This window comes from Centrocercus urophasianus, unplaced genomic scaffold (assembly GCF_019232065.1).
Source record: "Centrocercus urophasianus isolate 14NV4802_14NV808 unplaced genomic scaffold, USGS_Curo_1.0 seq_15, whole genome shotgun sequence".
NCBI classification, from domain to species: domain Eukaryota; kingdom Metazoa; phylum Chordata; class Aves; order Galliformes; family Phasianidae; genus Centrocercus; species Centrocercus urophasianus.
In genome coordinates this window covers 13163992-13224939 of record NW_024884697.1, presented here as the reverse complement: position 1 = coordinate 13224939, position 60948 = coordinate 13163992, and the positions used below count along the sequence as shown (strand labels likewise).

Sequence of the window (60948 nt, the reverse complement as noted above, 5' to 3'; positions counted from 1 at the left end):
CGTGTCAGCAGGACAGGGCTGTGGTTGGGCCACCGGCAGGAGCACTTGTGGGTTCCTCAAGATGGGATATACATAGAGATGGGATATACACAGGGACGAGATGGCAAATACATAGAGGCATCACATGCATAGCTGCTGTACACCTGTGTCTGAGGGGATACCATGCAATGCCTCTCCCTTCACCTGGGAGTCTTTCACTTAGTTTTCACGTGGTAAGGGCATGCAGATGTCCCCCAGGCACATGTTAGCAGGTCCTCCTGGAGCCAGCCGGCACAGGGTGGAGGAGCAGGGCTGAGCCTCCTGTTCCAGCTCAGCACAAGCAAGATTATCTCCACCTGTGCTTTGTTTTCAGATATCTGAACCCTCATGACGCTTTGTGTTACACGTACTCCATGTGCATGCAGCAGCAGAGTGATAACCTCTATACCAAAGGACAGATCACAGCTTGCTGCAGGTCCCCTGACTCATCTGTCGCCAAAGGGAGAAGTTCTGCAGGGCTCTGTAATTGCGCATCCTCCCCGTGCTGTGATTTTAGCCCTGTCAAATCTCAACTAATGTGCTGCTATATTCAGGCACGCTGCTAAAATACAGCTAAATGTTGAATTAATAGGTCTAGTTTCTCTGATTGCCTCTGATGCAAGAAATCTAAGTGACTCAGCTGCTTCATGCAATCAAGAGAGCGCTTCGAGTAACAACAACGGAACTACTTATGTATTGAGCAAATATGGAAAGTTCTTCAGAGAGAAAATAGCATTAATATTGGATTAAAATATGATTTTTGCCTTGAAGAACGAGGCCTAATTTTTAATGCTGACGTAAGAAAATGACAAAACTTTCCTTGCTGTGAAAAGCAACACGCAGGAGTTTGTGTTTGTGCTCTTTATGGGATATGATATCATCATATAAACAGCCATCATCCAGACCAAGGTTTCTGACTTTCAGGACCTAATAACTATTCAGTGCATAACAACGGAGAATTACAGAAGTATTATAAAATAAGCATGAATTAAAAACGTGTGTATGTGAACATGATACCAATCCTTTTACTGGAAATTTCCAGCCATACTGCAGGAAATGCTGCCAGAACAGCATAATGTGCTCCTGCTTATCACGTGCTCTTCACAAAGGGGTGAAAACTTCCACAAGCCCTATCCTAGCAGGGTGTTAGCTCTTTCCATGAGGATCTCTCAGGGTCACCCGTTTTTGCTTTATTTTCTTGAAGGTCCTTCCAAGGGGATTCACACCTTCCCAAAGATGCCATCCACAGACTGAGGTCCCTGTCCTTGTTCTGGAATAGGTCAGAGGAACCAGTACCCACCAGTGGTGTACCCCACAACTGACTGCCATGCTTACTGCTGAGCACTATATGTTCTGCTTTCCCACTGAGCTGCCCAAGTAGAGCAGTTTTGTACTTGAAAGGGTTGGAAGAACTGGAGTTTGGAAAGTTTTGTATTACAAGGATCACAGCAGATGGCACTGAGAGGGGCACTTGCATGGTTTCGTTACAGCTCAACAGCAGGGTGAGCAGCTGGGCAGCAGGGGATGGATGGCATGGCCAGAAAGCTGCCCATGAGAATGGAAGCTCTATAAAGCATATGGCAAAGAAAAACATTAGGAAACACACTTGAAATCTGCACAGGTTGATGCTGTCATGCACATTCTCAGCCAGCTAATCTCCCCGTATTGATACTGGTGTTTGTTTAACACTTAGAGAAAGACGTGGAGCTCTTCATGAGACAAGGAAAATGCATCTCCTTTTATGACTGCGGCAGAACTGTTTTCTTCTTTCTCTATGGAAAACAGCTTCTTTCTCCCTGCAGTTAGGAGCTGCTCAGACAATCTGTTACTGCATTATCTATTTCCAGCCACTGTTACTCCTTCTCATCCCAACCAGAGCAGGAGGCAGCACACGTGAAGCCCTCTGGAGCTCACCTATCAGATTTGGAGAGCTGTGAGTGGTTTTCAGTTCCCATGAAAGAAGAGGAAGCTGAGGGTGCTTGACATTTGGCAAGGGTTCAGCCAGTGATTTATGTACAGCATTCAGCTATCCATATTTCTGGCGCTGCCCGAGAGACAGAGCAATGAGAAATTTCGATTTCTTCCTCTTCTGCTTTTTCCTTGGCAAAAAAAGCCACACTTTTCCACCTGGCTGTGGCATTTAGCTAGTGCTTCAGCACCCAGTAAAGCCACAAGAGTTTAGCACAGTTTTTTTTCTGCAATATGGGACGGGGCAAACCCAACTTCTACATAACCCTTGTGCACCAAACCTCCTGCCCAAACAAGAGAAAAGTGTGCTCTTAACAATACTGCTGCCAACACAGAGTATTTATTCTCTTCACCACTTCATGTAGTACCTCATTTTTTCGGTGACTTGGTGGGAGTATTCGAGGAGTAAAGCATTTACAGTGGTCCTGGTGAAGCCAATGACATGACTTGACACGACATGACTTCAGCAGAGCCAGGAGTCTCTCCTGCACTTGAAGCAAGATCTCTTTCTGTTTCACACTGCAGCTCAATCCAACTTAAAGGAGGTTGCAGTGAGATAGGGGTCAGCCTTTTTTCTCAGGTAACAGTGATAGGATAAGAGGTAATGCTTTTAAGATGCACCGGAGGAGGTTCCAGTTGGATATAAGGAAACATTTCCTCTCAGAAAGTGGTGAAGCACTGGCACAGGCTGCCCAGGCAGGTAGTGAAGTCACCGTCCCTGGAGGTGTTCAAGAAAAGGGTCAATGTGGCACTGAATGACTTGGTGTAGAGCTGTCATGGACATAGGTTGGTGGTTAGACTGGATGATCTTGGTGGTCTTTCCAATCTTAATGATTCTGTGTTTCTGTGACTCGATGATTCTCTTCATATACGTTGAATACAGAGAACTAAGAATGCCTTAAAGATTTTGAACTCAGTTTAAAGCACTTCTGTGACCACAGTGTACCTGCACTTTGGCAAGGAGAGAGGCTAAAAGCTGTTTAATTATTTTATGGTTTGAGCTGTTGTACACTTTCTCAAATGTTTGTGGTTTTAATGGTAAATGTCATCTCTGTGTCAGCTTTACAAAGTGCAGCAAATACCTTAAACCATGATGGCAGTTATTAAGAGCAGAGGTGTGCTGTCACAGAGAAGGAAGTCTGCTTTCCAGGAAATGACCTGGGATTTCTACTAACTGGAAAAGCTTATGGGCTTGGCTGAAAATGCAGCACAAACTTTCAGAAGAAGCTGGGAGCCTCAAAGATCCTTCATAAACCCAGAGCCATGGGCTAGAGTGCAGGAAAGAAGCCTTGAGTCATGGGCAGATAGACAGTGCACCTTGCAGTGACATGTGCTGAGGTTCTACTCGCTTCATCATTTCTTAGTTTAATCATTGACTGAAATGTGTACAAACCCCCTTAGAGCAGCACCTCAGGCTCCTCCTGCTGCTCCCTGTGTGCCTGACCATCCGTTGGGAGCACACGGGGTGCCCTGCTCACCATCCCCTTCACTAAGAGATGAAATCTGTGCTTTCAAGTCTAGGACAGGCTCTGGTCTTCAGACCAGGGAGTGCCTTAAGGAGATGAGAACCATATGGCTGTCTCTGTACTCTAGGTATCAGTGAAGAGTTTGTGGTGGCATGACCTGAGGACAGTTTTCACCGAGAAACTTTGATGCTAAGGTATGCTCAGCACATCAGCACAGACATCAGCATCAGGGTTTGCTGATGTCCTGAACTCAGGCACCTGCTGCTGGAGTTGCACGCTGAGGCATCAAGATGTTATTCTAGCCCTCTGTCTCCTTAAGAGGTTTTAGGTATCTTAGAGGAGTGCTTGCAAATGCTCGCAAAGTGCTTTCTTGGCCTCAGGGGCCTCAGTTCCTCCGTAGGCAGTGAAAGGGGAGAAGCAGCCCAGCCCAGCCCAGCCCAGCCCTCCTACACGTGCTCACGTCAGAGGATGCCACAGCCACAGGATCCAGCACTCACAGCTGTCCCCTGGAAATCCCTGCCAAGGCTATTCTGGAAAATGATCTGAATATTCCACAATTGTTCCTGGAAAGACAGTGCTGAATCCCTTCAAGATACCTGGGAGGAGAGCTCACAGGGGCATACATTGGCCAGAGCTGCCACCCAGCAGCCCCACTCCCATACCACAGGTTATGGTCTTCCAGAAATGAAGGGGCTCCGATATCTAGGCTCTGGTCAGCACCTCCCACTATGCCCAACAGAACCCTGGCAGATGCACAGCAGAGGATTGCAACAGACTCCTTCTTACTCATCTCTATTTTCCTACATTAATCTCTGCAGTCCAATCAGAAGCAGTTCTCCAAACAAAGTTAAGCAATATCCCAGAGAACTTTAAGAAATGACTCTTATCATCCCTCCTGAGAGTAGACTCAATGGTCAAGGCCACAGTGAAATCTTACTTTTCTTGTAAAAGTTAACCGAAGTTAGTTATTAAAGTGCTGCTGGTATTTAGGGAGGCTCTGAAACGAAGAGCAGCACAAGATACCTGGGCTGCCTCTGAACAATTCAAGGATATCATTTTCTGTACACTGTGTGGTTTCTTCTGAAGAGCTTCATAGTGAACACATCAGGTAAGATTTTGGCTTGCCAATCAGGATATGGGATATGTGAAGTAACGTTTGTAAACAAAATGCTTCTAGACATATTGTGTATTTTTTGTAAAATGTGAGAGATTCCCTTGTGGAATTTGTTTGTATTTTTCAAATGTTTATATTGTGGAGAAATAGAAGTTGTAAGTGTGTATACGCAGACTGAAAAGTGGGGAAAAAATGTTAATATTTAATTATTCTGTTGAAGTTATCAGATTTTTGAGTGCTACTTAGTCAATACTTAGGATAAATTGGTAAAAAGGAGAAGGCATGTCTCAGCAATATGGCATCAGAACATGCGTTTCCAATGGTTCACAAATGCAGGAGTTCAGCAGGGGAGCTGGACTTCTTAGCGTGAGAAATGGTAATGCCAGCAGTGAGCGTGGGATCGGAGGCTGTATGGAATACAGCTGAACTAAAACCTTACTTTTGGGTTTGCATTCAGATCTAGTCTTGGTCAGAAGGGAGTGCAAGTTGTTAGTCCAATAGCTGTGCAGTGTGAGATTGGTGTGTGCCCCTTCTCCCTGTGGGTGGATGGGCACTCTACACAAGTCATCAGAACTGCACTGATGGGCATCTCCCAAACAAGTCCAAGGGCGTAATGATGAGAACACTCCAGAAAGGCAGCACACACCTCTCCTTTAGGGGATTTGCAGAGAATGAGATCCTTCACTACTCTGCTACTTATCTGTGATATCTCAAAAACATCTCAAATAATGGTAAAGACAGCCATAACACTGCCCTTATGAAGGGCAATATCTTTCTGAATGTAGTTGTGAAGAAAATGAGAATGAGCAAGAGGAAAGCAATACAGACTGAAGTTACGGCAGCTGATAGCTTTGGCAGCCCAAGGAAAAAGGGAAGAAGATGAGAACATCTGGAAGGCAGCCAGCAGCACTGATCACAGAGCCACAGCAGGGTGGCTGCCCGAGGTCTCACCTGTCCTGCCTACAAACAGGTGGAAGGCACTGCCCAGCCTACTTTGGGTACTCTCTGGCTTGCTGAACTCAATGTGGAGAATACCAAATGGCATCACAATCTCCAAGGCAGACCCATGTCCAAATCCTTCTGATGAGACCCTCCAGGCAATGATCCAGGAATCCTTTTGCAGGGCTCAGCCAACCACCCAAAGCTAGGCAGCAGGAGGGTCACTGAACTAGGGTTTCTATCAGGAGAGAAAAAAAGACATACAAAATACTTACACCTTCAACAGGACAAGTATTGATAAAACAAAGGATATTTGGGGCAAAAGATTTGGTGTGAGGAAGGAATCAAGGCTGGGCAAAGGGCAGGGTGACAACCAAAGCATTCATGAAAGTTAAAGCAGCTGCTGAACTGGGCAAAATCTGAAATGAAAGAGTAACTCACACATTTCTTTTATTTTTATGGCTTATAAACATTTCAAAGAGTACAAATAGTACATCTTATACCCTACAATGTAATGAACAAAACTGCTCTGCAAGTTCCTCTCAGTGATGTGAGGTCTAAAGGACTGGTACACAGCCTGGGAAACAGAGCAATTCTACAGTCTTTGACTGATGAAACTTCTTCCTGAAAACCTATGTACATTGAGGCTTACCAGAGAAAGAACAAAATGAAGCAAGTTTTTCATTTCAGTGTCATCTGCCTCTGGTTTTGGCACCAAGCAGAGGGAAGGTTGATAGTACACAGCTACAGGATCAGGATGTGATTTCTCTGGCCAGTTTTAAAAGGCAGGATCAGATGGTAAACGTGTTAAACTCATTGCTTAAATATGGAATCTTTTTGGAATATCCACAAAAAGCAGGACATATAAGACATTATTTGGGCTTCTTAATATTCACGAATTTCCCCAGAATAAACTAAGAGAAAACCAAAACTGAATTTTCCTGAGGTAGGACAGTGACAGGCCCTGAGCTCAAGCAAAGCAGCGAGCTTCAGGGTGGGATTCACATTTTAATGCAAAAACTGTCACAGATAAACAGTTTTCCACCTGTTCATAGCAACTCACACCACCTTGTGCTACTTGGATGTGTGTTCCAAACATTGGGTCCACAGAAGCAGAAGTTAGACGTGCACATGGGCTGTGTCAGCACAATTTAGTCACCACATCTGGGTGAGGAAAGGGTGCCCCATTTGAGGCTACCAGCAAGTGGCAATGCAAGATGGAGCATTTGTGATAGGGGAGAGAAAACAGAAATGCTCTGTTGTCAGTGTCATGAGATGGCCAAGAGCAAGTCATGTTGTTCCTGACTAGGACTGGTACTGCATTAAATACCTCATGGCGACTACAGTGGAGATAAATATTTTCAGGTAACTTTAACATGAGAAGAACATGAGGCCTGAGGGAAATATAACTGAGCACTGTGGACAGCACAGTGACAGAACCAACTAATTGCTGAAAAATCCAGCGGTACCAACTGCAGCCGGCCTCCCATCTCTGCATGTGCAACACAGTAGTCAGAAGTCCTTCCTGGAGCACAAACACACTGAAGTGAGCTGGAACAAGGCAGAAGGTAATAGTTAGGTATGACATTGCAACAGCTGTTTGTGAGCATGAAGCAGAAGCACAGGGTGCTGTGAAGGCACCTACACAGAGTCTGGCAGGGCCCTCTGGGTCCCTCTGGCCCAACCCCTGCCCCAGTTGGGACACCCAGAGCAGGGTGTCCAGGGTCAACAGAGGAGAAGCAGTCCAGTCTACCTATGGAAACAAAACTTACAGAGAACTGCAAGTGCAACAATACCATGATTTTTACTACTGAGTTCCTTGTGGCCCAAGCCCTAACTCTGAGTGCAGGAGAAGATGGCTGAGCCTTGTCCAGGCTCTGCCTTTTCCCCTTGGTTTTTCAGGCTCTCCCTTTTCCCCTTGGTTTCTGAAGGCTTCCAGCTCGCAGCCTTCCTGGCTGGGCTCATTGCTTCTCCCCATACCTCAAAGTGAAACCATTGAGCATTTGCTTGTTTGTTCCTTAAGAAATCAGTCCTCTTGAGTGAGAGTCATCGGTGGCAGACATCTGACTCATGGATAAATAATCTCAAAATCCATCCAGCCTGCTTGTTGGCTGCATCTTCAGAAAGAAATGCTTCATGCTCCAGTGGAACACTGCTCAGCAGTGGGAGGAGAGGGACAAGAGGTCATCTTGGCAAAATGAAGCAGGTGTCTATCAGCCATCTGTTTTTTGATCTTCAAACATGGGAACACGCAGTTAGGAGTTCAGTCATCCATGCCATGGCTACTCACCTCCTAGTACACACAGAGCTAATCTTGTGCTTTTTTTCCAGGTTTTTAATTGACCAGCAACAAAGAGTAGCACACAGCAGTCACCTTCCTCATTCTTTGAAGAGAAATGGTTGAACCTGTAGGCAACCACTATGTTGTTGCAAGACGAGTGTACTCAGAGAATTCATTTGATGAAGAGCATGAGAAATTGCACAGATACCATAAAAACTTCTGGGATCACTTGAAACTATATTTTCGGTAAGAAGATCCCTAACAAGGATCTAAGAAACAACCTGGAATGCATGTAGCAGATAGCATGCATTCTGACAACGTTCATCTCAGATGCCACAAAGCCAATGAAAACTCATTTTTCTAGAGAATTTCAGTGTTCTTTTTTTGTTATTTGTTGTAAGCATGATGTAACGATGTAGAATAAGGGGTGGAATGTCATGGTTCTATGTTTTGTTTTTGCTTTTGTTTTTGTTTGGTTTCAGTATTCCACATCAAAACATCATGTAGTGTACGGGGCATTAAAGTGTCACTGCCCCAATTCCAAGTACCTATCCCTGTACATTACAGCAGTCACGGGATCTGGCCCTTCCGGGTGGGGGGGGCGCTCTCTTGATGCCTTGCAGTGGGTGCTGGAGGTGCTTTCCTGGCCGTTCCAAGCTTTTCAGGTTTGAATCGGTTCCGGGAACTCTCTCTCTCTCATCTTGTCTGATTTATTAATCTCAATTTCAACTAAATTGTATATATTGTGTTATTTTGTATTCCGATATTATAGTAAAATAAGTTTTCCTCCATAGATTGTTGCCGCTGCTCTTTTCCTCCCTTCCTTCCTTCCCATTTTTGTGGGACTGGGGTGGGGGGGGAGGGCAGAGGCCTGTCGCCCCTGTCACGGCCACAGATTGATCTGGTCAACTCTGTGACAGTTTTCCAAAAGAATTTCAGCTGCTGTTGGCTTTAAGGCTTCCTGCGGTTGTATCCCAGGCAGCTTGTCTTCTCGTGGGCACCTGGAGCACAGCCTCACCCCAGTGGGGCTGGAGGGACCCTGTAGGTCACCACATCCCATTGCAAGCCCAGCTAGCATCACAGGTTGCTCAGGATTGTGTCTGGTCTCTGGCAGCTGACTTCAATCCTACCCCCTCATTTTCCCTCTGAATACCCTGCCCGTGACAGAGGGTTGGATTCAGCAATCTTCAAGGTCACTTCCAACCTAAGCCATGATTCTACGAATACAGGGAGCATGTCCTGACCTGCTGAGACCCAACGGAGACATGCCGCTGGCAGAGCTGTATCCTCTTGTGTCTTTGCAGTTGTTCCCCACAAAGGATCAAAAGGGTTGCCCTGCGTATGTTTCCCGTCGTCTCGTGGCTGCCCGCATACCGCTTCAGGGAGTGGATCCTGAGCGACATCGTCTCTGGCATCAACACGGGTTTGGTGGCAGTGCTACAAGGTAGCTCCAGTAGCTCTGCTTTGACACGGCCCATGGCCCAGGAGGGAGGCTGCTGGTCCATCCCCTCACACACCTTGCCGTCCTGCTGTCTCTGCCCCTGTAGGTCTCGCATTTGCTTTGCTGGTGAATGTCCCTCCTGGTTATGGACTCTATGCAGTGTTTTTCCCAGTCCTGGTCTATTTTATCTTTGGTACATCCAGACATATCTCAGTGGGTAAGTGCAGGCACTCTGATCACCCTCATCACAAATGACCACGTGCAGTTTTCCCCTGTGGGTCTGATGATGCCCTTTGTGCAGGTCCCTTCCCCGTCCTGAGCCTGATGGTGGGAGGCGTTGTCACCAGGCTGGTCCCCGATGATGCTGCTGGAAATGGCACTGCCACCAACACGTCAGCTATAGATGAACAGAGGGTGATGGTAGCTGCATCTGTCACCTTTCTATCCGGGATTTTTCAGGTTGGTAATTAAATGGAATCATAGAATATCCCAGGTTGAAAGGGATCCGTAAGGATCACCAAGTCCAACTCCTGGCTCCACACAGGATCACCCATTATACATACTGCCCAATATATGTGTGTGTACCTGCATATGTACATTCACTGGTATGAATAGCTGGATGGTGACTGGCCTTAAAATAATGTTGTAAGAATGAAGGATTTTGACTTGTCTTATCAGAAAAAAATGAAGCAGTTCCTTCTTTCTTCCTAATACATAATTCCTAAAATCCCTTCCTAATTTTTATAGTTCATGAAGCACTGGCATAATGTAAAAATATGACTACAGAAAACCCAAGACTAAAGAAGGTGTATCTTAGTTTTGAAATAAAAATAATAGGTTCTAACTGCTGTAACCTTTACCTTTACCAGTCATATGTCCCCTGTTTCTAAAACTCATAGTTGTTTCCAATGACATAATTTTCCTTAATCCCTGATGTTTGGGATTAGGTGAAGATGTTATTGTTAAATATGGGTCCTTTTATTGCAGAGATTGGTTAAAAGCATGAGTGAATCCCACTGAAGTGTGGTCATTTGCATTTCAGTTGCTTCTGGGACTTCTCCAGTTTGGATTCATAGTCATTTACTTATCGCACTCGTTAATCAGTGGCTTCACAACTGCTGCAGCCATCCATGTTCTGGTGTCCCAGCTCAAGTTCATGCTTCAGCTGCCTGTCCCTGGATTTAATAAACCATTCGGCATCATCTATGTAAGTGCAAACTCTTCAGCATTTGCTACTGCTCTGAAAACCTGTCTGCATTAACCATGCTGGGCATAGCAGCAGCCAAGGAGGAGAAACCCAAGAGAAATATATGAGATGGCTATTAATATATGGCAGATCTTCACATTTCTCACCAGTATCATGTTGCTGGGATAGTTAGATAGCATTTTAGAATCATAAAATCATCATAAAATCATAAAATTATCATTAAAATCATAAAAGTTGGAAGGGACATTTAACAGCCATCTAGTCCAACTCCACTCAAATGAACAGGGATACCTACAGCCAGATCAGTTAGTTGAACAGCACCATGTTTCTTACTGACGTTGCAGACTCTGGAGAGTGTGTTCAGCCAGATCACCGACACCAACATCGCCGACCTTGTCACCTCCCTTCTCGTCTTGTTCATTGTGTTTGTGGTGAAAGAGATAAATGATCGCTACAAAGCAAAGCTACCCGCCCCCATCCCCATCGAGCTCATTGTGGTAATGACCTCTCCTCTGATTCTATGACTGCTCCATCACTCTGTGGGGAGCAGTGCTTTATGAGGTTGGCATTGTGCTCCAGGCTGCCCTGAGCTGCAGCGGGTGGGGACCTCAATGGGGCAGCCTCACAGCCCACTGCTATTCTCTGCTGCCAGAAGGATGTTCTGAGGTACTCTCCATGGGATTTATGATCATGAAAACATCCTACGAAGTGGTTCAGTCATCTGAACACATCATGAATGCACAGAGCTGGGACACTGTCCTGCCACTGGTGATGATGCTGGGGTGTAGGTGGGAGAGGGGAGGAAATGTTTCTTTGTGGTTTCTCCATCCACTTATTTGAATGTTCCTAATGGAGGTGGTTTTTTTAAATCTTTCAGACCGTCTTAGCAGCACTGGTTTCCCATTTTGCTAAATTGGAAGCAAAATTTAAAGTAGCTGTTGTGGGAAAACTAGAAGAAGGGTAAGTGGTTTGCTTACAGTTTGCCTGTGTAGCAGAATGTTCTCTCCTGTTTGTCAGTGCTAAATTGGTTCAGTTTGTTGACCAAAATTGCCTACTTCACCTTCTTATCCTCACGAGGCCCCCACGTCCACTCCTCTATGACAGCTGGACTAGGTGGTCTTTTCCAACCTTAGTGATTCCACAACTGTACATATGGAGTATTTATCTAAATGTATAGTATAACCATTATACAGAATATATCCAGGCATACCAGAAGCTTGGCATGAAGACTTAATAAGCACACATTGAAGTAGAGAGGTAAGAGGGCAATCATTTACTCACCTGGGCACTCTGCACCTGTAGCCCCTGTGTATTAGTGGATGAAGTTTGCAAAGAAACAACTATTCCTGCTCAAAACTCTCTGTTCTCCAGATTTCAGTTCATTGGAAACCAAAACAAACAAACAAACCTGAGAAATTCTCCCCAGGATCTGCAAAAGCCCCTGAGCCAAGAAGAAGGACATGGCAAAGATAAAGGACATAGAAGATAGCCTGAGGCTAACGTGGCTCAGTACACATTTGTTTAGCTGCCTAAAATGCTTCAGTGAATTACAGAGATTTTTAAAATCTATGCATAATTGGAAGGCAAAACCATGTGTGCTCTTTAGACAAGATAAGCTGTGGCTGATCCTGGCCAACTAAATGGAAACCACTGAGATATAAGCTGAGATGAGTGCAGATGGAGAGTCCCCATCCTGATCAAGGATTCCCCAAAGTGTTACAGGTTCAGATTTGCAATCACACGTCAGACCAAAGCAGTTAAACTGAGTAAGCAGGACTGCTGCCTTTCTCACCTGCTTGGCAGGTCATCTCCTTACACATGTCCTTTAAGAGCAGAGATCTTTGTCTTTCAGATTCCAAGCTCCTGTTGCACCTGATGCAGGCATTATTCAAAAGTGTGTTGGTGATGGCATCTCCATTGCAATTGTTGGATTTGCAGTAGCCTTCTCTGTGGCTAAAGTGTATTCCATCAAACACGACTATCCAATAGATGGCAACCAGGTAGAGGAAAGACACAGCACTGTGCATTTGCTAATGGGAAAGAAGTCATTTTAGGAATGCATTGTCTTGAATGCATTCCTTCAGGACTGCTTTTAAGAACAGCCTTTTTTGTTTTTACTCCAGGAACTAATCGCCTTTGGACTGGGTAATATATTAGGTGGATCGTTCAAAGGGTTTGCCTCCAGTACAGCTTTGTCAAGATCAGGTGTGCAGGAGAGCACAGGAGGCAAAACGCAGGTATAGAAGACAACAGACCCTGGTGTAACTTAATACAAGGAAGGTCTCTTTCTTCCTTGCTGACTCTAATGCCTTCAGGCACTTATTCATGGTGGAATTGTTCTTTCATGCAGATTGCTGGTATTATCTCTGCTATCATTGTCCTGATTGTCATCTTGGCCATTGGGTTTCTTCTGGCACCATTACAAAAGGTATTCGCTGGCTTTACCCTGTGCTTCCTCCAGCTGGAGGACTCACTTGGAGTGTTGCTGAACTTCAGTTGGAGACAAATAGAATTTTTGCAAAACCAGGTTCTTTCTCCAAGATTATGACCCCACTACGTGGGTCATATGGAAGGTGGGTGCCCTACACCAAACATTTTAGCACCAACTTTTAGGTGCCAGAGTTGAGTGGGTTTGCTCACTGGCGGTTGCCTGGCCTTCCAGCTGCACTTTGGCTCTGATTGCATGATGTCTTAAGACTTAACATTCAGTGTATGCTTTGTTTGCTTCAAAATTGAGTACATGTGTTCCTATTCTCAACAGTCAGTCCTTGCATCCTTGGCTCTTGGCAACTTGAAGGGAATGCTCATGCAGTTCAGAGAAGTAGGCGTCCTGTGGAGGAAGGACAAATACGACTGTGTAAGTTGAGTCCCTCAAGTACTCAGGAATGAAGATCTATCAAAAAGTCACTCATTATGCAAACACGTTTAAAGGTCATCTTTATTTTCACGTGTGCCCTACTTTTCTACATGGGAAGTACAACAGTACGCACCTTTTTAATCTTGCTCCACTTGCTCATGTTTTCAATTTTATCTCACCTATTCTGAGCCCATTTGCTCTGTTCACCTCTCTTGGAGACACTCATTTTCATCCACTTTATCATAACATATTAAAATAGAGTACAATGTATAAAGTCAAATATAGAAAGAAGTTACATGAAACATCTAACTATCTTCTGCACTGGCTTCAAGGACATTTTCACCCTTTCGTTCACTCCTGCAGTAGGACAGGTGGAAGTTACTTAGTAAATCCCAAGAGCAGCCCATGGCTTGAAGGAGTTGCTCCCAGCAGAAGAGCTCATGTCTGGAAATCAGGGCTTCCTAACTCTTGCACTTGGAAGACACAGTCTCTTGCCTCTCTCATCTGCCAATTCCTTCAGTTCCTGAATGGATTCAAGCCTCAGTTTTCCCAGCTACAAAACAGTCTTTCACTAAGCGAAAGCGTGCTTTGAGATCTGCAGTTAAAATACTCTGTATTATTTAGTCATGTGTGATTATCAATCAAGTTCATTCTCAGCAGCTCATTTTGCCTGTTTTGATGTCCGAAGCATATTTACAACTCTCAATTTTACCAGAATACTAATTTCCTGGTAAACTTGCCTTTCTGCTGGATTTTTTATTGAGCATTTTATGAGCCATCTATGGAAGATTCACAATTCTATGACATTAATCCTTGTGTACTGTATAGAAATTGCCATCTTTAGAAGCACTTCCCGGTGATCATTGACGAGTCTGGCCCTGTTTTACAAGAATCTATGAAAGATGAAATTGCTTTAAGAAAAGGCATATGGACAGCTTGGACCAGACCTGAGAAGACAGCTCATAGGCAGCTGCTCCCATGCTGGGCTCGTGGCTGGAGTCCCACTCCCTCATGTAACTGCTGATGTCCACGCACTCTTTGCAGATAATCTGGGTGGTGACCTTCTTGGCGGCCGTTTTCCTAGGCCTGGACATCGGGCTGGCAACAGCTGTGGCATTCGAACTGCTGACTGTAGTGATCCGCTCCCAGATGTGAGTACTGCTTGGATGTGATGACAACATTGCAGGACCTCCTGTCTTACATTAACCCTACTAGAACCATGCAGGAAACTGAGGACAACCCCAGCTGTCCCTTCCACCAGGTTTCAGCACAGGGCGCAAATAGATGTGTGTGTTTGTTTGCAGTCCGAGCTGCACTACTTTGGCAAACGTTGGGAGGAGCAACATCTACAGAAACAGGAAGGATTACACCGATGTAAGGAACCTCTCCTCCCTTTGGTCATCTGCTGAATTCATGTTTCGTTAATAGATGTCATGACCAATACTTTTGCTTTGTATGACAGATCTATGAGCCAGAGGGAGTGAAGATCTTCAAATGCTCATCTCCTATCTTCTTTGCTAATATTGAGTTCTTCAAAGAGAAACTCATCTCTGCTGTAAGTGACTGGGGCAGTCATTATGAACAGATGAATTGTGCGACACATTAAGGCTGAATACAATTTCTGAGTAATTAGTAGGTATGCAGATCAGCCCTACTATAAAGATATATTTTTCATGAATTACTCAAATGTCATTTTATGACTGTAGTCCTGTGTGTACGTATCCAACTGTGAGAAGGAGAGCACCCTGACTGGTGCTGAATAACTCTTTGGCACCATCTGTAGCAGCAGAGAAAGGCTGGAGAGACCTTGGTGAGTGGCTGCACAAAAGGCAGCAGGATATTGGAGAAAAACAGCTCAAAAAGGCATTGCTGAAATGTTTAAAGGTAGTGAAGTTTCAAGGTAGTTCAGGAATAGAAAACAATACCTTTCCTAAACAAACTCTGTGTCTGAGCCTTTAAGGCATCATAATTCATTTGGCTAGGAGTATTTGTTCATTTATTTTTTGCTCGTGTCATCATTATCCAAGAGATTATGGGTGCTTTCTAGCCTCACCATCACAATTACTTGAGAAGGTACTTGGAATATTTGGCTCTACCTGGAGAACTCAAAGTGCTGCTTCTACAGGTTGGATTCAACCCACTCAGAGTCCTGAGGAAACGCAACAAAGCTCTGAGAAAGATCAGAAAGATGCTGAAGAAAGGAGAGCTACAAGTGACGCCTGTATGTAGAGCAACTGCAGTGGAAGTGGGAAGGGTGGGCAGGAAGGGCACGGAACTTAGGAATTAAGCAGCCAGCTCCCTGGCTTACGGTGCAAGGGGGGCTCACAGTCTCCTGTCTTGACTGGACATGCCATTGCCAGTCGCTACTTCATGGCCAAGCACATAAGTACATGGCTTTAAACTAGAAGAGATTTAGGTTGGATATAAGGAAGAAATTCTTTACTCAGAGGGCAGTGAGGCCCTGGCACAGCTGCCCAGAAAAGCTGTGGTTGCTTCAATCCCTGTAGGCACTCAGGGCTGGGTTGGATGGGGCCCTGGGACCTGATCTGGGGAGAAGTGTCCCCGTCCATGGCAGGGTTTGGGGCTGGGTGGGCTTCCAACCCAAGCCATTCTGAAATTTCAAAAATAGGATTTTAAATCGCTCTCACAGACAAAAAATGCTTTTTGTTGACTTGTTCCAAAACTACTGAATCAAAGTGTGTCCAACCACTGACTTCTGGGAAGATTAACTTCTTCTGGAAAAGATGATCATTAATGGATTCCGATGATGATTAAATGATTGGTTAGAGAAAAGTCAACATTTTGCTCATCCAAATGAGAAGCAATTTTTCCAGTGTAAAGTGCAGGTGCTCCATCTCACAGGTATTGAGGGACGTGGGTTACTGGTATGATGATGATGGGTTGATAATTGGTCTAGATGATCTTAGTGGTCTTTTCCAACCTTAATGATTGTATGATTCTACATCACCCTTGCTCTTCCAACCCAGAAGCATTAACTGTGGCACTTGCCTCTGCTGTCACAGAAAGGCTTGATATGCATGGCTCACAATATGCAGGAGTCGGATGATGAATTAGACAACAACAGGATGGAGGAACTGGACCAGCCCACTGACATGGCAGACTTGCCCATTCAGATCAACTGGAATGCCGAGCTGCCCCCAGGCATCGTTGTGCCCCGGGTCGACATCCACAGCATCGTGCTGGACTTCTCAGCAGTGTCCTTCCTTGATTTTTCTGCTATGAGAGTCCTCCAAAAGGTAGTTCCATCTGATGAGACAGTGATCACACAAAAGAAAAACATACAAATGTGGTGTGCTGCATAGAGGTGTTTCCACATGGACAGAAAAGTCAGTGGCAGCCTTTGAATTTATGTGATTTCAGATCTATATTTTCCATGAAAAATGATTAAACAATTAATCTTCTTAGAGCATTGGGAAACTTTTATGGAAATACATGTATGAAATATGGCTTTAAACATGGGGTTGGGAGCTGGAATACCATAGTTTTGTTTCTGTTCCTGCTCTCACTTTCCAGGGCAGCCTTGAGCAAGGCTCAGGACATTTCCCAACAGCAATAGTTAAGGTTAGCTATCTGTTACATCCACATTATATGGGCAAATCTATTTCCATGGGAACTAAATGCTCACAGAGTACAATGGGGAAAGTAGTTTTGCTTGAATTCCTAGTTAGAAAAGTTTCCTCAGAAACTTTTGGAGTCTCAGTTTCATATAATGCCATACAGTTTATGAAAGATCATCTGTTTCACTATGGGTGCAATGCATTTAATACCTCCCCATTTCAGAGACCACTTCTTCCTGTCCACAGCCATTAGAGAATCTGTTCTTCCTCCAGGTGCACTGAAGTTCGACATTAGAGCTGCTTGCCATTATTAAATATACAATCAATATTGTAAATTGCTCTGGCTAATCTTAGTGGCTGTTATCAGCAGAATTATCAGTTTCTAAATGATGCCTGTTTCCGGTTTAACAGACTTTGAAAGAGTTTGTCCGGATCGATATCGACATTTACATTGCAGGGGCACCCGGTGAGTACTTGCGTTTCCATCAGCCTCTCCATGGCTGCCCCATTCCCACTAATTCTTCCTGCCTCACCCCACTGCTTTCCCCATTCCCTGAGAGTTGGGAGATCCCCCAGCTCCACCTCCCCATCCTGGGTAACAACAGCTTCACCTCCCAGCACTCTCCAGCTCCAATCTGCATTGCCCCAAGCAAGGCAGTGCCAATTGGGCAGGCATCCCACTTCCCACATTGGCACAGAGAAATCCATCTGTTCTAGTCAACAAAACTGGGCCTAGAACAAAACTCTTCTAGTCAACAAAACCTTATTTGATATCACTGTTTACTCTGTGGACACACAAAGAATACGTTATTCTTTTAGCACTGTCAGGACCTCTGCTGAAAACTTTATCCTTGGATTTTGTTCCCCTGCAGAGGGCTTCCTGGAGAAGCTGGAGAGATGTGCTTTTTTTGATGAGGAGATCAAGCCATCCATGTTCTTCCTCACCATTCATGATGCAGTTTTACACATTTTGCTGAAGAAGGATATAGCCAGCTCCCCAAAATTAAAGCTTGCTGAGGTAATGCTACAGTTTTCATTTTTTTCTGCTTTAGTGCCTTTACCCATAGGCACCCAACATTACTCTTTATATCCAGCCATACACACTATGCTCTGTGCTTATTCAGAAAGTTAAAAGATCAAAATTCAGCTGCCTGCTGCCTCTAATGAGTTGGGAGAGTCCAAAAAAAAAAAAAAATAATAACTCCCAAGAGATGGGTTGGCTGTGGGTTTCCCTTGGAGGGGGCTCCAAGGGCATCCATTTCCTAACCCCAAACTCATGCGTCCATTGCAGAAGGGGAGCAGCAACGATTATGTCATCACTACCAGCAATGGACTGCGCAGTCGGGAGAGCACGGTAAGCCTCCTGCCTCCCCCAGGGCCACTCCAATCCCCGGTGCGTAGGTAATGTGGTCACCAAAAGCTGCTTGCAGGAATTGCAAGGTCAGATCCCAAACACATCTTCATTGCTGAGCCCCTGTGTCAGCCCAGGGCAGAAAGCACCCAGATGATTTATTGGTGCGAGCTGACTTGAGGCAAAGAGCTACACGAGTAAGAAGTGCAGGGCTCTGCTGGCAGGAGCAGACTGCAGGGAGAAAGCTTCCTTCACGGATTTCCATGGAGCCTTTGTTGCACTGCCCATATAGCAGAGATCCATCATTAGTCCCATTCCTACAAATGACACAGGCAGAGGGGAGACTGGAGCTGTGTGGGGACAAGGTACGAAAGATGTCAAACAGCACACCTCATGCACAAATGCTTTGGAGCAGTGAGCTTACATGCCACTCACCAGTGACTCCTTACCTTGAATATCCCTTTCTAGGGTGCCAATTACTTCCTTTTTTTTTTTTTTTTTCCCCTACAGATTCCAGCGGAAACAAAATTTTAGATTTAATTTTTAAATATAATATCCTCCAGCAACACAACATCACTTACAGAACGTAAAGGCATACACAGTGATGAGCATGAAGACCAATGGATGTTTTCATCTACCTTAAGGATTTACTACAAATGATTATGTTCCAAATTTTGGAATGGTTTTGTTAGTGTCTCTGTATATATAGAGATGTATTTATGTACATACACAAAGGCTAAAATCACCTGGATTTCCTATTTCATACCTTGCTGACAACCTACCCATACAAGTAGCATTGGCCCTATTTGCATATACTTGTACATATACCCATGTTATTCTGACATTTTGTAGACAACCTGTACAGTTACAAAAGAACATATGAATATCTGAAATCCTTTAATTTATAGTCAAGTAGCTGGGAGACACATACCTTCAGCTTGTGTATAATTTGTATATAGTCTTCTCAACGGTTTACACAATACCTGCTCAATGGAGTTGTTAAACTTATTTTCAGCACACGACCATACACACAGTGTTTGTACATAGTGACAGCTGTATCTACTGGGAAACATGAAGATAGTTCAGTAAAGATGTACAGCATATTCAGATCCAAACGCAACTCGTCTATTTGCTTTGGGATGCTATGAACTTAACTTCATGTATGGTAGCTCTGCATTGCTGGCTGCATTTTTCAATACCCCAGGAAGGCAGCTCATCATCAGTCTGATCTCTTGCTGTAGCACAAAGTTTACAGTGTTTTGAAGACACAAAATCTGGGCTTATATGAAGAAATCTGCAATGAAACTGGCTGGGAGGTAACATTAAAGAGAGGCAGCTCCAAATACAACAGGAAGATAATATGAAAGTGAGGAGGCTTTGAATGCAGAAAGAGGGGACTGTGAAAACTGAGGTCAGAATGTCACTCAATTGCCTTTCCAATGCAGCCTTCAAAGAGACACAGGCTGTCAGAACAGGGCTTGTCTTCTGACAGAATGAGACAGTAACACACCTGAGCAGCATGCTCAGGGGAAGCACTGTTACCATGTAAAGACGCCTTAGCAGTGGCTAAGAATTGTCTGTAGCACTGTAGAGTAGAACACATTGTGTGACACCAACACTTCTTTAGAAATGAAATCAAGACAAAAAAACTCATAGCTTTGCACGATCCTGTGCATACAGCATTGGAACTTGGAGAATCACAGACAGAAAGCTCAGACTCACTTTCTATACATTTAATATTAAGTGGCAATTCCACTGTAGTTCCCAGTTTCTAAGGCACAGTAGGATTTTTCTATGCAAATATGCACTTTTTTTTTTTTTGTCAACAACATTGCAGTGCATCCAGAGAGAAGCAGCACAGCACCTGACACAATTTTAGCAGAGCAGGAAACACTGTAAGGAGAGAGGTGTGTTCAGATACAGTCCTGAGAGAAGGCATTTGTTCAGTCTGGCTCCTGTAAGTGCCTGGCCTTTCCCAGCACAGAAGCCATTGTGTGGGCAAACTCCAATGTGAAATGAACACCAGTTAATTCCACTTCATTTTTAAACGCACTGAGTTCAGTGCTTCTTAGAGAGCAATAAGTGAAAAGAAGGGGGGAGCCCCATACAGAATGGATATCTAACTCTCTTGGATCGGATCTAGAACAGATACCGCGTTTCATTTTCATTTCTTAAAAGGAAAAACATCATGTAACACATGTAGGCACCAACCTTTATGTTAACAGCATTCTCAAAAAACCAAACCAAACCCCAAAGTACATGGCCACATAATTGAGAGCATTTGTAAATCATGCATGGGTGCAGACAATCCTTTAAGCAGAATTAGAGACAATTGAAGAGAAATTCTAAGGAAGCAAGAATCTGGAACCATGGATGGCTTCAGGCCACTTCTGGTGTTTTTTACTTCATCCCATGGTGAACACAAACCAAGAAACTCTTCATTCCCTATAATGGCATTATCACACTGCCCTACAATAGCTAACACGTTCTAAAGCCATCAGAGCTGCCTTAGAACAAAGATCTGCTTGGTAACAGCCCAGGAGTGAGATTGCTGCCACTGACAGAGTACAAAACCAACAAAACCAATGCAATCCAAGCATTTGCCTTTAAGGAAGACCCCACTGGGAACTCATAGGATTTGAAGGTACATCTCAGCACTTCTAAGGCTGTTAATCATACAGTGAAATAATGTGTACACAATTTCTAAACCTGAAGAGAAAACCACCAGGTATTTCGAAAAAGAATTCCCCCCAAAAACCACACAGAAAGATTGTTAACCCATGCTGAAATCTTTTGACTTTGTACGTATAGAAGTATCAACAGTTCCCGTAGCTCTACAGGGAACCCTAGGGCTTCAAGATGTAAATACAAAACAGATGTAGGCATTCTGATGCAAGCAGCACACAGAAGTTTGACTCAAGTCCAAATCCTGCTGCAGGAGATGACTGTTCAGGTAAGTTCTCAGAGACTTTCAACTCACCAAACAATTCAAGGTGTCCTACTGATTTTGGAGGGTAATAATTCAGTCATATTTTGGGGTCACCTTTGCCTCGAATATAAACAAAACCCCAAAATTCTCACACATCTTCTGCAGTGGTATACACTTACCTTTTGTGCTTTCTGATGGAGTAAGGGCAGCTGTTCTCCTTCACCTCTGAACTACATCAGTATTTTCATAGAAGAGCTCGGACCCAGGGAGGAAACCTCCATCTGTTGCACAAGACAACGTAGTATCTAGCAAAAACACACAATGCCATTCATTTCAAGGGTGCTGAAATATTCCTCCTGCTTTTTATGAGCTACTGAAACAAAATAAGCAGCCATTTTCCCCTTCATACACACTAAAGCATACAGTTTTCATCCGGCTGCATCCTGTAGGACACTGCCAAAACCAGCCTTTTCTTTGCTTATTTAAAACAACTTATTTCTCAAAGTTAAAAGTCTGTGTCATGGCCTTATGATTTTTTGTTAAATTTGTGTTGAATGACACTTACTGCCATCTGCACACCCCAGAATTTACTTGCACATCCCTAAAGCTGTGTTGTGCTGCTGTATTTCTCTGAAGGGTAGTCCAAAAGATTTGCCTGTGGACACAAGGAAACCTATGGCAGTCACAAACAGAACAAATCTAAAGAACATTCGCTCAAGTAATTAAAAATACACACTTTACACACAAAACTACAGAATTACGGATGTTGTATTGCCAGAGCCCTTTGATAAAAGAAGACTTTGAAGAAAGTTTTACCAAATAAATCACAAGATTCAGGCTTTGAAGATGGTTCATCTTATTTGAGAAACGCAGGAAATGACAAACCGTAGAAAAACAAACAAAAACACAACACTGGATTTCATCATCTAGAAGCACTGCTGTTAGAAATGTGGCATTTGGAAGAAAAACAAAGACAAAATCAAACCAATCCAAGACAAAGCAGAACTAACCCAAAGGGTCAGCACAACATTGATTGGAAATGCAGATAAGCATTTCAAACAGGCCACACTTTTTATCAGTTGGGTTCAGATTCCAAGTGCAATGACAGAGAACATTCACATCTCATAGTTATAATATGCAAGTGTGCTTGTAAAAACCAAATTTGGGGCCAAAACAGCCCTGAGAGTCTGCATACATTGCAATCTTTAAGCCAAACCACCTGTTGACTGTCCAATTCAGCCTGTATCACAAAATGGAAATAGATCAAGGATGTGTAGCTTTTATTGTTATTTTCTTGTATCTGTTTAAGGGATTCCGGGCCCTTTATTTCCTGCATTCAAATGGAAAGTGTTCCTACTACACATGCTGTATGAAGTGACTGAGGTTAACGCCACTTCACCAGAACTAAGCTGCTTCTCCTCACAGATCTAGCAAGCCCCTTCTTGGCTACTTTCATGCGAACAGAATCACAGGGAAACAGAATGGTCTGAATTCAACACCAGTGAGGAGTATCTGTGAACAAAATTTTCTGAAACAAATCTAGCCTGGAAAAATAACAACAACAACAAAAAAAAAAACACCCAAATACAAATAGAACCACCCTATATCCACATTATAATGTGTCTGGATTTCCAATAAATTTATCTTGCTTTTGATATGGATTTTAAAAACAACTAAGAAAAAATCCCCACCACCTGAAATGCAGCATTCACATGCCTGCTTACCAGTGCCACAAATGCACCATAGCCTGAATTCATTACAAGTAGCAGCATATGTTAGTAAAAAAAAATTAAGTTTCCTAACTATTTCATTATGCTTCCCATGTGGGAAATTCTAGAGCCAAAACAGTGTCCAGGAACCGTGTCTGTGTTAACTTCACATAAAAGCCCACCACTTTTACAACCATAGTTCAATTTAATTATTGTACACAGGTTAACAAAAATGTATCACAAGTGAAAACTAAACATTGGATTTAAACAAAAACAATATTCAGAATGGTACAACACATGTTCATTTTCTCCAGAAAGTGATATTACAAGTGTTCATCTTAGGACAATTAGCCACACTATAGACAGAAATTCAGTTAAAATGCAACTGTGGTCTACTAAGCCACTTATTTTAGCACTACAGAATATTTGAAGTCAGAGTCCTACAGCCAAGGCTTAAAAATCATTAGAGATTCAAACCCCAAAATGTCTTACAGTCAAAATGACAGTATTTAAAAAAAAACAAAACAACCCCCATACAATTAATTAAAAGGCTGCTGTATATAGTTTTATCCTCTTCATAGCGCTCTCTATTTGTACAATTGCTGAGATCACTGGTAATAGGGTCTGTATCTGGCTTGATCGGGGTGGTGCGGTCCAGCAAGAGGGGCCTGAGCAGGAGGCCCCTGCATCCTCGGAGGTGGAGGCGGCCCTCTGGGAGCCGGCCAAATCCCTGGACTCATGCCCCCTGGCTGCGTGAAAGGGGGACTAAGAGTTCCTTGATCTTCACTGAACTGTGGCAAAGAGTTAGGGTTATAGTGATGGGGTGGGGGGGCACTGACATTTACAGGAGGGCCTCCGTGCTGAGGGGGGGGAGGTCCCGGAGGAGGATGATTCATATACGGCGGCATCTGGGCAATGATATGTCCAGGCGGCGGGGTTATCGGAGGAGGAGCAGAGGTCATTGGCGGCGGAGGAGCTTGGCTATACACCATGTGAGGTGTGCCCGCCGCCTGGGGAGGATGCTGCAGAGGATGGCTTATTGGAGGAGGCGGAGGGGGGGGGCGGCGCATAATGTTGCTGCGGAGGCATAATGTGGTGCGGGTGCGTTACCACCGGTTGGCCCTGATACTCGGGGTGATGATGAGCCGGTGCCGGGGCGGGCGGAGGTGGCTCTCGAGCACCCGAATTCGAATCATCTTGAATAGGGACGGTTATCAAGTTGCTGTGTTTTCTCGTAGAGATGCGGAAGGTGTCCTGACTGACCGGGCGAGGCGGCGGCGGAGCCATGGACATCTCGGCAGGAGGCGGGCGGATGTCTTCGTGCGGCTGGTTGTAATGCTCGTGCGGCACGTGCTGTAAGGGAGGCGGCGGCATCATGATGTGCTGCTTCGGCGGAATGTGGCTCATGTGGTGTTTCTCTGGAGGCATTATGAAACGCTCCGGGATCTCAGCAGGCGGAGGGGCAATGGGAGGATGCACGGGTTCAAGAGGAGGACGAGTCACAGGCTTTCCAGCTCTCATATGGCGGTGGTTGATGTGAGCCTGTAAGTCTCTCTGTGACAGGTAAGTTCTCTTGCACCCTTGGACTATACTGCACATGAAGAGAGACCCTCGCACACACTGCTCGATGCGCTGGACAGGTTCGTTACAGCTAAATTAGAAGAGAACATTGGTTCATTGCCATCATATAGAGTGAGTTCTGCAGGGCTTTCCCCCCCCCCCTGTTGTTTTTGACTATTTTTTGATAATTACCAAAATTAGAATGAACATTTTCCCCCCACTAGAGCAACAGAACACAGTTGGTTGATTTTGAAGTTAAGCAAACATCTAAGGCTCCAAATACAACAACAGAATAGCATCAGAATTTCATAGGGTGGAAACTTAGACATGGCACCACCTTCTATCAGAAATTCCTTTTGTTTCAGTACTCTTCAAATTGTAGCAATTACAGGTTATCTACACAAACACTTAAACAGTGAGGTAAATGCCAATCTCTTAGCATTTGTGAACTGTGGGATATTAAGCTATAATTGAGTGGTGGACAAAGGAGCACTCTGCTACCTCTACCAAACGTACACAGAAGCATGCTAATAACAGTATCTGAAATAAGTTTTTAAAGTGTTCTTCTTCCATTTCCCTTAGTAAAAACCTAAAGAGAACTTACCCAGGACACATCTTGTCTCCCTTCTTCTCATGTAGTATAGCACAGTCATAGCAGAAAACATGCTTGCAAGGTATCTAGAAAAAAAACAAATGGCTCTGTTAGACAACATGTGTCATTTTGCACCATACAATGCCTCCACCCAGCACACAATTTCTAAGAAGTACTGAAGTTATCTATGAAGAACTTACATAAGAATGTTGCTAGCCGTTTACAGCACCTTTGAAACAGAAACTTTCAAAACCAGTCTGTGTTGTCAGGAAGGCAAGGGTTTAGTTTTCTCTTTGATGGGGTTTGGTGCATGCATGGTTGGTTTGTGGAATTTGTTTTGTCTTTTAAAGAGCTGGCAAACATTTTAATTCTGCTGTAATACAAACACCGAACCTTTAGGGATGCTGCATATGCAATCTAATTGCACTTGTCTGCAAAAAGGGAATGTTTTAAAAGCATTAAGAGTCATCAAGTCAGATCCCCACGTCTGTTACATCACACTCAGATATCTAAGTTCATCTCAGGGATTTTGTTATGCTAGTTTTTGAAAAGACATAAGAACTTACTTACTTCATTACAAATTGTCCATTGACATAAAGAGTATTATTAAATCTAAGTGGTGCAAGGCTGAAAACACACTAAAAACTTGTAAGACTTCTGTTGGCATTTTGGGGGAGCGGAAAGTGATTGCATTTGTTTTAAAGCTTTTGATTTTAGCTCTTCCAAGCTTACTTTATTAAATCAAAGGGCAAAGCAAACTCAGAGTCAGGCAGAACAACCCAGTCCAGCAGTTAATCACAGAATCACAGAATTGTAGGGGTTGGAAGGGACCTCCAGAGATCATTGAGTCCAACCCCCCTGCCAAAGCAGGTTCCCTACACCAGGTTGCACAGGTAGGCATCCAGGCAGGTCTTGAACGTCTCCAGAGAAGGAGACTCCACCACCTCCCTGGGCAGCCTGTTCCAGTGCTCCGTTACCTCACTGCAAAGAAGTTCTTACACACACTTGTTTGAAACTTCCTATGCTGCAGCTTATGTCCGTTTCCCCTTGTCCTGTCTCCACATACCACTGAAAAGAGACTGGCCTAACCGCAATGGCCCCCACACTTCAGATATTTATAAACCTGGATCAGGTCCCCTGATAAGGCCCTGGTTCCATCTCAACATTGTTCTGCTGCTTACTCAAGAGGTTTGCTAAAATCACCACCCTCTGGAGGCCCCACAGAGACACGTAACACCTGTTACATAAAGGGACACCGTGGCTGCCTCTTCCGAAGAGCCCACTCACCATGCGCCCATACATTTTGATGGGCAACCCACACTTATCGCAGAAATGGACGGGCGTATCATCCTTCTCCCCCAGCAAGTTTATCTAGAAGAACAGAGAAAGGGGTGGGAAAAAGAGAAACATCACTAAAGCTTCTCACTGCAGTCATCACCAACCCACTCTTCCTGAATTATCAGACTGAAGCAAGACCACCACAAACATGAAAATGTATTTTTGGTACACCAAAAAGTAATGCAAGCGATTTCATCCTAGTGGATACTTCTTAAAATAACCTTCAGTTTGGTACGATTCACAAAGTTCCACCATTTCCCGTCCTTGATTTTACCTTATAGTCCCAAAATATGGGTCCGGGGAATCTCCTTTGATTTCCAAACATTTCACCTCCTTTGCATTCGTATCGCTCCTCTTCATTGAAATCAAATTCTTCTGTGGGAAGAGGAAAGAGAAGACAGATACAAGGCAATGCTGCTTCCCTAACTGACGCCGGCTGCTATTAAGTGCGTGCACTGGTGAACATCGAAATCACCAGGGCAGGCTGCAACACTCCCAGTCTGCTGGGCCATTCTGCAGAAAGGTACAACCAAAATAGTGTGAATTTGCTTGGGGAACTGGCATCTTTTACTCCTCATAGAGCAGCAGAACCGGGAAAACTGAAACAGGCTGTGCAGCTGTAAAGAATCCTGGATTCCAACACTGACCAAAGCCTTCAACAGTGCTGCAGAATATGCTGCCTCACTGCAGGGTGAGTTGCTTATAGCAATTTACCTTCATCCCCAGCTTGTGTCTTTGCAGGCATCCTGTTCATAGCTCTGGGAGCCCGAGGTGCAGGTTTGGTTTTATTGGTCTGCTTTGAGATCAGCTTTATTGGGATTCTTCTGCGAACATCAAGACCACCCAATGACGCTGAACTATTTGTTCCTTGCAAATCATTGTCTATGGAAGAAAAAGAAATTCTGTCATTTCTTAGTTATGAAATAGTTTCTGAAGATGCTAAAGTTATCTTAAAGACAGATAAATAAAGCTAGTCTGCCACTTTTCCATAGCAGGAAAAAACATTAACTGCACAGCCCCTACTGCAGCACAAACAGTACTGAGGAGTCGGCTCTTTCTATGACCATGAAAACACAGAACTCCCGCTGAGAAAATATTTTCACAATTTATATAAATTCATTTTTAAACAAATTAAAAGGAAATTAAGTTTCCATCTGTACTCTTAGAATCACAGAATGGTCCAGATTGGAAGGGAGCTCAAGGATCATGAAGCTCCAATCCCCTTGCTTCAGGCAGGGCCACCAACCTCCCCATTTAATACTAGACCAGGCTTGACCAGGCCAACTGGGCCTTGAACACCTGGAAGGACGGGGCATCCACAACCTCCATGGGCAGCCCATTCCACTCTTAGCAACCTTACATATCACTTACAAGTTCAGCATAAAGCATTGCAAAAATATTGGTGCTTAGAGTACACAGCATCCTTGCTAAACTAAAGATTACCATTCCTTTCTACAGGGCTCTTTTGTCCAGGTTTAAGTCTGGCACCAAAAGAAGCAAGGACATGCCTAACACAGGCACTGAGAGACAACCTAGAAGGAAAAGTGCTGCCAAGGATTGATGCACACCCCGATTTCCCCAGCTTTCAGCAAGTCAGCCTCAACCTACCACAGTATCTCATTTATAGAAAAATAAAATCACATCCTTCAAAACCAGCCTAGCTCACTTCCATTTTAATAGGAACATGCACTGACAAAATGGCACTTTCAGTCAGTCCTTTGCAACAAAGACTCAGACTTCTATTAAAACCCATCATTAGACTCATACTGAGACACCTTTAAGTCTATATCCCTATAGAAAGGAGATGGACACACAGAAAAGACCATAAGTAACCCAGAAGGCAAATTCTATTCTGAAAGAAAACTGACACAGAACTTGGTGACAGCTCCACAGTACGCAGGCACTGAGACAGGGCCCCATTAGGGTACTGTGCACAATGCCTGGCATAAACTCCATGCCTCAGAGCTCACAGCTTCCCTTTGCAACACCGCTTGAAGGGAAAACAAGAAAACAAAGGAAATGGGGGGCTTGCTAGAAACTGCAACCAAGTTTCAAATCAGGACTGTGCCTCCACAGTCACTTTGCTTCAGTATCATGAGTGCCCATATATCCTGATCCCTGAATCAGACAACACCTGCTTTCCTCCCATCGCTCCCTGGGTAGCACTGCAAACAGCAAACAGCACAGGCACCAACAGACCAGAACATCAGAGGAAGCAACACCAACTCTGTCTTCTACGCCTGTGGAAAACTGCTGAGTTTCTATTTATTTATTTATTTTTAAACAGGAATACCCCAAAACACACTACACTACAGGCCAAAGAAGTCCTACAGACCTCGGTCCATTTCAAGCACAGATAAACACACCAAACAGGAAGCCAGAACTCAGCAGGCCGCCTGCTCCATTGCTGCCCAGCAGGAGCAGTTCAGTTCTGACCCTGCCCAGCCAATGCTCACAGCCCCGATGCCAAACCCGGCGGGCAGGATTTGCTCCTATTTGCTCCTGCCTGTTTCCGGAAGGATGACACGCTCTAGTCCGCGGATGCACACCCAGCTGGGTCACGCCCCTAAAGAAGCACAACAGATGCATCCCAATCTGTTGACTTGGAGAAGACAGAACCAGAAGCGATGCGCTCTTCTAGGTGATCACCTTTTGGAGATTCTCTTTTTAGTTCGGTATTTTAGGATTTATTACAGTCCACAAGCGGAGCACAAAAACGAACCCAGATGCATTTATAACGCAAACTTTCCTAAGGGAAAAACAAGCATACCGGTAACAGAAAGCGGCGCGTGCCCTGCATATCCCCCAGTGCCGCAGCCCAACGGAGCGCGGAGCAGCCGGCTGGGGGAGGGGACCGCGAGTTCCGCGCTCGGGGCACGGCTCAGGCCTCGCGTCCAAGCCCGGGGCCCCGCCGGGTCCCGCCGCACTCCCGAGGACGAGGCCGAGCCGCCCTCTCGGCCCCGCGCCGCCACCCCCCGCGCTCAGCAGCTCCCCGGGCGGCGCAGCGGCCCAGCGGCCCCCCGCCTCTCCCCTCCTCACCATTGTGGTCCATGGCGCGGCGCGGGGCGCTGTGGGAGAGGAAGGGCGCGGCCGGAAGCGGAAGGCACGGCGGGACGGGCGGGGAGAGCACGAAAAAGGGCGCGGCGGAGAATCGCCGATGGCACCGCGGCCCCGCGCCGGCAGGGCGGTGAGGGCATGGCGGAGCCTACAGGCAGCGCGGTGCTGCCGCCGCTCCGCCGCACGGCAGCGCGAGACTGCCGGCTCCCGGCGGCCTCCGCGGGTCGGGAAAAGAAGGCGGCGACGGCGGCGGCCGTGCCGCGGTGGCTGCCGGGATGGCTGCGGGCGGACCGCGGCCCCTGTGGGGGGTGTAGCGCATGCGCGCTGTGGAGAGCGGGATCGTCCAATATGGCGGCGGCGGGGGTGGTGTTCGGAGCGGGTGGTGCTTGTCCTGCCGTCCCTGCCTCCCGTACCGTCTCGGCGGGAAGCCCTTCCGTGAGGTGCGGGTGGCTGAGCGCGGGCACAGCTGTCCCGAGGCTGCGGGTCTCCTCCCTGGAGATCTCCATAAGCTGCCTGGCCGTAGCCCTGCGCACCCTGCTCTGGGCGGTGCTTGGCGCTGGGATGCTGCGTCCCTGCAGACACATTTATCGTGACTAAGCTGCAATTTAAGCCTGTTGTTGCTTGTCTTAAGTCCGGACGTTGCAGGGAAAGGGATATGTGGTTTTCCCTCTGTTTGCTGCTAGGCATACTCAAGGGAAGAGTGCCGCTCATCCCTGCACAGTGCGCCTTATTTCCACGTGGTAACGAATTCACAAAGAGTAAAAAAATGCAGATGCATACAGTGTTTTTCCAATATGCACAATTTTATTTTCTAGTCAGTGGATACAATTGCATTCAATTCACAGCTTTGTAAAACAGTAATAAAATGTATCTCCAAATTTAGTACCTGATATGTAAAAGCTATAGTAATACTCAAAATGCATACAGAAATGTCACCTCATCATTCTACTGGGGAAAAAAACACCACCATATCTAGTTGCATTACTTAGGGTTGTCTGAATTAGTACAAAGTTAGAGTACAAAGTTATTAGTACAAAGTATAGAATTTCAGCTTTAATTGTTTGGGTATCCTTCACCAGATGGATGCACACACAGCACAAGGAAGCACGCAGTCCCTAACCCTCTGACAGAGGTGTCTGAATGCCCTCTGCACGTGTCTTAGTGCTCTGTGTAAATGCAGGCCTTGTGTGGAACACTAATGTTCAGGACAGGTCAAATACTTCGTACCAGATAAACTGAAAACGCTACTATACCTTGAAGAAATACACAGTACAGGAATGAAAGTACAATAGAATCACAGAATGGCTTGGGTTGGAAGGATCATGAATCTCCAACCCCCCGTGTGCTGGGCTGCCAACCTCCACCTTTAATACTAGACCAGGCTGTCCCGGGTCCCATCCAACCTGGCCTTGAACACCTCCAGGGTCGGGGCATCCACAACCTCCCTGGGCAGCCTGTTCCAGCACCTCACCACTCTCTCTGTAAAGAACTTCCTCCTGACATCCAAACTAAATCTTCTCTCCCTCAACTTAAAGCCATTTTCCCTTGTCCTGCTGTTATCTACCCTTTCAAACAGTTGATTCTCCTCCTGTTTATGGGCTCCCTTTAGGTACTGAAAGACTGCAATGAGGTCACTCTGCAGCCTTCTCTTCTCCAGGCTGAACAAGCCCAGCTCCCTCAGTCTGCCTTTGTATGTGAGGTGTTGCAGCCCTCTGATCATCTGTGGCCCTCTTCTGGACCCCCTCCAACAGCCCGTCTTTCTTGTACTGGGGACCCTAGACCTGTTCACAGTATTCCAGATGGGGCCTCCCAAGAGCAGAGTAGAGAGGGACAATCACCTCCCTGTCCCTGCTGGCCACCCCTCTTCTGATGGAGCCCAGGATACCATTTGCCTTCTGAGCTGCAGGAACACACTGCTGGCTCATGTTAAGCTTTTCATCCACCAGGACCCCCAGGTCCTTCTCTGCAGGGCTAAGGAAAAGCAGTACAGCTTTAAAAAAGCGATACAGGGCTTCAGAAAAGCAATACAGCCTCTGAGAAATGCTACTGGCCTTGTCCTGCTGCACACACTGGCAATTGTGCTTTATATTTCAGGTTAATACAGACTGGGGCCGTGGCCTGACAGAAGCTTTGTCAGTGATGTTGCAGAAGAGCCAAGCTCCTTAGTTACACTGCCAGGGAAGGGGGAAGACTGAAGATGGGTAGTGCTAAGAGCACACACTGTCAAGTCCCAGCCTGAGCCTCGGCATTAATGTAAATATGAAGCAAGACTTCCCTCTCAGGAGGTGCAGGTCAGTCTGGCTTGGCTCCTAAGCATGTGCCTAGTTTCAGCTCATGGAGATGCCAGTCTGGCACACAAAGGGCATTTGCCTGACAGTAAATAAAAAGGCATGTTTTCACTGGCTTGGTCTGTAACAGCAGCACCTTTGAGGATCAAACCCCCATTGCATTTGAAATGAAAAATGACACCGATTGTCATTAGAACTGAAGTTTTTTGCATTTATTAGGGAATAAAGATGTCAGTTTGATGCCTCTACCCACTATGTGAGGATCTTGTCCAATTGATTGAAATTTGTAGGTTTTTAAAAAAGATCTTAATGGAGTTCACTCAGGTCTGTAGGGCAGAATAACATACTTAGTGCTTAGCTTTTCACCTGAGATTTTCCACTAACCTTACTTGCAGCAAAAATTTTCTCAGTGCAGTATGATATCGGAAAAGTTCTCTGATGTTATCAAATAAGGAACTTAACAAATATCAACGTAAATGCCAAGAACTGGGAAGCTTAAATACTGAGGGGACATTATACCTGGACATTTCTTATACTTCTGCTATTATATATTCCCTCATTGTGCAAAGATTTGTTGTTTTTTTTGTGTTTGTTTTTCCATTAAAAAATAATATAGTGCTAAAATATTAAGGTAGCAGTCCATTTTCCATCAAACAAATGTTTCTTCATGAAATTAAGATCACTGATTTACTGCATAACTATTTTATATAGTTCTAAAATAAGGATTAAAGTTCAGCTCCCTTATCTTCTGTAAATTATTGCACTTGTGCATTATGGACTGTTAAATGTCTATACATGTCCTGCAAAAGAACAGCAGCAGTTTGATGCAGAATATTAAAAGAAAAAAATATGCTATATAAAAATAGAATCATTCATTAAACTACTTAAACTTCTATATTTCATAGTTAAAAACCTTTATACTAGGTGACATTTTGACTCTCTTACTTGCATTCAGTAGCATCCATTAAATAACCCATTAAGTACTTGAGAACTAAGGTTTTCATTGATTCAGTCTGGGTCCCAATCTATCTCTTGATGGAAGATATATAGCCAAAATCATCTGCTGTATATAGTTCATTTTAGGGAAAATCATTAATAGTGGTGCATGATTTGCTACAGTGGGCTTAATACAGAGCTAATGAACCCATATCCAAACATATTTGCTAACGAAGGTTACTGTATTCAAAGTTTTTTTTTTTTTGTGGTTCAGTGCAGTTTCCTGTTCATGTGGCTGTCACCCATTTCAGCTATCCATCACCCTGTAGCAATTTAAGGAACTGCCTGGAAAGAACAATCCAGGTATGCTTCTCAAGATGGTTGCACAAATTTTCTAGAATGGCCAAACCTTGGCCGGCTAGGACTCTCACCCTCTCACTAGACGTTGTGCAAATACATAGCAGAAGGCCTGTGATCCAAAGATCTTCAACTTCTCTTCAACTTCCGAGGGCGGAGCACAAAGCAGCTTTTCTTCCTGTGCACACTGACATACCAATGCAATGCACCTTCTGCCTGACTAGCCCCAGAACTGAATACGTTTCATAACAGTCTTCTGATTTTTTTTTCCAATGTGTCACATGGAAAGTGCTTGCTGAATCAAGGTCCAGAATACTTCAGAGATAGTATTAGCTAAAATTTGGAGAATTCTAGAGATCTGTATCATTCAGACAAAGAATCATTGTTTTCTTCAAGTGCCAAGATTGGTTTCATTGCAGAAAATGCTTGAATAGTACTGGTGCATAAATATTGCAGTAAGACGGTCAGCAGTCCATCTTCATGATGCAAGTCTGCGCATAGCCTAGTGAAACATTGAGAGGGTGGAGAGAAACAGTTAGTTCTGAGCATGCACCACTTGGAAAAATAAAAAGTTTGTGTGTATGTTAACTCCACTGGGACTATGTTCAATGCAGCCTCACTGAGGGTAACTGTGAAAGGCCTGTTTGAAGCAACTGCCCTTTGACTTGTGTCTGCATTGGACAATTCGGGAAGATGCAGGTTTGAAGACATCTGGTCCTGTGCAACTACAGCTTCCTGTAAAACGCTTAATTTATGGAAGATGTCCATTGTGTTCTAGAAGAAATGAATGGGGGAGGCTGCCTGTTATTTTGGGCTTGGATGCTTGAAGCCTTTGTATGTCCTATGCAGTCCTAGAGGTAGTCCTAAAGTGACAGAGATCGGGAGGTGTTGCACACTATTGTAAACTATAATCTGCAACATCTCAAAAAAAGAAAAAAGCCAACAACTTGAATTGCTCCGCTAAGCATTGACATCCAGGTGGCCAGGGTGGGTATTTATTTATGAAGAAGGAGAGCATTGAGGGTTTGGTTCTACAGGCCTAACAGCATGGCTAGTGCTATAAAGGAATAAAACCAGCAGTATTCTATAGATAACAGATACATTCAGATCTGAAAGTCCATACCTCTTCCTGAACATCAAGCTCATCAGCAGGCCGGATTGTTTCTGTGAATTCTATAGGTTCTTTAGATTCTTGCATGAGTGAAATCTTAGTAGAAAGAAGGAAGCATGATGAGTTACATGTTTTCTGTATTACTGACGTTGATTTATTATTCTGAATTATCTCTATATAAATTCAACAACAACAGTCTTACAAGTCTGTTGTTCACTGTTCTTTGACAAAGCTGAGAGAAATGTGTATGTTGGAAAGCTTTTGGTAATGTCTCTCTCATATTACCAGTTACAGGTTTGTAAAAATAATAAAAGCAGAATCTGTCTCTAACTGCTGTATAGCTCTGTCAAAATGTTAGTCTCTACTATGCTACAGTAAAAAAGTCTAGATCCTGGATAGTAAGCAAAATTAGCAACATTTTTCCTTATTTTTATAAGGATCTTCTCCTAGTTATTTATCCCTAATGTTGATGTTAGATACCATTTATTTGTAACACTACAATAGGGATTGTTAGGGAAGGAATTGTGGTGCAAAGAAACAAAAACACTATCAGGCTGTTTTCATAATGTAAGGCCACATCTTTAAACATCACAGGATGTTCTGTTTGTCTTGAAAACCAGAACAACTAGAATGTGCAACTAAAATGTACAACTAGAACGTGCACAGAGGAGGGCAGTAGGAATGGTCACTATCCTGGAAGAACTGCATACACTCACACGAAGTAGAATGGGACTCCAACTTTTATGAAGGAGTTATACCAAATTATTAATGGTGCTGGGAAAGAGAATAGGGAAAGATTATTAATTCCAGTTAACAATACAGAGATCCAATAGGCTTAAAACAAACACAAGGAAATGTATGTCACATAACACATGTGAAATTACAGGACTCATCTCCACAGGATAGTATCATGCCAAAATGTGTAAATAGGTTCCAAAAGGACAAGAACCAACACATCAAAGAAAACTCCACCTGTGATGATTAAAAGCAGTGGTGCAAATGCAACTTCCAGCTGAGGAAGTTCTTATGCTGCCAGATGGCAGAAGCTAGAAAAGAAGTTTTAGGATGAAGAGTTCCCCTCACATCCTGCTTCTCATGTTCATTTCACTACCAAGATCCGGGGGCCGAGAGACACACACTTTGAACAGCAAAGTATTCATGTACTACAGAAGCTGTCCAAGTTATTAGATTCTTACTTTTTTTTTTTTTTTTGTACTACATGTTCTATGTAGTGTACAGTTCTATGTCTAGTTTTCATATGTGGCGTGCTGTAAGAGAAATTGCAAGGATGAATGCTAGATAATGGAAGGAAGTGAAATGTACTACTAGATAGCCTTACCTTCTCAAATATGGGATCCTGGTTGTCATTGTATGCCATTTGATTCCGGATGTAGAGCACAGCATCATGGACAGTCAGGAAGAATATGTCTTTTCTGACAATGTCATCAAAGAAGGCACTTCGTTCCAATTGAGATATAAGGTTGTCTGAATTAAAAAAATAAAAATAAAAAAAATTGCAGGTTAATACAATTTGAAGTAATTAAATAAATGTCAAAATACATGGCTGCAGTTATTAGAAATCAAATATGCAGCCAAATAAATAACGGGCCATGTTTTTTACTTGTTAATTACTTACATTTTAATTTCCACATTTTTTTAAAATCATATTATTCCTTGCATCCCAGAACAGCCCACCATGGTTGTCAGTGTGATAATTCACATTTTTTATTAGAAAAAAACCTGCTTCCACAATCCCATCTAGAGATCCCTTCTCATCCATATTTTATTCTTTGCACAAGTGATAGATTTGAAAGTTTACCTTGAGATGAAGCGAAGTACACTCTCACATCAATTCTCTCAAACTCTCTAATAATCTAAAAAGGGTTTGCAACAAAGACACAAGTAAATGAAGTCTGTAAGGACAAAGCACATAGATGTGTATGTATGTTGATATATGTAATATATGTAATATATGTAATATATGTAATATATCGACATCTGTGCACACGTGCTTTTCATTTGTTTCTTAGCACCTTCACTCAAAATTTCATGTTTTCTTTATTCATAGTGAAAAGGAATTGCTAAACTTTGTGATACTTTAAGACCTACTAATTAAGTACCTGTCTGCTGACATGGCCAATCTTTGGCTATGTTAGTAAAACCATTCATTTTACACATGCATGCATTGCTGTTTATTATTAAAGTTCTGTTTCTGTTTTCATAATATGAAAAATCATGTCTCTTCAAGTGAGACTCTGTAGGCCTGGGAAACCTTCATTTGCCTTGAGTGATATGATACAGTCTCTCATTGGCACACGCAGTTTTTTTCTTGCAGAGGTTTTCCCTCACATAATGCACCAGATGGACGGATTCTTGGTTGAAATGGCCGCTTATGGAAAGAGTTGCATCTGTGGAACCCATAATCTCATTTGTCTCCAAAGCTGGAACTGAAACAAAACTAGGGCTGAACCAAGTCACGCCACATTCCTGAATTTCAGTTGGTTAAAATGCTATGACTGAATGCTACTCCTGGCTCCTTGATGGCAGGTGGGTCTCTGCAAAAAGCATTTTCAGAGGTGATTGCTAATTGCTACAATTTCTGCTTATTGATAATCCAGAATCTTGGTAATCTCATATTTGTTTTACAGATGGGATAAGCAGCCCCATTTAGAACTTGAAGTTAGTGAAATCAGTAATCTGAACACAGAAAGTATAATAAAAGACTAAACAGTCTGGTCCTACAGGTTGTGACTTATCTCTTCACCTCATTTTCCTCTCCCTAAACTAGGAACATCATCATTTTATGACCTCAGACTAATGTGTGAAGATAAACTAATGTTGATGATGCACTCCTATATCAAATGCAGAAGATACTAAAAAAAAAGATAAATGATAATGATTCCTTCTTTTATAGCTTAAGTAGTATGGGAGAAATAAATCTCGTGGCTAACAACTAAAACTGATGGTAAGATATTTACTACCTTTGTGTTGAGTGAGTATCATTCTGTGCCCAGATTAAAACAGGAGGCATGTGGAAAGAAAATATACAACTAAAATGTCATAATGCGTGCATACAAGGGTCCCACATTTTACAGTACTCATTTTGGAGTACCTGACCATGCAACCTCCAGATTTTTTGTTTTATTTTCACCTGAAGTATGCACATACCAATATTCTACCTGTTCCTAGTTTTAAAGATATTTTTAACAACAGCCTTCTAAAAACAACTCTTGATTTACATACTGCTGGCTAGATTAATTTCCATAGAACATCAGAAATAATGCCCTTACCGTTCTTATTGATCTCACAGCTACAATATCCAAGAAGGTTACTGCTCCAAAATCAAGAATGAGGCTGTGGATGGGCACCTTGGGGATGTTTACTTTGACTGGCAGTTCTGAATTCCAGTCTACTTGGATCTCCACTTCTTTGGTGGGAACTTTAAGATCTTCGTTGTCTTCAGGCTCCTCATCAGTCTCAAAAGCTTCATTACTAATGCCAGGCTCACTGATGATGCCGTTCTAATGTGCAGATAATATGTGAAATATATAATTTAATCACAGAAAAAGGTTTGAGCTTACAGGAAATACTTTTTGTGTGATAACTTCTGCTTCAGGAATGAATGAGAACAATATTGTATCCAAGAATTTAAAAACAAGATAGAGTGAATGAACTACCTTTTCCTCTGTGCAGTATATTTCCTTTCCTCGTTTTTACTGTGCTAACAGAGCATCTTCCTGCAAAAAGGCCACTATCAATAATAATAATAGAAAATCTTGGAGCTACTCCCTTCCTCAAAAGTTCTATTTTAATGAAACATTTAAAGACTGGTATACTGAATTCGAACCCAACTTTGAATTAGAATTACCACATATGCTAACACGGCAAAATGACTTGGTCAAAAGTTGGGATGTCACATAACAGAGCATTTAACTTCCGTCATGAAGTGGAATACATACAGAAATATTGCATTGTGAACTGAGAGCACTGGCAGCAGAATACTCATTCTGAACTTTTACCTCTGGAGATTTAGAAGGTTATCTGTACCTTTTCACTCCTGCAAGCATTTACCTACAGCAGTGTATATTCAGAGGAGGAGCTGGAAGATTATGTCTACAAGTCACTTTATCTGTGCACAAGAAGCTAGATAATAACACCATGTACAAACAGAAGTGCCAGTGCTTTTTCTGCACAGAGATAATCTGAGGTGGGGAGGGGTGGAGGTAAGATCAGGGAATCTGTCACTTCCTCTGCCGTTAACACTATGACTGTCACAGCTGCCTCCATCTTGTGGTCTGGCAATATGTGTAGTGCTCTGCTAGATGCCCTGCAGGTCCCAGTCTTTCTGCTGAAGTGATCAGTCTTCCTTCATCTCTATTTTAAAGATGAGTACAGAAGAGCTCTCAAATAATAAGCTCTAGAAGTAATCCCTTGCAAAAGAGTAGGAGGAAAAAAATAATTTTACCTTAGTAGCTTTTAACTTCCCTTTCTTGATCAGTTTTTGTATCTTCCTCAGTGCTTTGAGTCTCTTATTGTACACCCTGACTGCATCAAATCCCACCTACAGAAGAAGGATCAAAACATCAAAATGATTTAATTTCACCTAGATATAACTCTAAGGAAAACCCAAAGCAGTTAGGTAGCTCCCAAAACCATCACATATCACTTACTGTGGATTTGAGGCTTCTTTTCAGTCCATCGATGTTAGCATAAAAAATTGGACTTGAAAACTTGAGGATCTTCACACCCTCTGGTTCTACAGCCTATTGCCAAAGAATGCAAGATCAAGCAGCAAAAACTACATTGTGGCTACTAAGAAGCAGTTCAACTGTTTCAACAGTTAATTACACAGGTAATTCACACACACAAAAAATGGGATCCCTTTGCTGATTCCATTTTTAGATGCTTATAGCCCTGCATGCAATATGGACCAACCATCTTGAGCAAGATGAAGAATGTAATGCTGAAAATTATTATCATCAAGCACTCCACTTTCAAATTCAACTTGTCAGTAACTGGCAAGGCACAACTCTGTACTACACTTGTAGATCGAAAGGAAGCAACTCAGCATTACTTACACTTTTGTAGTTCTTGACCTTCTTGTAGATGTCTGTGCCAGGAATGTTCCCAAAGCCACCCCATGAAGGACTAACAGAAACAAAAAGATGGTGACAGTAAACATCATTCTTAGCCATTCAGCAGACTGAAGTGATTGCTTCACAAACTGTCACAGACACTTGTATTCTGCCTTCTTCTACCAAAATAATAGCTTCCTTTGGAAAGTCTTGTATCTTGGTTTTGTATCACTGTACTTTTCTCAGTTATACGGAAGTGTTATTTCTAAAGACATGGTACTTTCATCTCAGACATTTTTATGTAGATCTGGATGAACAGTTTGTTTCAATTGTTTCCCAAACTAGGAAGATGTATTAAAAGCACCTTATTTTTGTTTGAACGAGAAAAAAAAAAAAGAAAAAAAAAAAGACTGAAAACATGAGTTACTTTTTACTCAATGAAAACATTTACGTCATCTTCAGATTACTTAAAGCTTGTTGTCCAGTGCTTTTTCTTTGGATTTGCAAACCAAAACAGTTTGCAGCCTCCAACTAAATTTTTTAAAATTGTAGCAAATTTTAAGTTAGTGGATTTTATAACCTACCACTCTGTAGCCACTTTTGGAAGGCTCTACTTTTATGCAGTTGCTGACAGAGCAACTATACTTTGGTACTGCTGTCAATCATACTTTCTGAACTCCAGGCTGAAGGAAAGCAGGTATGTGGTATTTTCAGAAAAAAAAAACAAAGATCAAGAAAATGTAACGAGATGGTCAAATGAGATTCTGCAAAGCCAACGTTTTTCATCATTCCACTTCCACATGTTCTTAGAGCAACCACAAACGCAGTGTAATTTTTAAATGACAGCACACAAATATTGTTTTGTTCTGAAGATTTCCACTTAAAAATCTTGGTAAGCCCAAGAAGATTTTCTGCCACAAATCCCCTTCCTTTTCAGCACAGTCTTTCTTTTTCATGGTATAACACTAACGATTATTTCTGATCCTGTGTTACTTACAACTGAACTCTCAGCACAATTGTCAGCAATCCAAACAAAAGGCCAGCAAGTAATCCCAAATCAAGTCCCAGAATGATGGATGCTACACATGTAAAAACCCAGATCATCTGGAGAGGAAATAATAAAGTCTATTAATTATGACACAGTGTTCCTGGTCACTTTAAAGATTCACTACACCGGACAGTAAGAGTAGCAGAAGAATTTAACCTTGAAAATCATCAAAGCATGCTGGCAATCAGCTGACTTGCTCAGAAAAGTCTTCATCTTCCTCCAAGATACTTATTTCCATCACTATCTTATTAGACATGGTTAGCTTTTAGGAAATTACTTTTAACATACAGACGTTTTTCAAATATTTAGTTAACTCAGTGAAATTAAAGGGGATACCATGAACCATTGCATTTTCTTCTTTCTGATGGCAGCTGTTTTTACTAACCTCACTTTTAAAAATCAGAGATTAGGTGTATAGAGAGGAAAGGGGGCTCCTCAGTGAAGTCCAGGAATCAGAACTGTTCCAAGGAGAGTTATTTCATGCTAGCAGGTTGATAGCACTCTCTAAAGTCTCCAGTGAATATTCGGGCAGAACAGTTGAAGTGCACTCCTCAGTTACTCCCTGCATCACTGCCCAGGCAGAACGTGCAATGGACCTAATCCCACCCAAAGCTGAGTGCACACACTTCTTACTCAAGGAAGTGGGATCTTTTACTTACCAAGAGGACTTAAATAACTGACCAAATAAATTCAGATTTACCTAAAGCAGGTAGTGCCCAAAGACACCCGGCGGTAAAATCTGACTGTAGTAGGGACTGAATACACAAAATACTTTTCATGCAATCCTTCCTTGGGATCCACATTGAGGGGCTGTTTCACAGAAATCCCAGTGGAAGATGTCAGCATGTACTCTGAGGTAAGGTTTGTAAGAAGACTCTGTTCATATATCCCTTTGTACACCAAATGAATCCACTTTCTAGCTTGGATTCTAGGTTGGATTTTCTTGCTACAGCAAAAAAACATATTTTGTAAGGACCATCTGAGGTTATCCAGGCAAGTGGGATACTAATATAGTAACAAATTAAACATATATGCATGAATGAATAAAATGTCATCTTTTCTGGCCCATTTAAACTGTACAGAGGATCAAAGCAGAATGCTAAAGGTGGCCACCAACCATTCTTATTCTAATTTTCAAGTCCTCTAAACACAAGATTGCAGTAAACTATGGTAATCGCTATGAAGGACTTATCAGTGCACAGGCTTTCTTACTGTGGGGTATAGGAAACAAAAAGGATAAAGATAAAAATGTGTAAAACTCTAAAATGGGGATTTTTCACCTGATCTCACGGCATGTATGTTTTGAGGTCACATACAATACTGGTTTGCATTAGCAAATCTAAAGTTTCCTGACGCTAATGCTATAAAATGCTGTTGATGTAGTAGTTAGGAGAATCTTAGGTGACACTAAAAGGCGAAAGAAAAAGATATAAGAACGTTAGGGGGAAAAGAAAAAATTAGCTGACTTACAGCATCTACTTTATTCTGTTTCCACAGGCGGGGAACATCAAACACTTGCATGAACATCCCTTTCAAGTTAGCTATGACTACAGCTGCCAGCACAGACTATGAAGAAAAATGGTAAAAATGTGTTATTCAGAAGCAAAGATGCTTATTAAGATATTTTAATCTTCTTTCAGTTTTCTGTTTACAAAGTGTTCATCATTCTGCACTGCAAACCTGAACCTCCTCTGTAATCAATCAGCACAACATCTAACAGGGCTGTTATCCTGTCCATTGAAGCTAAGCGTTCGGATCTGATCAGCGCTGGTGGCTATGCTGCAGAGAACAAATACAGTACCTTTTGTAAGGGCTCCAGCAATTTCCCCAGGGCAACAATGGCAATCAAAACAATTCCAGCTGAGATTATACCAGCAACCTGTGGAGGACAGAGTGTTTATAGGAGATGAGCACATTAAGATCGTATTTTATGTTTCCAGGATTACAGAGTACTTGTTCCTAGGGCACACAAGTAGTTGGACATTACATTTCTTTAGGAACAAGGAGACCTGCCAAAATGCTACTGTGTTTAGGCATACATGGGCAATCATTACACAGTTCAGCTAACACAGAGGGAATTCAATTAAGCAGGTAGCGCAAACAGCTGCACACAAGGTAGTAGCTCTTGAGGGGGTTGAGTTGCACAGAGAGATTAAAGGAGCAGAGTCTGCGTGTCAGCTGGAAGCGGGGCTGTTGGATATCCTGCATTTCTCCACTGCTAAATAAGTGTGAGGGCTCTGTCGAACAGAGGAGGAGCATGCAGAATATCAGAAAGACGGCATGTGGGCAGATACAGCAGGGCTGCTCAGGCAAACATACAGGGGCTTAAGTATTTCACAGGCATCTGGGAGAGGACTTCCTCATGCTGAATTCCAGATGGGACAAACTCAGCGCCTTAACTGGTAATGAAATTCTGGGGCATTACGCTTGAAGGATTTTGGACCCCTAATGTCAATCTTCCTATGTAAAACTTGATTGCCCTCTTCTGGCAGAGCTACCAAAAATGATGCAGGACCAGAGCACGATCTGCTAGCTGAGATACCTGGGGCATTTTACGTGCCAGCGATGCAACCATTTTAGGATTATTTTCATCCCCATGCAATATTAAACTCACCTGGGCACAGTACTAGTAAGAAGAAGTCATTACCTGAGTCTTTCCACCAGTACTTTCTTGGACTGCAGTCCGTGAAAGAGCAGTAGTTGCAACAAAACAAGAAAAGGCACCAGAAAAAATGTTGCTGATCCCAAAGGCAATAAACTCCTGAAACGTAATTAGGTGATACTGTAAATAATGATTCCTGAAGCTGCTTTTGCAATGGAGAATGACAGTAGTTTTTGGAATAAAGTGGGTAGCACTGAAATATTGAGAAGAGTCTAGATCAGTGTCTGCCGTTAAACGCTGACACAAATTTCTCTTCTGCCAGTGTAACCACATGTGCTTAGAAACCAACACAAGACATCAGTATACTCCCCTTCATATGGGCATAGCTTAGAATAAAGGCTTTTACAGCTTATTTCCAACAATGCTAGCAAAAGTAACATTGCTAACAACTACTTTAGCATAATCACATCAACAAAAAGGACTAGTATAAATTTAACTCTGAAGTATCACATTCTACACAAGTGATTTTAATCAGTGCAACAGTCTGAGTTTAGACAAGCCTTTAATTAACACAAAACATTGTATTATTAGTGGAACTAATCAGGAGCTTAAAAAAAAAAAATAAAAAATCCACAACACAGTTTCACTGAAAACTTCTAGTTGAGCCAGAAGTTTTTCCTTCTGAACATCCCAAAGAACTCATGCTGAGTCCCAGGCAGCGTTCTCATAAGTTTGCCCCAGGGTCACAGATGCTGGCACCTACCAATGCTGGTTGTTCTGCTCAAGTGACAAGGACCCTGGGAGCTTTATGTCCTGGGATCCGGGCCATTCCTCTGCTGGGAAATGAGGCACTTGGGAGCTGCCTGCAATCTCATGTAATTGACAGAAATGCTGTTTCCACCAAGCTGAGAGAATCACAGGAGCCTTCCACTCACAACAAATGTTTAAAAATATAATTTAAGATTTGATTTTGACTCTCTCCCTATTTTTCTCTAAAATAAAGCTTTCCGTAAGCTCTAATTATAAGAGCAGGATTATAAAGTCGCATTCTTTGACGGAACAGACTGAGATGATGCATACCTACTCCTGTGTAACAGCTGTGTTCTCCATGAAAATGCTAGAAATACAGTTCCCACCACTTGCAGATCTTAACAATCTTTGAATCCATTGAGACAAAATAAACACTGGCACATAGTAGTACCAGACTGTCCTTCAATATGATTTTACTACCTGCTTTTATGATGCTATTTTAACTTATCCAGTTCACATAAGCTATTTGTCCATCATTCACAGCTAAGCCTAGCCGTTTGTATCTGAAAAATTCATAGCTTTTGGGTTTGGTTTTTTTTCAGCTATTCAAGAATTTCTGCCATCAGACTATAAATTTCTTGGAAAAATACTTCTTTGGCACTTAAGTTACTGTGAACCTTGCATTGCCCACATTCACAAACCAGTTTGGTTGTACGTACCTGGTTTCCATTAATGGCATAGTCATACTTGGTTGCATATACTTTCCCCACAGAAACCGCAATAGCATAAGCAACAATAGCAATAGAAAAGGAGGATGCTATCATCTGGGAAAACATGCTGACATCTGGAGCTTCAGGAGGCAAAAATCTAGCATTTAGAAAACACGTTAGTATTATCAACTTTGATCTAATTATGTTCTTAGTAAAGTCTGAGGTAGAGGCATGCAGGTTGCTTATAATATGAAGTGTAGTGTTTCAAGTTAATAAACAGGTGGAAACAGCCCACTGACATACAGAACACGCTTATCTAGTTCATCATAGCCAAAATCCTGATTCTTTTTCTCAGCAACAAAGCTCCCATTGTTCTCAGCATGAGAACATGATAGCAAAGTGAAAAAGTACATTTCTGAAGAATGGAATAAAGGAAATACTGAACGATATGATGAATTACATAAATATGTTAATGACACTTCATATTGTTGTTAACATACTTCAATGGAAGACCTCAAAAACATTTTATCCCCTACTGCGTTTCCACAAATTTTAATTAATCAAGGCCTGAATACCAAATGGAATGTGAAGGTTACTACTGTGAAATGCTCTGAATCTTTCAAGTGAAAGTCTCTACCAGTGTAATCCTCAGTATACTTGCTCCTATGACTATGTAAGTGACAATATTGATTGGGATAACAGCATGAATATGAACTGCAGTGGACTAACTCAGGTTTATTAGCAATTTAATCTACAGAGAAATAGAATTTCATTATTTAAAATCCTTTAAATTATTTGTTCTGTTTTCAATACACCTATATTCACTTCAGGAACACAAAACAACTAATTCTTAGACGAACCTCGTGAATCAGGTGAACATTTCTAAGCCTATTTTACAGAGGAAGAAGAAGTAGGCAGCATAATTAGGTGACATGAATGACAGGGCCAGAATTAAAACTCAGGACATCTCCAGAAGCTGTCCCAGGAATCTGACTTCCAAATTCAGATTACAGCTTTCAGTATCTCTTTTATATCTTCTATCTTATCACTGTCATTGTTAGCCAATTAAAATAATACCTATGTCCCAAAAAACAAAGGCACTCACCCTCTTGGAATGTTCTTAACAATGCCTGCATTATATTTTTTTTCCAAGTCAGCAGCATATGAAATGCCAGTGGCTACTATTGTCTGTAATCAAACAAAACGAGTTTTAATACTTGAAAAGGTCTTGTTCTTCTGTAGCCAGTCCCACCTATTTCAGCTACTGTCAGTTTGGTTTTTTTTAGTGCTCCTTTGCTTACCACAATAACTTCTATTGGTATCGGTATAGGAATCTTGTGTTTGAATCGGTCGTTTATTTCTTTAACTACCATGCAGACAAAAATGGTGAGCAGTCCAGCAATAAGATCTGCAACGTTGGTGGTACCAATGTTTTCAAACGTTTCAACGAGAGTCTGAAAAATAAAAGTTACAACATGTGCACTTGAAATATGTGAAAACACACCAACACTCACAGGGCAGCCCAGGCAGATGGGGTTTTGGAGGAGGTCAAATGTTGCCTGCTCCTTTGCTCAAGCCTGGAGGAGTTTGAGGATGACTTTGTCTGATGAACTATCAAACTGCTACACAATTAGTGGCTGGATGTTGTGGTGTTTTTAACAGAAAAACTGTAAACTGGGCTTCTGCTTCCTGTTCTTTAGAAAACTAAGGCTTAATAGCAAAAGCTAAACCCTACCTGTGTTTTACCTCTATCTTAGAGGAAAGATAGGAAGATCTGTAATTTCCTCCCTTTACAAAAAGCAAAAGATCCTCTTTATTCAAATGAGAGCAAAACTCTAATTGCTGAAATGCCCAGTGCATAGGGCGTGCATTACAAATTCCCAGTCTTCATTACTGACACCCAGGCAATGAGCACGGCAGCGTGGATCCCACCCGGCTGCGGCAAGTCCTGCATTTGAGAAAAGTGGTTGCAAAGCCTCACCTTGTGGTGTGTTAACCCTGTTCCCAACAGAAGTCAGCTTCAGGCTGGAGCACTCGCAGCTGCAGAACGACAGGCAGCTCCCTCATCTACCCTTCCTATGTCCTTGCTTGGTCCCATTGTTTATAGCAAACAGCAGTCTGCGAAGCTGACATTTATGGCTGTACAGTGTTTATACAAACACGAAAAAAAGTATTACTTCTAAGTGTACAGAGAAAACAGGAAGGGCTGATCAGAGAAAACACACCAATTGGAGGTTCTCCCATCTATCTCCTCTCTGCTCCTAGGAGGTGATTCTCACTCGGCACTTACTTCCAAGAAAATCTGACTATTCTATGCACAGTGAAGAACAATCTGGTGGAAAAAAGGTTCCAAATAGACTTCTTGCCTCCTGGCAAAGGGAGGACTGCAGCTGCGGTACCACTTCCATCACAATAAAAACTCCTTGGTTTGAAATAAAACACTGAAGTGCATAAGTAGCTATGTTTTCTAAGCTAAAGGAGAACCCTTCCTGAAGCAATGAATCAGATGTCTCTTTTTTTGAGAGGCACTTCTTGCCTGTTGTAGTGCTTACCACTAATCCCATTCTTATTACATGTCTGCCTCTGCCATATTTTACAGGGAAACAAGGGGCTCCTAGCTGGAGGTTATGAATTCTGCCAATGTCAGATGCTCAGTGCTGCAATTTGTTACACACCACTGCTGAGGCAGGTCCAAGACTTGTTGAAGCTGACATAACAAGTCTCTGGTTAAGCAGACCAGAAATCACGATTTATTTGCTCTGCACACATCTGCAAACACTTCCACCCAGCTCACCTACCGGAATGCAGAAGCCCCGAGCTTCAGCATAAAAAGTCAGCACTCCATACAGGCTTGCAGGAAGTGCAAGAGCCATGTAATTCTTTTTCAAAAGCACTTTCTACTAGATGCACCAACCTTCAACAACCATTAAACAAAAAACAACAACAAACAGAGAGAAAAACTTGCTGGATCAATTGTCCATCATTGTGTGTGTTGTGCTGTGTCTTATCTAATTTTCTATTGCTTGAGGGAAGAGTTTTCAATGGTTAAAGGGCCCATAAAATAATATCGTTTTTTTCCAAGTACTCCACCAGATTTTTTTTTCTAAATATTTTTCTTGTTATTTGCAATCACATTCAGACTACTTTTACCAATATAGATATCTAACACACTTTTTCTTGCCTGGTTTGTCTGAACAGAAATATAAAATCTGCCAGTAACTTCTCTGTTCTACAGCAGTCTCTTTTAGAAATCTGTTATTCTAATGCAAAGAGCTATGGAAGATCTAAAATACTGTGCACCTGAACAGCTTAACGGCAACGTCAGTGAAAGAACTCTCAATAATTTCCCTGGGGAAGGAGATGACTCTGTAATACGAGAACCTCTAGGAGTTCAGTATTCCTGTAACACGGCCAAAACGTTTCTCCATTTGATCATTTCCTCTAAGATTAACAAATGGAGTTGCGACAAGTTTTAGCCTCACCTTAGCTAACCAGCAGGTACCTGGCCACGGGGTGCAAATCCACATCCTTCTGTAGATAGTCACAGATATGGCTACAACATGAAATGGAAAAAGATGCCTTTGACCAGGATGGTTTAAGAGGCTGGGGACTAGTCAGCTTTGGGAGCTTCCCATTAAGACAAGAGGCATGGGCTGGGAGGGAAACAGCCTCCAGAAGTGATAACGCAGAGAAGAAAAACTGTTTTGCTGCATAATTATTTTTAAATTTTATGTGAAAAAGAATGCTCTGCCCGAAATAGACTATGTCATGACAATTAGCCTGTTATGATCTGGGAAAGTAAGACAACGGCTCTTGAGAGCCACACAGCTATAAATGAACACCTGCAGATCTTCCTGAGAGTGAGTGAGAACTAAATGAATGCCCCACAGTTACACAGATACAAGAAGCACTCCTGTATGAAATGGAAGCAGAAGATAAATAATTATGCAAAAATTCTGGCACAAACCCAAAACAAATTATAAGGGTATACTTACATATATTATGGAAAGGACACCATTATAGTTTTTAGTTGAAACATTTAAGACTATTTTCAACTGTGATACGAACACTTGAAAAGCAGCTGCAGTTGTGAATCCCCCAACTAGTGGATCTCCGAGGTACCTCACAATGAAACCAATCTGAAAAACTCCAAATGCCACCTGGAAAAATCATGAAGAGTAACAGCTTGCTAAGCAGTACGATCTAAACTATTATTTGGCAATATCTTAAGTTTCACTCTTTTATTTTTGTTGAGGTAGTCTTAAGAGCATCTTCCCCCACTGAAGATTAATGTAGCTTAACATCGTGCCATCCAGGGAAAGAAAGGACACCTGAAGAGCTGTGTGAAAGGACGCTCCATTTAGTTTCATGCAGGTCTGTTGGTCTCCAATCACAATGCTATTCTGCTGTTTGTGCTCCCCATCATGCTGCCACCAACTTTGCTCAGGGTAAGAATAAAATCCCAAAAGCTCTCCAGAGTTTGAGAAGTCTTTTCCTCATTTATGTGTTTTACTACAGGAAAAAGACTCGCTGCCATGGCATGTACTTCAGTGGTGTATGTTTTCCCATTAAAATTAAAGCAGTATCAATTTGTGTCCTCAAGACAACTATTTTACCTGTAAAATTCCAACCAGAAATGTGAGGGTGCTGGCAATCAGCACTCTCTGGGCATCTCTGGAGTCAGTGTCTATCAGTATCTCAGTATCATTAGTCCCTGTAGCATTACTGCCATCTATGAGAAAATTGTCATCAGGGGCCATGCTCAATACAACTGATCCCACCATCAAACTGACTACAGGGAATGGACCTGTAATGACAAACAGAACATACTGAAGTTTAATATGCATCAAAAGGAAGCACTTATCAGACTAGACAAGAAAATTCTAAATCAGAAATATAATTTAATATTTTAACTGGGGTACATTACTCCATAGGAGAAAGAGGAGGAAGAAAGGGCCAGAATCCACAGCACTGCAAAAACGACACAGAGATACAATTCCATCCTGAACAAAACTGTTATACACAGAGGTTCAGTTTCGTGTTTTGCTCATGCCAATTTAGGGGTATAGCAAGGCAAAACAGGGTGGCATATCCTGACCATCTCCCTTGTATCTGCATCAGCAGTTCTGTGGCCCAGCACCACTCACAAGAGAAACTTATCCATCTGAAAACAACGTTTTGATTCACTCTTTTTTCAGACACAGATAGGTTCAGCTGAATGAATGCACTGGTGCAGATTGCCACATGGCTGCATGGTCAGGAATCCAGCACAACAGTGGTGGCAGGAAAAGACACTGGGGGAAAAGATTGCCCTTTTTGGCAGTAGTTTGGTATTACATCGGCTTAAGATGACTGAAACTATACTTCGGGCAAGATACAGAGATAGTAAATGATCATCATGTCAGCAAAACACAATCTAAAAGCAATCAGATTTGCTGTAGTTTTTACTAAAATTATACAGAAAAGGAAAACATCATAAAATGTCTTAAAGAAGGATAAGTTAATTTTACAGATAAAGAAAAGTACACTTGACAAGTAAGCATACTGGAGAAAGTATAAAAACGAGTGGAAAACGTAGGAAGTAGAGATGTCAACATAAGTAGAGAAAAGAGTTCAGAGCTGGAGAGCAGAGGTGATCTGGTGGGTGGAAGACAGAAAGTAGAGACAACATGCAGATGTATTTGATTCCACAAAGAAAGTTAATGAGAAACCATAATATCGTGCCAAAGCTTTGTGAGAGAAAAACAATCCAGCATTGGTGGATGTGAATGAGGTAAGGCTCTATTTGTTAGAGGGGAGAAAAAGACAATTCGGTGATCAAGCTGTAACATATTTTAAAAATGAGAACTGACAGAGAAAAAGTATTTTAGAGAAAGTATTCAGAAGGAATCAATGAGGTTTACCCATAGCCTTGATGTGAGGACCTAGAGCGAGGCTGGAGTAGAAACACAGGTTCTGGGTCTCCGCGACAGGCAAGAAGGTGATACTGTCCACAGTGATCAAAAAGGATGTAGCAAGGAAGGCTTGTGGAGAAGACTAAGAGATCTGTTTTAGCCATCTTGAGCTTTAGCTGATAGACTAAATGTCTCTTCTTACTGCCCAATGAGGCAGACTTTATCCTGTAATTTCTGGCATAGTGTAGCCAAAGACAAGATTTAAACTTCAGCATAAATGCAAGCAAAAGGCATGCGTTGGCACAACTGAAGTTAGCTGTCTGTACAGAGAAGAAATAAGTCTTAAGTCCCCCAAGCCCACCAATAATAATATTCAGCACAACCAATATGGTTTAGAAAGTATCTGTCTTATATGAAATAGTAATATTCACAGTAAGAATTAACATCTTGTAGTAGTTAATTTACTGTAACTTGAACATATGCGGTTACCAACTGATATGTGTCTTGATGTTCCCAGGAAAAAGTATGTCAGGATGGGGAAAAAGGCAGAATAGAGGCCATATCCAACAGGAACTGCCACCAGTAAAGCATATGCCAAACCTGAAATGATACGTGAACAAAATACCGCACTTAAAATCACTCAGCAAACTACTATCTTGTCTAGAATGGACTTTCAGGAGGATTTGTTCCGTTTATCCAGGGACAAATTAGAATGTTTTTTGATCTGTAAATCAGTTGCAGATACACACGTAAGTACCAGTGACTGTAAATGACTGTACATCCCACATTAGTACTTAGATGAGTTACTACTGAAAGATGTGCCTATATCTGCGTAAGTGGCATAAAGCATTGTCTCAAATGTGAAGTTCAAGCAGTCTGCCTTTGAGAAACAAGTGAGAAACTGAAATGCTCAATTTATAGATAGAATTTTCAAGCATACTCTCTAAATTATTGTACTATACCAATAATGATTCAGAACACTCACCCATCTGAAAATCAGGCCTTTGTCTTTTTGTCAGGTATCAGTTCATGAACTTAATAACCAAAAATAAATCACCCAAATTTAAGAGATTTGATCCTCTGATCTTCTCACTTAGTAAACTCAAGCAACTTGCCAACTTCAACACAGCAAGAGAAGAAAAGGAGGATGTTATCAGTATCAGGTCCTTTAGCTCCTATTGCAGACTGTAATATTCTGCATTGATAACACAAAACTATGGCAGAGCTCAAAAAGGCTGAAGACCTGGTTGTGCTGCTAGGCGGGTGGGAGGTCTTCAAGTGACATTTAAAACTGCTGGAAGTTAGGGATTTGGGGCATTTTAGGATCCCAAAAGACTTTTTTTTTTTTTTTTTTTTTTTTTGCAACCATTTTGGTCAGTTTTCCCAGTATCTGATGATTTGGTATTTCAGAATTATAACATTTATATTTTTAAATCACAGAGTTCGTACCACTTCTCGTCTGCCTTTCTAGCATGCTCCAAGGCAAGAGGCAGTAAGGAATACTTGCATTTGGCAAGGAAGCAAAGTACTTTTTCTTTATTTCAGTGTAGTCTCTCCAATCTTTGCCTACTTGTGTAAGCACCCAATTTCCACTGAGGGAAAATGTGAGATCAACACAGTTTACTTCACCTGCCCCAGTCCTGAAGAATTGTCAGCAACACTGAGTTGAAAGAAATGAATGTGCTGGCTGACAGCAGGGTTACAGCTAGACCTGCTTATGAGAAGGGCACCACGTTAAGCCCAACTTTACTAGCATAGTTTCACAAATTACTGCTTATTTCTGCCTCTTTTCTACTTGTCCATCTGCTGAGTGCTTCTCTTGTAAACCATGTACTGTAAATATCCATCAAGTTTATCACTTCTTAAATGTGAATACAGCACCACGTACCTCAGTGAGGACTGTTTTCTTGCAGACACCCAAACAATCCTGTGAGTAACATTTCAAAGGAAAGCACACGTCAAGACTGCACTATTTGGGGGGCATAATTCGGTTTTCATAGGCAGCTGCAGAAGAACTACAGGCTCATGACCTAACTGATCCATCACAACATAATTAAAATTACCAAAATATTTGAAAAAATGTTCTTTGAGTAAAAAGATGGGGTAAAAGAAGTTAATTACATCTTGATGGCATATCAAAGGAAGTTCAGATCTTCTAGCCAGGCAGAGAAAAAAGGGCTAAATCAAAAGCTTTAATTATTTATTGATAATACCTAATATCTAGTATTAAATAACAAGTCTCAGATTTGTAATTCCATCTGCGTAACATCAGAGAGCCGTGCGTGAGGGCGTACCTTGCAGGGTGGCAACGAGGCCAGTGCTGACCCCTGAGATGATGTCATTGACCAACCACTCCTTCAACCGGTAGTTGGGAAGCCACTCCAGGATGGGCAGGAAGGACTTGGTGATCCTGAAGGCCTTTTTTCTTGAACAGCTGTGAGAAAACAAGTTATGCACAGACTGCACGGAGCTGCAGTCTGAAAGGAACCAAAGAAGAATGACAGAAAGACACCCTGACAGAAAGCATCCAAGAAAGTTCATAGAGTCATAGGGTCATTTGAGTTGGAAGGGATCCTTAAAGGTCATCTGGTCCAACTCCTGTGCAGTGAACAGGGACACCTACAGCTCGATCAGGTGCTCAGAGCTCTGTCAGAACCCAGAGCCTGACACTGAATATCTCCAAGGACTGGGCATCTGCTACCTCTCTGGGCAGCCTGTTCCAGTGCCTCACCAACTCACTGTAAAAAAATTTTGTATGCAGCCTAAATCTCCCCTCTTTTAGTTTGAAACCATTTCCCCCTGTCTACCACCACAGACCTTGCTACAGAGTCTGTCCCCTTCTTTCCTATATCCCCCATTAGATACTAAAAGGCTGCTCTCAGGTCACCTCACAGCCTTCTCTTCTGCAGGCTGAGCAGCCCCAGCTCTCCGCCCGTCCTCACAGGGTGGTGTTCCATCCCTTGGACCATTTCTGTGGTCCTCAAGTTCTGACAGAAAGCAACCAATAAATCTTTGGCATAAAACGACCCAGAAAGTCCTGACACAAAGTAGCTGCAGAAGCTGTGACAGAAAACAACCAAGAAAGTTTTTCCGAGAAAAAACAACCAAGAAAGCCCTCAGAGAAACCGACAGGAAGAAAAACAAACAAGAGGGGCTATACATGCTTTACTATACATGCTTCAGGAGCCAGAGGTGGTTTCTTCCAGGACGAGGCACCTGTCGGTGCCCCAAACTCCTTGGGAAGCGCCGCGTGCGGCTGTGCCCACGCGCTTCGGTGCGGAGAAGCTGAGCCGCGCAGTCGGACGCCGGCAGCACCGCGCCGCCCCTGCGGTCCCCCTAGAGGCTCCCACAGCTCCCGGACCCGCGGAGGAGCGCGGCCGCCGCCCGCCCACACCCACCTGCAGACCGCCCGCGCCCGCTCAAGGAGCGTGGGAGGCGGCGGCGGCGGCAGCCGCTCGTTCTCCTCCTGGAAGCCCGCCTCGCTGTAGATGGGCCGCGCCACCACGTAGTGGCTGAGCTCCGCCAGCGGCTCATCCGCCCGCACGCCCGCTGCCATGGCCCCGCCTGAGGTGGCGGACGAGCGGATCCCGCTCCCGCTCCCGCTCCGGCACCCCCTGGTGGCACGGCTCTGCACGCGGCCCGGCCAGGCCCCGCGGTGCGGCGCTGTCCGCGTCCTGAAGCGACGAGGCCCCACCGCCGCCTCCACATGCGGCATTTATACTGCCGGGAGCGTTTATTTATGGGGAGACACGGACTGCCGGCTCCGGGCCGAGCCGGGTGACGCCTCCGTCCGCCCCCGGGCTTTGCCCTGCCCCGGGCCGGCGCTCCCCGGAGCGGCCCTCCCAGCCCCACGGCCCCTCTGTCCCGAGGCTGCATTTCAAAGCGCTCGCCCGGCGGGCTTGCGGCCCCGGGAGCTGCTCTCTGAACGTCACCAGCTGCAGGCAGACGTGGTTCAGAACCCATAGGATCTTCGAGTCACACCTGCAGCCGCAGATGGCTGCGGTTTCTGGTTTGCTCGAGGGGATCGGAGAGAATGAGCTCCTGGGTGGTCCTGCTGTAACTTTGGCTTAGAGATAAGACGGGCTGAAAAAGTCAGACCTGCTAAGCACTGCGAGCTACGCCAGCAGCTGCTCTGTGTTAGGTGTGCAGGACAACCCAATAAACATTTTGCGGTTGTAAAGTGAAGTGTGTGTCCTTGTAGAATCATCACAGAATGGTTTGGATTGGAAGGGACCTTTGAAGCCCCCCAACTCCAACCCCTGCCCTGGGCTGGCTGCCCCCCACCAGCTCAGGCTGCCAAGGGCCCCATCCAACCTGGCCCTGAGCGCCTGCAGGGATGGGGCACCCACAGCTCTATGGGCAGCTGTGCCAGGGCCTCACCATCACGCCAGGAGACAATTCAAATCTAGAATCAGTGAGTTGAATGTGTTTCAACTCACATCAAAGAGGCATTGAGGGCACACACTGAGGGCACTGGATCAAGCAAAATATTTGTTCAATGAGCTACTCAGTTGTGGATATTCTTGACGGCTTTGGTTTTAAAGCACAGGCCTAGCTCCAGGCATGTTGAAGCTGTAAAGAGGTTATTTTCTGAAAGTACATTTTGTAGTGTAACACATGATCTGCAGGTTCAGACTGTGACAGATTTCCCCTACTGCTGTACTGTGAGAAACATCTAGGTGAACTGCTGATACGCTTTGATCTAAGCAGTATTGTAGCAGGCAGCCAAACAGCTTGCTTGCAAAGCAGAGACACAATGTTTTGTAGAAACCCTTAAACACAGCACTGGATCAAGTACAACATTCAGCAGTTTGATTTTAAGGAAAGCCATCTTATGTAAATGCTATCCACTCCTGAACAAGAAAGCTTTCAGATTGGTTTTGCTAGCAGACAGTACTGTGGGAATGGAATTAATACTGGAAAGCAGAATGGATGCCTGATTCAGTTTGATGCATACTTAACTACATATGGAAAATTCAGCTGACTTAAATACTGGGTACTGTACTGAGTTAAGATCCACTCCTGATAAAACCAAGTAGCATGAAAAGTTGTTTTGAAATCTAACTTTGAAAAGCTGTTGTGGTAACATATTCTTAGGTTCTAAACTGAGTACAAAGACAATGACATGATTCCAGCAGATATAATGGCTTCTAGTTTAGTCATTAAATTAAAGGAAAACAGAAACATTTGCAGGAAATCATCATGGATGCCCTATGCTTCACAACACACATTAACTCAATTTTGAGGACTGGATGAGTATTACATATTGGTTTCTCCTAGAACACCTACTGAAATGCAATTATTTTATAATCCACATAACTAGGACTTTCAAAGAGAACCAGATAATAACCCAAATGAAAGCAAACCAAATCAAAATGAACCAAACCAAAGTAAGAGTCATACTGACCATGACAATTAACACTGGGAGACTACAGTATGAATAATCTGATCCAACTGTAACTCATGAACTCATGCTCTTTTCAAATCTACTTTCGCAGCATGTGTCTGGCTGAACTGCACACTGAGATTCAGCATCTCACAGGTATGAGATGGTGTAGGATCAGCAGTTGGTGTACGGATGAGAACTCTGTAGGACTGCATACTGGCAGGACAGACATAAGCACAGTTGAGGAGACTTCAAGAAAAAAATACCACCTGTAACACAATGTACTTACCCGTGTTTGAAAACAAATCGAGGAAGATGATAAGGAATGAAACACCACAGGATGTTCACTTCCTTTTACAACTTCAGAGTGTTTTTCTTCCTCTTTTTTTTTTTTCTTTCCTTAGCTTCAAGTCTAAGCTTTCTAAACCCGTTTGTTCCCCTTTTTATTTGCTACTCTTTCTGAAATAATCTTGTTCATCTCAGTCTAGTGGGAGGTGTTCGTGCCTATAGCAGGGGACTTGGAACTAGATCTTCATAGTCCGTTCTGAGTTCCTTTGACTTGCTGCACCAGGTCTTCTCTGCATGTCTTAAACTCAAAAGGGAACGTGTAGGTTAGTGCCTTGCTGGCCAGTCTGAGTTTCTTCCATAGTCACAGGAACAAGGGTTTGAACTTGAGGCTAAGAGAGACACTGAACACGGTCTCACTTTTCAGGTGAGCAGCTATTAAACTCTCTCCTAAAACATGATAATCACCAAAAGTTCTGCCTCTTCTGGTTTGGCTGAAAACACAAAGAATAAACCCAGTTAGACTAGACAGACAGCCTGATCTCCAGCAGCTGGACAGAGGAAAGGATTTAAACTGCAAACCCAAATCCTGCAGATATTTTTATTACAGCTACAATCAGTGTCCAACTTCCTGATCAGTTTTGAGAGATGCTTGGTATCTCCTCGCCTCCAATAGACATGCTAGCTCTAGTGTCAAACTCCCCCCTAATACCACACATGGCTTAGGCTCCCACTTCCCAAACCTCAGCGTACCCACATGTATTTGGGAATCTGGATACCCCAAACCTGGTTGTGTTGGTGTAGAGTAAGCCCACCTCGGTGTTTTGAAGGGAATCCACTGGCATAGAAAGAACCGTCCTTCAGGATTGCAGCACGTTCCTCTAAGAGGTGGAATAAGAATGTTCTTTTAGGACAGACTTGACAGTGGGGTTTTTCAATGGATCACAACTGTATTTCAGGCTGACGGACACAAAATCAGAGGGACTCTCATTTTCCTCACAACATACTTTGGTTCTATTTGCAAAATTTCTCAAGACAGAAATCAAAGTATCACTTTTTATCACAGAAAACAAAACATTCCATGTTCTGTCTGAATTGGAGATGCTCAGTTCCAGAAATATGTTATTAGGTCTTACTCATTTAACATACGCAGCAATCTTCAGTGCAGAGTACTGCAGGGCTGGAAGGATATGACTGAAAACCTATTTTCCATTGTCATTTACAAAGTAAATTTGGTGTTTAAAGCAACACGTGAGAACTGAGACAGTTGTGTAATACTTCTGTAATAACTTCACATTTGGAAATACAAATGTTATTTTCGGCGCTGACCAAACCAGAGTTGTCACCCTTCAGAACAAGCTCTGAAAGCAGTGTCTCTTCAGTGAGGACATGGAGCTCGTACTTGTTGCAGCAAGTACAGCTAACACAAATACACACTTTCAGGAAAGACTCTATATTCCATGCTTCTAAATAAGTACACGAGCCAATATTTGTTGCAAAAAGATGGAAAAAAGGAAAAATACTGGTTAACTCTGAATGCATTCCTTAAGGGAAAAGCAGAGTTAAGTCTATTAATATTCAGGTCAGTTCTCAGGCACCCACTGTGACCTCACTGCTTTCTTGACTCAGCAGAAAAAAAAAGGAGTTTAGGAAAAAACCCTCATAAACACAGAAGTAGTTTGATTCCATCAGCATTAGCAGAGAACTTTGTTAACTCTTTCCTACAAAACAGGCAACCTTGGACTGAACTGCTTCAAAGTTTGAGAGTTGAAAAAGTACAAGTTTGGTTTACTTCTTCCCAGTACATGACCCATAACTTACAATATTACTGACTAAAAATTTTACTTCAAACTGATCAATCCAAATTCCCACAGGTTCTGAATACGTATGAAACAACGCACAGGCAAACTTCTGAAACGTTTACCTTCTGCTGGAATTCCCAGATATATTATTATTTGAACTTCTTGTTTTATAAAAGAAAAGTATGTTTCAATTGTTTCTTGGAAGCATACAGTTCTACAAAACCAATAATACAAAATAATTCTTGCTGGAATAACAGCAGATTTTTATACAACAAAGCTGGGATGAGTTAGAACTCTGTAAGAGCTGAGCGTGTTATCCAACTTACTCAAACACATACGACCACTCAAGAGAGTGGTATCGTTCTACTAAGAAGAGTGGAATCATTCTACTATTTCCTATCAGGGAAATCTGATAAACCTATGCCAATAATAGTATAGAATAGAAGAAACGACTAAAGACAAAGTGGAAGGTCTGGGGCTTTAATCAATGCCTAATCTTTACTTAGTGGAGTATCTTCTACAGCATGACGTGCAAAGGTTTTGTTCCTTTCCCCCCCCCCAACAGCTGCCTCTTCACTCGCTCATTGAGCAAATCTGTATCTTCCAATTAGGCAGTAGGAAGTGCCAGGCTGAAGTAGATGGCATAATTACAGAGGGTAGTTTGAGTATCATGTGCTGAATGCATGTTTAGAAATACTATGCATGATTTTCAGCTTCCATGAAAGTCATACACACCATTATGCATGTCTCCAAACTCCAGTAATGCCCTACAGCAAGAATGGTGAAGCATCTGATCTTCCTACTCAAGGTAAAGTATTGATAACATCAGTACAAGCACAACCATTTTGTTCCACGTTACTCTAAGATATGTAATTACAGACAAAGAGTACACTTCATGACGTCTTTCATTTTTATTACTAATTACCTACTTATAATAAAGGAAGAAATGCTTGAATTTCAGTGAGTAGGTAACAATAAATAGCAAAACAAGTACTGCTTGCTATTGTTTTCAGTCTAAAAAAAAGCAGGTGATATTTGGGGGTGGATAGTGTTAGCTCTGTTCTTCAAAGCCACACCTGCTTATATATATATATATGCATATATATTATCCTTCTATATAGAGTGTAATACTGTGTGTATACATGGACATACATGTATGTATACAGAGAGTATTTGAAGTATACAAGACTATTTGCTGTAGATCCCAGAAAGAACTGATAGATCCACAAACATTAGTCTTCAATATCCAGAAGCAATTGTCTGGGATGAAGCAGCATCACTTCCCAGGCTTCCAACCACAGTCTTCAGATCAGAATGCAAAATTAGGATAACATTCTCTTAAACATTACAGAACGATTGAAATATATGTATATATTTAAAAAAACCCAAACATTCAATGACACCACCAAAAACTGGGGAAAGGTGAGGTGCTACTTTGAATCTGGAAAGTTCTGAAACAAGCAGATCTGCCATCTCTTACAATCTCTCTGAGTACTTTCTATACTACATCTGCAAGGAGGAACTATTTTTTTTTAAACATCCTTACTCAATATGCTATGATATGCTTTGTAGTAATCAACATGCCATTTTAAAATTCTATTTCCAGAGCAATCCAAATTACCCCTATGAAGAAGGTGGCCTTGTTTCCAGAAGCTCAGTATCACCAAGTTAGAAGTGCATTTTATTCTTTGTGTATGGACATATGTACACAGCTCTGGTAAGACAGCACATTAGGTGAGATTTACATGAATAAACTCACACTCACAAACTTCAGCAATCTCTTTAATATAACAAACATATCCAATTTTGGAATACAAATTGGAACCAGCTAACAAAAAAAACTCAAAATAACTTTCAGAATGCCAAAGAGGGCTTATGCAGAACAGTGCACATTTATTCTGAGGTATTGTATTCATGAAAACAACAACAAAAAAATCAAACCAACACAACTATCCTCCAACATTCTAGAAGAATTCTTAGCAAGGCAAAAGCAGTTAGGTGGCATGTGTTGATTAAGCATGTGTAAACAGTGTAAAAATACAGAATATGAATAGCAACCAATTCAAAACTTCGGTTATGAAAAGTGATGTAACCCCATCAATCAAAGAAAAATAAGCCAGAGTAATGCAAAATATCATTTGTTAAAATATGCTCATCCATGCAGCTAAGTGGAAGTCAGAAGCTAGCAGGATGGATTTAAAAATACCTTCCTTTACTTAGTAACTTTCTTTAGATTGACTGTCATTCAATTTTCCATGGGAAGAGAACGAGTGATGAAAAGCTTCAGTCCACTGGTAAATGTACTTTTGAAGATTCCAATGAGGTGTTACAAATGATGTTTGTTTAAGTGGTTGTTTTTTATCATTCAGCATGACATACAATCCCACTCTAAGGTTACAAGCAAATGGTGCCATGGTGCACTAATTTTTACTGTTTTGGAAGGTGAGAGCTGGGAGATTGGTTGCTCCAGGTGAACTGGAAAGTTTTCATGTTTTTCCTCTCAAGAGCAGCAACAAACTCCAGGGCAAACCTGGTAAGCCACTTAACATTTTATTTCAAACAAATAATATGTTGGCAACCAAGATATACGAGTGGAACCTGGATTGTGACCAGCAGTGCATGTGCTTCTCAGGAAAGTCAAGCTTTGTTTCAGATGCACATCAGGAGCCTAAGCAGCACGAGGCTTTTCACACTGAAACAATTATACCAATGCCATCTGCCTGACGCACACTTACAGGTCTTTCTTGTCTTCTGCTTCACTCGAAGCATTCTGAAAAGAGAATAAAAATCACATTTTACATCTGGGAAGTCAGGATGGCAGATGGACTGTTTTGTACCTTCTTGTAGTTGTATCTGCTTTGTTCACTATGCACCCTTCACAGCTGTAGTCCCATCAACACCATCTCCACATAACATGTGCTTCTGATCCTTAACACATTAGCAGCCAAGTAGCCTGCTTCTCCTCTGATCACGTTATAGTTGAACTGTGCAGCAAACTAAGCAGTAAATGCTTTCTACTAATAACTCTTAGGGATAAATCAGCTGCATCTACTGTGCACTCAGTACTTTCTGCATTTTCTAGTCGGAGGTAAATTCTACACTGTAAGGATGTGCACACCAGGCCATAAAACTGTTAGAAATGCAGCAGAACTCCTACAGCTCATTACACAGGGAAGCACAAAGACAGCACAGAGATGGCGGTCTCAACTTTGGAACGCAAACTGACTGAGTAGTCTCTAAAGAAGGACATGATGAGGCAGGGAAATTAGTAGCAGCTTCACACAATACAGAACTATAAT

The 60948-nt window shown here is 42.7% G+C and overlaps 4 protein-coding genes and 1 long non-coding RNA gene across 5 annotated transcripts in view; 2 read left to right on the top strand and 3 right to left on the bottom strand.

Annotated features, from left to right (window-relative positions):
• Nucleotides 1-4475: 4475 nt before the first annotated feature.
• SLC26A3 (solute carrier family 26 member 3) lies at nucleotides 4476-19335 on the top strand. The gene is made up of 21 exons (XM_042815727.1): nucleotides 4476-4560; nucleotides 7837-8032; nucleotides 9091-9230; nucleotides 9334-9444; nucleotides 9529-9686; nucleotides 10270-10434; nucleotides 10779-10931; nucleotides 11312-11394; nucleotides 12287-12434; nucleotides 12558-12671; nucleotides 12785-12862; nucleotides 13196-13291; nucleotides 14336-14442; nucleotides 14596-14665; nucleotides 14754-14846; nucleotides 15417-15512; nucleotides 16315-16548; nucleotides 17281-17335; nucleotides 17742-17887; nucleotides 18161-18223; nucleotides 18731-19335. Exons 2-21 carry the CDS (start codon nucleotides 7902-7904, stop codon nucleotides 18752-18754), a joined length of 2265 nt encoding a protein of 754 aa, XP_042671661.1. The 5' UTR covers nucleotides 4476-4560; nucleotides 7837-7901; the 3' UTR covers nucleotides 18755-19335.
• Nucleotides 19336-21899: 2564 nt separating this feature from the next.
• Nucleotides 21900-29470, bottom strand: CBLL1 (Cbl proto-oncogene like 1). Its single transcript, XM_042815726.1, is given in 7 exon segments — nucleotides 21900-23919; nucleotides 23921-24509; nucleotides 25023-25096; nucleotides 26298-26381; nucleotides 26623-26723; nucleotides 27063-27230; nucleotides 29388-29470. Coding segments are annotated over 7 exon segments (1482 nt in total). The 5' UTR covers nucleotides 29401-29470; the 3' UTR covers nucleotides 21900-23466.
• LOC122158755 lies at nucleotides 25911-28003 on the top strand. The gene is made up of 2 exons (XR_006168301.1): nucleotides 25911-27039; nucleotides 27807-28003. It is a non-coding gene; the product is annotated as an uncharacterized LOC122158755 (long non-coding RNA).
• Nucleotides 29471-31880: 2410 nt separating the features above from the next.
• On the bottom strand, nucleotides 31881-53732 carry SLC26A4 (solute carrier family 26 member 4). The gene is made up of 20 exons (XM_042816341.1): nucleotides 53575-53732; nucleotides 52471-52610; nucleotides 50666-50776; nucleotides 48899-49089; nucleotides 48278-48442; nucleotides 45584-45736; nucleotides 45388-45470; nucleotides 44292-44439; nucleotides 42868-42981; nucleotides 42022-42099; nucleotides 41691-41786; nucleotides 40170-40276; nucleotides 39176-39245; nucleotides 38768-38860; nucleotides 38563-38658; nucleotides 37388-37618; nucleotides 35917-35971; nucleotides 35437-35582; nucleotides 34110-34193; nucleotides 31881-33488 (listed from the first exon to the last, which is right to left on the bottom strand). Exons 1-20 carry the CDS (start codon nucleotides 53730-53732, stop codon nucleotides 33465-33467), a joined length of 2343 nt encoding a protein of 780 aa, XP_042672275.1. The 3' UTR covers nucleotides 31881-33464.
• A 5686-nt stretch (nucleotides 53733-59418) lies between these two features.
• Nucleotides 59419-60948, bottom strand: part of DUS4L (dihydrouridine synthase 4 like) — a 36594-nt gene continuing 35064 nt past the window's right edge. Inside the window, exon 12 of the mRNA XM_042815519.1 lies at nucleotides 59419-60419. Coding sequence (XP_042671453.1) covers nucleotides 60381-60419 — 39 coding nt within the window. The 3' untranslated portion in view covers nucleotides 59419-60380. The remainder of the gene's footprint in view (nucleotides 60420-60948) is intronic.

Coding starts and splice junctions, on each gene's coding strand:
- SLC26A3 (XM_042815727.1), top strand. CDS start 7,902: ATGGTTGAACCTGTAGGCAACCACTATGTTGTTGCAAGACGAGTGTAC. Junction 12,863..13,195: donor TTCTGGCACCATTACAAAAG/GTATTCGCTGGC, acceptor TATTCTCAACAG/TCAGTCCTTGCATCCTTGGC. Junction 14,666..14,753: donor ACAGGAAGGATTACACCGAT/GTAAGGAACCTC, acceptor TTTGTATGACAG/ATCTATGAGCCAGAGGGAGT.
- SLC26A4 (XM_042816341.1), bottom strand. CDS start 53,732: ATGGCAGCGGGCGTGCGGGCGGATGAGCCGCTGGCGGAGCTCAGCCAC. Junction 45,471..45,583: donor TACCAATAGAAGTTATTGTG/GTAAGCAAAGGA, acceptor GTTTGATTACAG/ACAATAGTAGCCACTGGCAT. Junction 39,246..40,169: donor ATTGTGCTGAGAGTTCAGTT/GTAAGTAACACA, acceptor TGTTTCTGTTAG/TCCTTCATGGGGTGGCTTTG.